At 43.0% G+C, this 72,089-nt stretch overlaps 1 protein-coding gene across 1 annotated transcript; it reads left to right on the top strand.

Moving 5' to 3' along the window:
- The first annotated feature begins 7,688 nt into the window (after positions 1-7,688).
- Positions 7,689-50,474, top strand: LOC116942356 (ephrin type-A receptor 4-like). The gene is made up of 17 exons (XM_032954148.2): positions 7,689-8,243; positions 12,710-12,774; positions 13,560-14,223; positions 21,181-21,336; positions 23,193-23,600; positions 31,961-32,085; positions 35,699-35,861; positions 36,670-36,763; positions 37,552-37,616; positions 39,650-39,775; positions 41,349-41,534; positions 42,346-42,407; positions 43,285-43,494; positions 44,532-44,681; positions 45,801-45,994; positions 46,927-47,082; positions 48,613-50,474. The coding sequence occupies exons 1-17, from the start codon at positions 8,156-8,158 to the stop codon at positions 48,713-48,715; spliced, it is 3,015 nt and encodes a 1,004-aa protein (XP_032810039.2). The 5' UTR covers positions 7,689-8,155; the 3' UTR covers positions 48,716-50,474.
- The last annotated feature ends 21,615 nt before the right edge of the window (positions 50,475-72,089 follow it).

The following is a 72,089-nucleotide window of genomic DNA, read 5'->3' on the forward strand; positions in this document are numbered from 1 at the left end:
TATAGCGGTGATAAACATGGCAAAATTAAGGCCGCAGGGGGCCAATTAGTCTATATAGTATGGAGCTTTGACCATGACATCATGAATGAAGTGAGAGTGTTTGAGTATTGTAGAACACTTTCTTTCCCAGTTCAAGGTTCTCAGATTTGAGATCCAATCTTTTCACTCTTTCCATGGTTATCCGACCCATATGCACTGCTTTCCATTAACATGCTGGCTATGAAGCTATCAGCACAGCACATCGTCCAATCACCCTGGAATCCTAAACAATCCTCACCATGTTTCAAAAGTGTACACCGCTGTGCATCGTGTCATTGTTGATGCCATCGTAGTCAGGACGTAGCAAACTCAAGGTCTCCGAGGAAAGTAACTCGAGCCCTGTACATTCAGCCTCATGCAGCTGTTCAGCATTAACATTCCTTAATACTGTATATAATTAAAATCAAGTGCCTCTGGAACCTAATCTAGATTATATATTTAATACCTTAAATTGCATTTAACTTTAGTCCTGTCTTGATTAAGCCAAATATGCTTGCATACGTAATCGTGGCCTTGGTATTACGGTGTTGAAAAAATGAATCCCTCAATAAACACATGCCATGGCTAAATCGTGTCGTGTCAAGTGCCTCTTCCACACTGCATCTAATCTGGCCTTCTAGTTGCGCATTGCTTTAATTGATCAGCCCATTCTGTATGTGCTCTCTCTCTCTTACTTGTCAACAGATGCGTTTTGCAACTGCCACAGTTAAAAAAAATGACTCACATTCATAGCTGTGTACTGGTGGCCACGAGCTTGCTACACGTTTGAAACCAGGTTAGCACCACCTACTGAAATAGAACCTCGTTCACAGCTGTTGATAACTATCAAAGATGATATGTTATTAAAGAGTTTAATACAATGTAATACAATTTTGGGAAAGGGAGATAATCAATTTATCAATCAAGTGAATATTCAGAACAAAACATTGTTCTCAAAACACTTAAATCGACATGATGACGTTTGTTAGCCATACTCCTGAAAATAGAATACTAAAACGGGAGAACCAAGTCTGTAAAGTCATGGGTTTAAAAACTACTCAGGAGATAATTAATCTAAAGTCGACATATCGTGCAATGTAAAATAGTTATCGGTGAGCACAGAATGATGGGGCATTCTCAGTGGTTTCAATATTAGGATACTGCATCCTTGTTATATATATAGAACCAACATTTCACCCACTAGGTCAGTTCATTATCCAGTGCTTGTTAGGAGCATTAACCAATGCTGACTTCAATTTTTACAATAAAAGTTATTATATTCAACCAAAGAAACGTGTCACTAAGTCTTGAGGAGAGTTTACATTAATTATGCGTAGGGGACCCCCTTTCCTGATAACTAATGTGGATTCCAATCTTTTAGCGATCCCTCAAAATACCACATGGACGTTGCAGCAGAAGAAGTGAACTTATTTGCTTTTCTGGAAGGATCCCATCATGATGGCTGGTGTATTTTTTTTAATCTAATAAACACACTTTTTTGCCAAAACCTTGTCTCAAGTCTGAGTACAAGTGCCAGTGCACTCAAACATAGCCATTAAGAGCTTAAGGCACCCTTCTAAGTTTGATAGTGATCATAATTATCTTCACCAATAATGTAGGGTTAATTCAGGGTTATCAGCAGTTGCTTCCTTTTTAATAGTGACATCAATTGTTTGTTATAGATAAGCAGCAGCCCTGCTTCTTTCAAGAGGACATTCATTATTTCGAATGGATTTTTCCATTGCCCCTTTGATTATAATCCACTTCTTGCCAAAGGGCCTCCTCACACTTTGCCCGTTGTAAGAGTTGTTTGAACCCACTTCCCCGCGCATCAAGCGGTATGGGTTGATGAATGGGGTGGATTTCCTAGGGCCAGTTCAGATAGCATCGCCAGTGATGTTAGTCGTGGCAGGGAATCGAACTCGGGTCACTGGGTTCATAACACAGGGCGCTAACCCCTGTGCCGCTGCTCCGCCAATAGATCATATCGGCAATAGATCATATCGGCAAATTAAATACGAAACCCCTTTGTCAAGGTGCCTCACTTTAAAAGTCGCTACGAATCTTAACATCGTTTAATTGAAGCTCTGTCGTCCCGACAGGTCTGTACCTTTCACCTGAAGATGGCCGCTTGCGTTGTGGCCGAAACGTCGTGAGAATTTTATTGTGTTATTTTATTATTTTATTCTCATTCTACGTGACTTTACAGAAAAAACCAAAGAAGATGAAAGATTTTGATTTAAAGCTTTCGTGACTGCAGTAATTCATATTCTTAGTTTTTTCGGTATATTATATTATATTTTTTATTGTTTTTTATTGTTTATATATATTTTATTATTTTGTTGTTTCTCTTCAACGTGACTTTACCGAAAAAAACTAAGAATAAGATGAAAGATGTCTTTTTGAAATATATCACATTTTAGATTTCTTTTTTTTACTCGTCACAATCAATATCCCAGTGTTCAGCAATTTGTTTCCTTCCCTCCCTCTGTTCAGTGGCAGGAGAGCAGCTGTTAAACACTGTGAGCATTTAAATAACGTGATAGGATGCTATTATAGCACTCGCCTGGGGGGATACTTTACACCAACAGGACTCGGCCAGAAGGCACTGGAAATCCATGCCATCAAATGTCAAACACCTGCCATAACCGCGTCTGCTGTTATGTGGCATTCGACAGATACCATGCGTTAAACAAACTTAAACAAATATCAAACAGCACAGAGTTCTAGGTATCTGGGTTCTCAACTGTAGGGAGTCGATGGTGCTTAGCCCAGCCACCCAAGATATCGCCAATAACCAATCGTATTTCATTTGGGTTTGCGTTCGATCTAGACTGAATTCCAGCTCTGAGAATTAAGAACATTTTAGTTTGGCTGCCATGCTACAAATGTTGTTCTGCAGCATGGGCACGTTTATAATTTACAATGCATGCTTACAGAATCTCTGCCACGTCCAATTTTAACGCATTTGCGGTAGCTTAAAAGGGTTCTGACAACGCAATTTGAGATGGGATGAGTTACATCTGCGTAGGACTGGGCCCAGGCAGTGGCATGTGCAATGGGGCCGTCCATAAATGACATGACGCACCTAGAGGGGGGGGGGGGTCAGACATTTGTGAGGTTTTATGAAGAGGGGGGTGGTGGTTCAGAAATGTGACGTCACATCAAAATGCGCAACTTTAAATAAATATAGACAACACGTTCTACATAATTAAATAGACTTTTTAATAAATGCTTTCTCCTACAACATCAGAGTGCAGCGACACATTAAATACGCACTACGGTGACAATAGTTTAAAGCGATTTGAAGCATGTTTTATTTTCAAAATGGAAATATGCTTTTTTTTTGGGGGGGGGGCGGGTGCAGAGCTTTGTGACGTCATATTTGAGGGGGGTCTGACTTTTTGTGACGCCGTGTGACGAGGGGGTGGGGGGGGGTGTCAAAAAATCGTCCAAAATCGCGTGACGTCATTTATGGACGGCCCCAATGGGGATGGATTGAAAATCGTCGAGGCCTACAAAATACATAAGCTTCAGCTCTGTTACAGCATAGCGTGCAAGCAATGGTATATGTGTAAAGGTTGTCGTAAATTTGGAGTTTGTCGTGTTCTCGTGGATTTTTCACCAGGTCCTCCGGTTTTGCCCTCTATAATTCTAAACGTGCGTTTCGATTGTTTGGCGACTCTAAATTCCCACATATGAGATATGCCCCACGAATGAGATATAATGTTATGGCCAGGTCACCTCTGAAAAAAAGCGAATAGCTCAGTGGCATTCACCTGGAAAATCAAATAGTTGTGTTGCGACTGCAGCGCATGGTTACGGAGAGACCAAAAAAAATCACAACCCATGCACTGTTGATCATGCATCACGTCACACCGACCACAACTTCACATGACCATTGCATGTTTAACTTGCGGCGTCCACCACTGTGTTAATCGCTCACACAATGTTACAAGCACTTAAAAAAACAGGGGATATGAAAGTATATATAAGGCGGGTAGCTACTAGCATTACCGCTACAAGCTAGAATACGAATAAGGTAAAAGCAAATTGATTCGATTCATACAAACTTGTGCAATGTAACAGTACGTGTTAAAGCAACAGTACCTACAATACAGCACTTACAGAGTTACAGTTCGTACTCACATCACTCGACAGTTGACAGCAATTGACTCCGAGGCTATGTGGATGGCTCGTGATAATTAACCACTAGATGGCGATGTGCATTGTGAGAATTGTTTACTTTCACATTGGAGGATATAGTCGAAAGCCGTTGATGAAGTTGCTCGTCACAACAGATGTCGTTTATTGCATGTTGATTAAATATTCTTGTATTTTGCCATTCCTGAAAATACTGAACATTAGGAATGTTTATATATATGATTGTAAGCATAGGTTTTCCCCTTTCTGGCAATAAAACAGGTGTTAGATGTTTAAACACCAAACTGAAACCTTTTGCAAAGGATTATGTCTGCATTAACAACATAAACTTTTGGCGAACATGCAAATAAAAAAAATATCACGAAGAATGATCAATGTTATAATTACGATCCTGCGTAGTCTATTAATTCGTTATATTGCTACATAAAGCTTTTTGTTAATAAATACCATGTGAAAATTCAAGTCAGATTTGGTTTAAATTTGTACGTATAAGTCACAGTGTTTGATGTCACCACATTCCAAACGTGGCCAATAAGCCAAATCGTGATGTTCAACAAGCAGCACTTTGTCTAGCGAGAGATTCAAGATTTTCCGTCGTCCGTTCGGACTGTGGCAGCAAACTCTGAAAATTAACAGGATACTGACACAAAAGCTTTGTTTTAGATCCGTTCATGTGTTTTTTTTTTGCAGTCCATGCATTTAAAATTAAAATAACATCAAACTACAGCTTTAGTGGACTATATATAGTGAGCTATGCTTTATTTTGTCGTCTATATGCCAAGCATTATTTTGGATGTTGTCTAACCCAAAACACAGGGAAAACTCAATTCACAATGGATAATCCCATAGCGTGTTGCAGACATTTACTGACGTCGAATGCACACACAATGCACAACATGTAATAGGGGATGCGGTTTTTGGATAATATACCGAGTAATCCACTGCAGAGGGCTCCGATTGTTGTCGAAACAAGGAAGGGAAGGGCAGTTAAGACTTGCGGATCTGCAATGCAGCACTCTGGACTTCCACACATTATTATTACACGCACATGCGTACGTACAGGGGGATACAACTATAATAATACAGTGTACACCCCTACAATTCACATTGCAGAACGTGCAACACAGTATACTCGACTGCCCACTCATAACTGTAGCATTAATATAAGGAACGTTTATAGCAGCGTTCTCATTCTCCCAGTGTAAAGCAGTGGTCATTTCTGCAATGAATATGGAGTCATCATTGGCGTATAATACAAAACTAAACTGTACTATTATTTGTTACTATAAAATAATTAAATTTTAGCAGGTAAGGCGCATTGAGTTATATCGCTTTTTTCGCATAAGCAACTTGGCTGTAAATGATAGCTCAACATAGTGGCTTATCATGTGGTAATGCGGAGCAGCCAAATACTCTCAACGTATGTTGATTTAAATGTGGAGGGGAAAACCGGAGGACACGGGAGACGAAATTCATGCGACCATCGGGAAAACACGCAAACTCCAAATACATAGCAGGCGTCGTGGTTGGGGTCGAAACCACGACCTCCTGTATACCGGGCGAGGTAGTTAACATCACGTAACCCAATCCGCGAGAAGGGACGATGGCTGGTGATCGAGACCGACAATCGAGTGGCAGTCAAAAGAGGGAACACAGTCACGAGGGACCTCCTAATGCGGAGATGGAGCGATGAAATCGGCTTGTGTAGAGGAGCTGAATGGGTTGTTGCATCACATGACCCTGAGAGATGGCGATAATTTTCATAATTTTCATCCAGTAGAGGATAGATAACGAATGATAATGAATTATTTTTTTATTTAACCAGGAAAGCATCACAAGACTCTTTTTTTATCGTAGAGTTCTCGACTTAGGAGGTTTGGCCATTTCCATGACTGACTACATGCAAAGGGATCCAACTCAAAGCTCCACACAAATAGATTTTTAAAAAATCATTACTGCACTGAAATCTAACATTCTAATAGCAGGTACGAATCTCTCCATCAGCTAATAGGTATATACAGTTGTTTACGCAAAGCAGAATGCACTTCTTAGTAGTATAATGACCTTGTTAAAATATGCCATTTTCACATTAACAATTTAATTGTGTGTAGAAAATAAATGTGCTATGCAAGCATAAGTAATAATAGATTTCAACAAATTATATACAGGGCCTACACACATATTCTGAGACGGAAATTTTATTTTGCAGAAAGTTTTTTTTCTGCATTAACAAATGTAATGTTGCCCACTATTGTAATTCATAATGTAGGTCACATGCACGATGCTTATAATTTATGTTTTACTTTTTAGTAAAATAAGCCACAGCAAAACGATAAATTAAACGCACAGGTTGAGTTGAGTTATGCACTCACATATAAACCCTTTTAGTACCCGCGATCCCACCAGGTTAGAGAAAATATAAGCAGAACTCCACTCTGTATAAAAAAAATGGTTTAGCTCATCAGCCTATTGGCTTTTCAGAGATATTATACAGCAGTATTTTCTGCATAAAGACTACCTGGTGTAGTGTGTACAAAAATCATCGCCGGGGGAGACAAAGGCGGTATGGCACGATGTTGGCCACCCACCCAACCTGTCTTGTGCCGTGCTGGCCCTCATAGGTGCTCGCTAACAGAATTTGTCCCGAAAGTCTGGGGCCCACTGGTCGGCAGCCTCTGGCTCCGGGGATGCATGCGGCTCTTGAAATGTTGAGGGTTTTTTTTTTCCGAATTCAAAAAATATGGCTCTTTTGTCCATGGGAGTCCAGTCTACCATGGCAGTCCAGTTTACTATGGGAATTCAGTTTACCATGGAAGTCCAGTTGACCATAGGAGTTCAGTTGACCATGGAAGTCCAGTTGACCATGGAAGTCCAGTTGACCATGGGAGTTTAGTTTACCATGGAAGTCCAGTTGACCATGGCAGTCCAGTTTACTATGGGAGTTCAGTTGACCATGGGAGTCTAGTTTACCATGGCAGTCCAGTTGACCATGGAAGTCCAGTTGACCATGGAAGTCCAGTTGACCATGGGAGTTCAGTTTACTATGGAAGTTCAGTTGACCATGGGAGTCTAGTTTACTATGGGAGTTCAGTTGACCATGGGAGTCCAGTTTACTATGGGAGTTCAGTTGACCATGGAAGTCCAGTTTACCATGGCAGTCCAGTTGAGCATGGGAGTCGTCCAGTTGACCATGGGCAGGGGTTGGCAACCTGCGGCTCAGGAATTGCACGTGGCTCCGTAAGGACTGCTCCATGGAGTTATTTATTTATTTATTAAAGGACCACCGTCTCATATTCATATGCATTGCGGCTGTTGAAAAATTGAAGAAGAAAAAGTCCTTGTTTTTTTTTGGTTGCCGACCTCTGGTCTAGGCTAATATGGGGGGGGGGGGGTCTTTTATCTTTGCCTGTGGGTCCAGACTCAGATGGGGTGGAGCGGGGAAGGGGGCTAACTGGGAGTGTCTTTGCCCATATTTGGGACGTCCGCCCCCAATGGGAGTGAAACGCCCCCGTCATTCCATTCATTCATTCAGTCACAGGCGAGTGGTGACGCCGTGGGTTAAACCCTCGCTCGCTCAAGAAGGCAGCAGCGCCAGTGCGCTGCTCGGCTTCCTCGCCAAGCAAGCTCGCTCACACGAGAAGACACCACCGTCACCACCGCCACCACCGCCACCACCGCCACACTTCCACTTGCCCGACCACCAAGAACCACCGCCAATAAGAAGTCAGCACAGACGAACCACCCCATCATCACCATTGTCACCGTCACTCGAAGACCCCCCTGTGGTCTCTCGTGTTGAGAAGGGTCCCCATCTTAACTTCAGCCTCAGATCGATCGATTGACTGGGGGAGTTCCTCGGCGAGAGTAAATAAAACAAGTCTCGATTTAAGTGTCCAAGCAGTCGCGTGGCAGGGGCAGGAGGGATTCTCGGCGCGGTCGGAAGTTAAATCCCAAGCCTGCTCCAGCAAAGATCATGAGTTCCTCCTTCATCACGCATTCCTTCTCCATCGCTGCTGTAATTCTCGCCAGCTCGTGCTGCTACGCATACCCTGCCAATGAAGGTACGTGTTTGATGGCGCATCACTCCATCACCATCATCATGATCACTGCTACTGCCCTCACAGGCGTCATCATCGTCTGTCATGGGAACACAATCGCCACGCTTTAACAATGCAGTACTCGCAAGTGTCGACGCTGCCACACGACATGCGCAATCATTGTTAGAGCAACGTCTGCGGTTTGTGAAGCCACTTGCTGGATGAAAGTCTTCCCACGCAAGGTTGATCACGGGGGAGCTTTTGTGATCATACTTCTCCACGCTGGTCACTGTCTGTTAGGGAAGTTGGGGTGTTGGGGAGGGGGGCTAGGACCTGATAACTGCTGACGTTCGTCGTTACCGGGAATCCAACTCTGGCAGGACGGGTTCATAGCGCATTGCGCTAACGCTCCATCCAGGCTTGTTTTTTTTTGTTGTTGAGGATATCAATACAATGCTATACGCTGTAAATATAAAAATACACCAGTACGCTCATTGCTTAATTGAATGCGCTTTCGTCAAGTAAACACATAAATATGTACAAAGTGCAACAATAGAGCTCCAGCGGTTAAGAGTCCCATTATAATTGACAGCGGGCTGTTAGTCACATTTGCCCCAATGGATAATGCGATCTCAGCAGCTGAATGTTACGTGCTACGTTGATTTGCTACCTTAACATCGTTAGGAGATGTACCCTATTGCACAGGTTATAATCTGCATAGCTGTATTCCCTGATGTCCAACCTGCCTCATTGTGTCAAGCCTTGCGTGTGTTGAACTTCTTTCGCACCGTACGTAGCCAACCGTGCGAATCGGGGGTGTGGGGGGAGTACGACAAACTAAACACACAGTATTGTCAGTGGTATCTGGCTAAACTGATACAGTTTTATAACTCCACTTCCATGATTGTTATCTTTTTAAGCCAGGCAGGTGATGCATATGCATGAGGCGTCGTTTTATATACGAGTGTAGGTGCATTCAATCTTGACTTAAAGCTTTCGTGACTGCAGGAACTCATATTATTTGGGTCTTTCGGTAAAGTCACGTAGATGGTTAAAAGGAAATAAAAAAAAACTACGACACAAGCGATCGTCATGAGGAGGAGCTTTTTGTTATTTTCTTTGAAACATCTACGTGACTTTACCGAAAGACCCAAATAATATGCATGTGCATTGTAGATAAATGCCGTCCTTTGATGCCATTGTGTTCATCCTACCTGCAATTGTAACCCCACGAAAATAATCATAACCTGTTAATGTCACATATTACACGTAATTTTATTTATGTACACACACACCACCGTAAAACAACAACAACAAAAAGCCAATCTATTTTACTAATGTTACTTGCAGTATATTTTGAGGGCTTACTAAACGCGGTACACTCACGCGTCGGATATGGAGCGGTGAAACGGGTCGCCACTGGTGTTGCGTCCCATCATCCAGCAGTGGATTGGACATGGCTGATGGCGAATCGTAAACGCACGTGGACAAGGTCTCCTCCGGAGGCCGTTAGCAAGGACGGACATTCGATGCTTGCGGGCGCGTGAGAATGTGAGCCGTGTGATAGATTGCATTATAATTTGCATTATAATTTAGTATAATTGATTATTATAATTTAAGCTGCAATTGAATTCGGGCGCAGTGCCATCCGTGGCTCTTTGACGCAATCCAGGTGAAGAGGTTATTTTTCTTCACGTGATTATCATACATAATTGTTTTTTTAAAGGCTCACGTTATCGTGATATGCAGTAGTTTAAATTGGCACGAACGTACACTTAATTTAAACCTACATCGATACTTAAACTCTTTTGTTCCACTTGCTTTTTATTGAGCAGCCAGGGTATACAGTATTGTTAACTTGAAATTAAAGCTGCGTAATGTTTCTTTGAAATGCCAAGTATAGATGCATTGTACAAGGTAGTCCAGATGTCTTGTGACCCCCGTTTTATTCCCTGAAGCTTCATGTTTTTGTATACCCAATGGTTGTGAAAACAGAAATCAATAAGCAAAGGAAAAAACATGTTAGGGGTCAACGAATTTGGAGTAACAAAACATCTGGACCATCCTGTACTTTAAATGTTACCTTTAGACTCGCGGTGGAAAAAAATATATGTTTTTTCTCTTCTGTAAATAACGTCAATCCACTGCTGGATGAAGACCCAATTCCGCAACAACTGTCAGTCATAGGGGTTGTTTGCCGACCATACTTCACCATGCGGGTTGGTGAAGGTGTGTGGAGGGAGTGGGGGAGGGGAGGGTGAGGACCAGAATCATATATCACTCGCCACTGGTGTTAGCCGTGACCGATAATCTAGCTTATAACAATCTCGGGTCGCTGTGGATCCGAGCCCAGTACTCTAACCACTGCACCATTGCTCACCCGCCACTCCACAGTGTCTTATGCTTGTAACACGTGACTTGTGTTAAATTATTGCATGGTATGCCACAAATAGTAACGTGCGCATATTGAGGTTTTGTGTTGTGATCTGGGGATGAAAGCCACATCGGGGTCTGGTGTCGAGTGCCCGTTGAGACTTGTCAAGTGAGTGAGTCAGTGAGATTGGGCGCAAGTTATTTTTTTGTTAATATATACACGCGTTGGCTTAAAGTGAAGGGAGGAAACCCTCCATCAAAGATCCAATGCAGAATTTATACCCTTTTGCAAATTTGGCTCATGCCTGTTTCGCTTTCCCGGATCACATTTACTCAAATGAAATCCATTCATTGATGCTGTAATCATACCTCGAGAGGCAACGGTGAGATGTTGAAACCGCCTTTATCTGGCCCTTTATCTCACTCCCTCTTTATGTTTTACTTTCCCTGCCATTTGCTCATTAGATCTTCTAAAGTATGCCAGAAATATAAATGGAACTCGGATCATCAACTGGAAAATGTAATTACCACCTACAATATAGCTGACTTTCGTGAAATTAATTAGTATTGTTCATTACAGTAACTACTGCAGATGAGTGCATTTAAAAATGTGTGCAATACTATTTTGTGATTTTGAATTATGTATATATATAAGCCGCTGTAAAATGCATTTCAGCAAAATAATTGTGGAATTTTTCACTTATATTTCTGAGAATAGTTGCTCTAAAAACTAAATTACACATTGAGAGAGACCCTGAGTGAAATAGAAAGCCACCGAGTTTCCCCATATTAATGTTTTTTTAAATTAATATAATAAATGCTGTATAAAGTATTAAACTAAGGCTCTGATGTAAAGTCATTCTATATATCGCGTGGATAGTTTACCCCTTGCAACTGGAATTGCACTCGCCTGTTAAATTGTATTATTCCGTGCGCTTTTGTGACCTTTAATTCCAGCTAACTTTGCTCTTAATTGGTTAAGGCCAGCGACCAACTTTGAATTCCTTAGCTTCATTACAAAATCAAAGGCTCTAATAACAATTGTATGCTGTGTAGTGTTACATAACGGTTACATTTATAACAAAAAAAGGGTTGAATCTATTTTCATAGAGGACAATGGTAACAGTTAATGTTGCATGCATTGGTTATTGATCTGTCAAACGGTTTGTGTAATTTTATTTTGCTGCTTTGGCATCATTATAAACGGCGGAGACAATTCCATGGTGGTCTAAGGTAAATCAAGTCAGGGAGGTCAGTGCTTGCTCGAGGCAGGGTAAAATGCAGCTTTTTCAGAATTAATTTCAATAAACGGAGACGCAAATAGGCAGATGGAGGATTGTACAAGGTGTTCCAGATATTTTGTGACTCCTCCCCCCCCCCATTTAATCCTCTAAAACGTAATATTATTGTATACCATTGCGTGTGAAAACATAAATGAATAAGCAAAGGTAAAACAATGCTAGGGATCAATTAATTGGGGGTGTGGGGCACAAGACATCTGGACCATGCTGTAGTTGGAAGCGCAGGCAGTTACGAGGTTATTCCAACTTGTATGATTTCTTAATCTTTCAAAATCCGATTTTTGTTTATTCCATTTAATTAATGGTATTTTGTGTGAAATAGTCACCCGGACCAAGGGAGGTCCATACCGATTTTCAAAGGACCGTGCCCTAGAGGATTAGTGTGTTGTTTTAGGTTAATCACCACCAATAGCTGTAGGACTGGGCGCCTGTAAGAATTAATGAGCACGTGTGCCTCAATCAACACACCTGACTGATCAATGAACCTGTAATTACCGTGGCGAAGGTGTACACTGAATAATCTTCTGGGGTACCTCCCACTGCAAGGCAGATGCATCATGGCATGTGTAGATTTAACGATGAAATAATGAAACCACGAAACAGTGTCCAATAAGCAGATTTTGCTACTTGTAAAATCTGCGTGGCACATCCCCCAGAGGGCAAGCCAACATGTTGTTCCATGACTTGAAAAAAGCTCATAAAGTGAATTCAAATCTGTCATGACACGCTTCTCCTTTTAAAATAAATGAACAAACGGTATGAAATGTGTTTGTGTGCCTGTGTGTGCATGTTTCGTATTGTTCTGGATTTTCACAGTGAACTTGCTGGATACAACAAACATTTTCGGACAGCTCGGATGGGAAGCAACGCCCACCACTGGGGTGAGTGCAGGGGCGGATGGGGAACCCAGAGGGAGGAAGGAAGAGGGACGCAAACTCATTTGGGCAGGATGTTTTCAATGCCTCATTGGAGGTAGCAGAATGAGTGGGAGGTTGGGAGCAGTGGACGGTTAGTGGCGATGCAAAATTACAGATCAGTTTTGTGACCAAGAATTCAAATAATGTATTCGTTTTCGTGGTAAAGTTTCGCTTATGTATTCACGATGGGCGGTTATCAGCAAATCTGTCGAGCTTATAATATGACTACTGTACAAACTTGCAGAGGGCATACGCTTGGCAGGAAAAGCACTGTATTGTTTCCTGACCAGAGAGAATTTGTTGGGCTGTTGGGGGAATTTTCAGGAACTTGCAGTTAGCTTTTTTTGAGGACGTCTTTTGTTTAGGATTACGAACAATAAAACAGGAAGAAAGGTTTACTTCAATACCGTTCACTGAGGATATAGGGGTGGGGTGTGGGTTTGTTTCACATTCATTCAATGTTGATTTGTCAAACTATTGTATGCTGCTGGTATAATGACCCAAATTAGAAAATGTCTTTCCAATGCGACATTCCAGAATTCCAGCGAGAGCAACCACTTCCTCCTGGTGCATGCATCAGAGTAAGGAACCTGCAACGTGTGGAAATTCTTCTTGGCCAAATGATCCAAAATGCACAAAATGAGTAATATTAAGAACAGTGCAATTCATATGAACGAATGGGATTGCATATTGCATCAACAGTTGTATTGACATTGCGAACTTTGTTTTAAATGTGTTTTATTCAACAGTGGGAGGAGATGGCCATCCAGATCAACCAAACCGCGCTGATTCAAGCCTACCAGGTGTGCAACGTGGTGAAGCCCAACCAGAACAACTGGCTGCGGACGCGCTGGATCGCTCGCGACCCGGCCCAGCGCGTCTACGTGGAGATCAAGTTCACGCTGCGCGACTGCGGCAGCATGGCCGGCGTCGCCTCCACCTGCAAGGAGACCTTCAACCTCTACTACTACGAGGCCGACTCCGGCTCGAGCGCCAACATGGACGAGAGCCTCTTCGCCAAGGTGGGCACCATCGCGGCCGACAGCAACTTCGACAACGTGGACGTCAAGGACCGCGTGCTCAAGCTCAACACGGAGGTGCGGGAGCTGCCGCCCCTCTCCTGGCCCGGCTTCTACCTGGCCTTCCAGGACGTGGGCGCGTGCGTGGCCCTCGTGTCGGCGCGCGTCTACTACAAGAAGTGCCCGGCGGTGGTGCGGGACCTCGCCCGCTTCCCCGACACCGTGGCGAACGCCCTGTCGTCGCCGCTCGTCGAGGTGCGCGGCTCGTGCGTGCCCAACGCCGTGGCCGCAACCGACCCCAGGATGCACTGCAGCACGGACGGCGAGTGGCTCGTGCCCATCGGGCTGTGCGTGTGCCACGCCGGCTACGAGGCCGCGGGCAGCCAGTGCCGAGGTGAGCCGCTTTGGAAGAGAAAAAGCAATTTTGAAATTCCAATCCTTGTCGGTGCAAACCCCTTTGATGGCTTTGTGCTTCCGTGAACTGGGTGTGTTTTCTCGAGTGTCCACAGGGCGTAAACCAATTTTGATGGGTGGAATAGCCGTGTGCCAGAGAAACATAGAGTGTTCAATGTAAGTGAGATTCTTTCCCATGTGGTGGCGTGTTTTAGTCCTGCGATGCTGCTGTGTAACCTGTAATGATGGTGTTACAGTAAGCATGATTCATGCATGCGTTGAAATTCCCCACGATCAAGTTAAAAATGCTTAACGTGAGTGACAGTTGGGAGTCAAAGACTTGGCTCTGAGCTGATATATCATGTGAGTCAAGAAAACCTCAGGAATGACGGTCGGGGGATTATTAATTTTAAGAATTACCTTTGCTTGGGGCAGCGTGCCGCTGGGAGGAGTTATTAGATTGGTTAACCTCACACAAACCAGCTTTGACAGAATGTGGTTGGACACTCAATGATAGGGGACAGTCACTTGTAAAATGGCAAAATACATACTTTCTCTTGGAATGTAGTATTTCCTAAGGGGCAGCTTAAAACGTTTTAATTTTTGTTAATTAACTTCCACTTTTCTTTGCATTACGAATTTGAGTATATGAACTTCTGCGACATACAAAAGCTGCCAAAGTTAACACATACTCTGCGCATACGATATACGCAGCACTCATTGCTGACGTTGGACGCTGGTAAAGTGCAATAAGACATTGTGCAGATGGCAAATCAAGACATGACATATCTAAGGCCTCTCTGGATAACACATTGTTATCCTGTACGGCACTGCAGTTTTCCCTCCATTGAAAAGAATCATGTTCGTAAAAAAGTGTAGTTAAAAAAAATCCTATTAATCATATATATGAGAATAAAGTAGTAATGTAATCTGGAATTGTGTAGCATAGAAGTGACCTTTGATAGTTATTTTATTTGAATCTGTGACATTAAATGGAGCCCTTTGATAAAAAAAAGAATTAGAATGGAAATTTTTTTTCAAGGCCATAATGTTCCCCTTCAAAAAACATGTTTACAGTTTTGTGTTATCGTCAGTAGGGAATATTTACCAATTTCAACTTACAGTGCTGTGTTGAGATGATTGTCCTGACAGTCACAATCTGTATTCATAGAGTTTTTGGACTTAAAACACTAAAGTTTATTCTTGGTATGTATTATCAGGAAATGCAACGGACATGCTTCATGTTTTGCAAGCCAAGGCATCACTTGTCTTTGTAAGCTGTATATCTTTGCTGGCCCGATAATGAAAACTATTGATTTATTTGTTTGAAAAATGGAAATCAACAGCCTTTGCCATATATTCATGAAAAGAGAATATGTATTCAAATTATAGGGATTATTTCGCAATTGCAAACTAAGAAGACATATGTGGGCCTTTCAGTATAATGTTCAAAGCACGTCACATTCATTACAGACGGTTGAGGTTTTCAGGAGCGGCCATCCTTTCAACATGATGTAACCTCTGGTGGTCCTGAGCAAACATTGGCCTGAGCAAACATGCCTCGCCTCAAGAACGAAAAGAGTGGGTGTGAAAATCATGTACTCAAGTCGAGCAAAGCTCACATACAAACCAAGGAAATTGTTTCGGAGACTTCCTTCCACACCTTGTTTTCTCAACCTCGGGCAGAAGGCGTGCATTTTTCAATCAAGTGCACAGACAAACGTATCAATGTCCACACATTTACAAATAAGGCCGTGAAAATGAACGCATCCGTCAGCCAGTATCTTAGCTGTCTTGATAACCTCGGTACGAGACGTAAGACGGGCAGGTTCAAGCAATTCAGCATACACTCCTTCATCTCGTGCCTTTCCTTGGAGGAAAAATATAATTTGTCCTGGGATGTATGGACCTGGCTTCCGCAGGTGTAGCGTCTGCGTGTAAGATTCCAAAAATAATATTTTTAAAAATCCACTATTGCATCTGAATTGATTTGGGAATACTTTGTTGCAATCATAAATGGTGGAAAATGCTATACTACTGCAATACTATAAATACTGTGTAGCTAAACTAACACCGTCACTTTTAAGATGTAACGTAAGTTTATATTTCTTATACGAATCTGCACAACATTTATTCTGGTCCAGTGTTTAATACAGGCCCTTTCTCTACTGTAATCTGTGGCTTTGAGAGTACTGTATTGTACTTGATGCGGTCAAATAATTCCCCTAAGGTGGGTATGCATTATCCAGAGTAGTGAATGTCAAGTGCTTGAACAGAGCCATAAGGAGGCATAGATTGTACGTACCAAAATAACGTACAAGACAATTATTTAGTATTCAATCTGTTATTATTTTCACAGCAGAGCCTCACTAAAAGTGAGCTTTACCAGCGTCGTTTTACCATGCCACTGTACTCTTCGATCAAAAGCAAGATGTTGAGATTGCGGATGACAATTCGTATTCATAGATGTCAAAAGGGCAGTAGTAATGTCTCGTGGACAATAAGTGCGCACTCCATTGTGAATACAACATTGGCTTGGGGCAATGTTGAATTCACAATTCGGCTCCATGCGATGCTCCAGAAGATTGCTGTGTTCACACAATATCTGAGGCCAAACGGACCCCAGAGCTGCTCCCCTTTAAAACATCCCAACGAAAGCTCTTGTAGAGGCACTGTGCCCTTTAGGCAGTGGCAACCCTTGGAGGTTTTGGGGGGCACTGCAACCCACCAATTTTACATGAGATCCCCTTCCGCAGTTGGTTTGCGTGGGCACTGATTGCTTGGGTAAGAATAACATTAATTGGTTCTCGTACAACAGGTGCATACCTGTTTCATTTCATACCAAAAATATAGGTGTTCCAATCACAGTAAAGACTATCTTAAATGTAATCTAGTGGCATACATATACCTTGACACATGTCAACGTGTTGTTCGTATGACTAAATAGTCTTGATTACTGTAATACATACATAATTAAATAATGCACAATGATGTGAACCTGGCAACCGGATTTCAGTTCCCCACCATGGCTAACATCATTGTCGAGTGATATCTGAACCAGTCCTGGGCACCCAAAGTCACCAACTAGTCCTGCTCAAGTTGTGGTGGATTTTTGTCATACAGTCCTCATGACTGATGTGGCATAGCAAAGCCTTCATCCAGAGCATTGGACTGACACATGACTATAGAATTGTGTTTAATATTTACGGAACCAATGAAGGGTGTCAGTGATCATGAGACCGGTTCAATGAGACCGGTTTAAGGTTTGAAATGCAAGCACGTCTACAGGTGTTCAAGGTTCACGTGCCGTAGCAAAGCAGTAGAATGAAGGAAGTGGCCACAGAACAGCCTGTGCACTCGGCTTTTGAGAATGACTTGGCATCTCCGAGCATCCTTGAAAGGATGAGGCATCAAAAGAAAGACTTCGAGTCGAGAAAAGCTCATTATGTGTCAAGGTGGTTAGTAACGCACCCTCGGCGCTTGAGAAAACAAAATAAGGAATGTCTCCACCCTCTCCCAGAGTTAATCGCCGTGCACTAAAGCTCCGGGAATTAGCAGATGTCGTGGTTTTTTGAGCGAAATCCTTTTTTTGTCTTCGTTCTCCTTCATCGTATACCTCGAGTGCACTTGCCAAGCTGCGTTTGTTGAATGTCTTTGACGCGGGACATTCCACAGTGCCACGCCAGTGCCCCTTCAGTTCCTGCTACAGTGATCTCTGAGCTGTCTCGTCTGGGGCTGCAGGGGCTTGAAATGTGCCAGCGATTACAAAACCTTTCCGGATCCCGGTCACATTTTCCTGCTATGCTACATATAAATTCTCCCAGTATTTCCACCGAACCTGATTTACCAACAATGGGGTTTTCCCAATGAAAAATAGGGATCAGCGTGCAGGTTATGGTTTCGTATGCTACCAGGACGGCAAATTTAATGTGCTCTTCAGTCTTTTTTTTTCCCGAACAAGATTTTGCCAACAAGTAATATATATATAAAAAATCAATTGGCAAAACTACGTGTTGTTATTGCGTTCTAAGTTATTAATGCCTCCTTGGTGACGTTAATATATTGAAGCGTGCAAGTTCTGTTATATTGGATAGACTCTGAAAAAATGTGTTTACAGCATTTAGTCAATGCTCATGGCATATGTGTTGGTTGCAATGAATCACTGTCATGAATGGAACTAAATTTTACTCTACGCGTGGAAGCTGCCTTGGTGTGATGGTTAGCGCACTGGACATAGATCCCGTGGTGCAACAGTAGAAACAATGGTTAGATTTATTAAATCCCCCAGGCAGGATTCTTGGTTAACACCAGAGTCAATCAATCTGCAGGTCATGTGCGGTGGGTAACGTGTGGCTACTTTCACCAATTTCAAGGCGTCTGGTCAGCGTGGAAGAGTAAACCAAGTTCTCTCTGGGACACCCTCTCGTCGAGGCCCTTCCGTTAGCAGTCCCGTCAGCAAGTAATTGCAGGGTTGCACTTTTACCTAGACCGTGAACTGCACGTTAAAATGGAAACAATCAAGGTGTCTACCTGCCCCAATGACCAGTGGTACTCATTCTTTTTCTGGCTCTTACCCTGGAGTGGAAATTCTATGTTTCCACGTGACAGGCAGCAAAACAGAAATGTGTGCTCGTGATTTTTTGACTTTTTTTCTTTCCATTCCTTTAAATCACATATTTCCAATTGGTGGAATGTTGAGTGCATCATACACGTGGTAATTCCAACGAAATATAAATTAGTAGTAATAGGGTTTTTCCCCTGTTTTTCTGGCAACAAAACTGAAACCTTTTTACAAGGCCTTTTGGTGTCATCTGGTCGAGCACCAATTGGGTCGAGGCTCAAAAGAAAGCCGTCCCTTGGTGTGGACCAATCAGTTTCAAGGACAATGGATATATTATCGTAGTATGTTTTTTGTTTGCATTTTGACTGCAGGTATTGTGGTCAATGCAGACATGAATCCTTGTAAAAAGGTTTCAGTTTTGTTGCCAGAAAAAAAGGGGAAAAACCCTCTTAATTATATTTTGGTACTGGCAAAGGAGGTCTAATGATATAAATTAGTAAGTCCCACTAGACATGCTGAGATCCTCCTCTCCGCGCGTTGCTGCCACCGCAGACACGTATTTATCCAGTACCGGGCGCATGATGATGATGAGGACGACGATGGTTGCGACGATGATGATGTGTAGCCCTGGTGAGGTCATCCACGATGCACGGCTGCTTGAGTAGCTGACGGATTAGGAGGTTCTCCTCGGTCTGCGTCTCACCGTGGTCCCGTGCGTCAGGGCCGTTAGAGCAGCCCTACTACATGCTGAGATGCAATTAACGGAGTAAAATGACTGCCATCGTATTTTGACCGTGGGCATACTCTGCTACGAGTCCATGCCAAACTGATATTTTAATCTCATTCGCTGTTGCTTAACTCCTCCTCCAGAGTGATTTCGGGTTGTGGCCTACGTATCGGTCGGCATGATGCCCGACATTTCGCACAGCTTCTTGAGCTTCAAGCAATGCAGCAGCACAACCCAAAAGCACACCGCAGAGCCATACAGCGCAGCTGTGGAAATGTATGCTGCTGTATGTTTCATTATTTAGTGTGAAGTATATGTTTTTTCTTAATTATATTCTTGAACATTTTTCTGTCCTTTAATTAAAGGAGCACAGAAGTGATTCGCTTGGAGCATTGCGAGCGGCTAGTGTATGAACATTGTGCATGAAACGACTTGTGTATTTGCGTTGTGTGTTAGTGACTCGTGTATTAGCATTGTGAGTGGTGAGTGTATTAGTGTTGTGTGTGAGTGGTGAGTGTATTAGTGTTGTGTGTGAGTGGTGAGTGTATTAGTGTTGTGTGTGAGTGTATTAGTATTGTGTGTGAGTGGTGAGTGTATTAGCGTTGTGTGAGTGGTGAGTGTATTAGTGTTGTGTGTGGGTGGTGAGTGTATTAGTATTGTGTGTGAGTGGTGAGTGTATTAGCGTTGTGTGAGTGGTGAGTGTATTAGTGTTGTGTGTGAGTGGTGAGTGTATTAGCGTTGTGTGTGAGTGGTGAGTGTATTAGCGTTGTGTGTGAGTGGTGAGTGTATTAGCGTTGTGTGTTAGTGACTCGTGTATTAGCATTGTGAGTGGTGAGTGTATTAGCGTTGTGTGTGAGTGGTGAGTGTATTAGTGTTGTGTGTGAGTGGTGAGTGTATTAGTGTTGTGTGTTAGTGACTCGTGTATTAGCATTGTGAGTGGTGAGTGTATTAGTGTTGTGTGTGAGTGGTGAGTGTATTAGCGTTGTGTGTGAGTGGTGAGTGTATTAGCGTTGTGTGTGAGTGGTGAGTGTATTAGCGTTGTGTGTGAGTGGTGAGTGCATTAGTATTGTGTGTGAGTGGTGAGTGTATTAGCGTTGTGTGTGAGTGGTGAGTGTATTAGTGTTGTGTGTGAGTGGTGAGTGTATTAGTGTTGTGTGTTAGTGACTCGTGTATTAGCATTGTGAGTGGTGAGTGTATTAGTGTTGTGTGTGAGTGGTGAGTGTATTAGCGTTGTGTGTGAGTGGTGAGTGTATTAGCGTTGTGTGTGAGTGGTGAGTGTATTAGCGTTGTGTGTGAGTGGTGAGTGCATTAGTATTGTGTGTGAGTGGTGAGTGTATTAGCATTGTGAGTGGTGAGTGTATTAGTGTTGTGTGTGAGTGGTGAGTGTATTAGCGTTGTGTGTGAGTGGTGAGTGTATTAGTATTGTGTGTGAGTGGTGAGTGTATTAGCGTTGTGTGAGTGGTGAGTGTATTAGTGTTGTGTGTGAGTGGTGAGTGTATTAGTGTTGTGTGTGAGTGGTGAGTGTATTAGTGTTGTGTGTGAGTGGTGAGTGTATTAGTATTGTGTGTGAGTGGTGAGTGTATTAGCGTTGTGTGTGAGTGGTGAATGTATTAGTGTTGTGTGTGAGTGGCTCGTGTATTAGCGTTGTGTGGTGTGCTGTGTGCCTGCAGCCTGTGGACTCGGCTACTACAAGAACACGACGGGAGGGCAGCCGTGCGACCTGTGTCCTCCGGAGAGCTTCACCACTCGACTCGCATCCACGCACTGCGGATGCAAAGCGGGATACTACAGGGCAGAAGCTGACCCTGTCAGCTCCCCATGCACACGTAAGTGACACCGTCGGCCCAACTATACAGGCAGCTAATCTCTCTGCTCTCTCTATGTCGTGAAGAATCGCCGTTGTCCATAACTTCAGACTACTAAGTACTCTTATGGTAATTTCATCACGGCAGTTGGACATTTTTCATCAACGATGAAATTACCAAAAGCCATCGCTCATGGTTCTGCATTGTAACAATCCAACAGCATGAGCTAGTGGATTGTTACACTCGCACGTGAGCTGATTTCACCGCTCCATGTCCACTTTCCCACGAGCAGCTGCCACTCTCCATCATTATTCTTCACCGCCCATCATTGTCCCATTTAACCACGTGACTGCCCAAGCCCACTCACTTTTTTTTACTGGTATAAAGCAGCGTCAATGGTGAATGTGGTTTCTTATGTTATCTTGACGCTTGCCCAGCTGTGTCAAGACATAGACTTTAAAAAATATATATATACTATTGGATATGCGTGTAAATGTATTTTTATATGAGTGAGACCCTGATGAGATGAATTGTGTCTCACGGGAGATGTACTTGCATCACGGCAGTTAGACATTTTTCACAGTTTTACTGCGGCACTAGCATGCAGTGTGATAATATCGGGAATGATGTCAGCGGCTGCAGGAATCGAACCATCTCATTCTATGGAAACTGGCTCAACAAATGCCGCCTCAACTGCTCAACCCCCGAATATACAGTGCTTTGGCATTATTTTGTGTTTAAATGTTAAACAAATATTTGATAACACCTTCGCGAAAATAACCCAATGTATACGGATGGTAAAAACAGCAACAAATCCACAAAGTAAACGCACATAACTGTGAATGGGTTTCGCAAGTTTGAATGTTAAAGTCCCATTGCTAAGGGAGTCGTGGTAATTGCACAACGCTCAATGAAAAGCGACTGTGTCGACTTTGCTCTGAGGTTCATAATACCGTAAAAACATAAAAAAACGATGGGAACAGCTGATAGTGATGCGTTTAAAGGGACGTTTAAACCAGTGCAAAGATTAACTGTTGCACTTTACAGGGCACTGCTGAGAGTGGCTGTTGGCACACATCCTCATTGAAAAGGACACTCTAAACTTTGATTAAAGTTAAAATATCTGTGTTCTCGTTTGCGTTGCTCGTGACATGGCGATACAACGACGTGTCCATTGAGGCTTTTCTAGGTACACAAGACATGGCTGTTATCCTACTCCAGTGTGTCAGTCGTTCATCAAGCCACTGCTGAATGATTGTCCTTATGAAAAGTAGAGGAATGTAAATGCCCCTATGTACACATGTACAAGTAATACACATAATATCCTTTATTTATCCATAAAAGCATCAGTGTGTTTTAAGACTCTTTTTGCATGCGACTGCAAATTTGGACTTTTGGCAAATTCCATAAAAAAAGTGCTTTGGCAGATTAAATGGAGAAAACTTACAGATACGAGGGCATAGTGTATGTACAAATGAATGCATGTTGAACTTATTTCGGACCGTACGAAGCCAACCGTGTCAATCGGAGGTGCCAACCATGCTAATAACAAGTCAAAGCTCTGCATGGATAGATTCAAGGACCCACTACTTCGATGCGATTTCCTGGCCACTGTGCAGCCCAGGCTCAGTAGACCCCGGCGTTCCCATAGAGTCACTCGCCGCACACCTACGATTAGCGCGGTTGACTACATACAGTGTGAAAGAAGTTCAACATACATACATACATACGTAGTGAAGTATGGTCAAACAATCCCCCAAAAACAAAACAGCATGCCTTCGTCCGACAATTACTTGATTCAGCGCTGCCCGTTGTTGTTGTTGTTGTTATTATTATTAACGTGATTGTAACGATTTGCGCTCGTCCGTGCACGCAAGGCCCCCCGTCGGCGGCGCGCAACGTGATCTCGAGCGTGAACGAGACGTCGGTGATCCTGGAGTGGAGCCCCCCCCAGGACAGCGGGGGCCGCGGCGACGTGAGCTACCGCCTCGTGTGCCAGACGTGCGGCGGGGGCAGGGACGCCGCCGCCGCCGCCGCCGCCGCCGCCGCACCGTCGTCGTCGACAGCGGCGACGTTGACGGCGGCGACGTCGCCGTGCGCTCCGTGCGGGGACAGCGTGCGCTTCCTGCCGCGGCGCGAGGGCCTCGCGGTGCCCGGCGTCACCATCGCGCACCTGCTGGCGCACACCAACTACACCTTCCGCATCGAGGCGCTCAACGGGGTCTCCCGGCTCAGCCCCGCGCCGCCCAAGGCCGTGTCCGTGTCGCTCACCACCAACCAGGCCGGTGAGGATCCCCCGCGTCCGTGCCGTGATGGGTGCACGACACCGTGCACATGTCACCGGTATTCTCCTTGCTCGGTGTCACAATGTCACAGGTTATGTATTTATACGTATGTTTCCCGTGACGTATTGAGACACGCTGTAAAACCAAGTCGTATCGTGGTCGTATTTTCAGGACTTTATGAATGTAACGATGCACCCCCACTGCAATTCGGGTGAATTATCTTGATTCGGGGTCAGGAATCGATTACACTTTGGTTCCACTTCACTGTCCCGTTTGTATTGTTTTCGTCACTCCATTACCGTGTAATTTTATGCAAAATTTGCACAAAATTGAAAATAATTTACTTTTGCTAGCAAGATTCTGTTCATGTATCGGAAACATAGGGATATATTTTAGTTGACCAATCGATGTGTCTGTTATATGCCTACAAGGCATATATGGAAGTATATACAGAAGCTATATAATATGGCAGGTTTGACTTCTTGTATCAAAACTTGGACCAATTATTTATTTTGCTGTTATGCTTTTTAAAGACCATGCATCGAGTATTTCTGATGGCAATAGCCTCTTTGCTAAATTTTTCTTCACAAATATTAAATAAGCAAGTGCAGTGCATTTATGTTCATTTGTTTGTATGTTCAACTTCTTTCACACCGTAAGTAGCCAAAAGTAATAAGCGGACATGCATTTAGGTTACACGTGTATATGAGTTAAGCAGATATTATTCGTATTTGCACCACAAATGTCTCAATTATAAAAAAAATACCATCTTTTGGCAATTTCAAATTGCACTTTTCAATGTTGTAAACCGCAGTATCTCCCAGTTCTGGCCAACCACACTGAGTGCCTGCTAGCAATTAAATGCACTCTGGGCTTCTTTTTTTCAGCAAATGTGTTTGAGGGGCAAGTTAATCGTGATGAACTACTCGTTCAAAACACATAATTGCACCGTGATCCATCGCCCAGGCTTTACAATGTGAAAATGAGATTTTTCTTCTCGCTTGCTAAGCTGAAAAGTAAAGAAATGTTCGGCCATCCAGTGAGCTCTCTGGGTCTTGTTTGCAGCATTAGCTATTCGAAGGTGATAATCTTCCGTAGATGGAGTCACACGCCGTGAGAAAGTCTACGTGCGTACTTGGTATGTGCACGGAATTGCTCTAGCCATTGAAATGATGCTTGCATTGAAAAAAGGAAGCGGGACCCTTTATGAATGCACTTGTGCGTGTCTTTCTGGATCTGAGCGCACCATGCGAGCGGTGTGTAGATACAAGGTATATAATGTCGAGTAGGATTTTTCTGTTTCGCCTTGCCCAGCAAGTAGCTCGTCATGACTGTGCCTCGTTGGACTTGTGCGATGTCTGGATACTTTGTTTGTGTGCGCCTCAGGCTGTAAATATGCATTCTATTTCAGCCTGGCCATATCTCATACCCACACACAAACCACCTTCGTGTAGGCTACCTCACTGCAGGTATCAATTAAGCGGGGGTGGGGGGGGGAATGTTTATTCAAGCGAGTTTTGTAAAATGAAATTGCCATGCTGTCAAAAAAATATATATAAAAATGTCCATTTGGCTTGTATGGTCTATTATTATGTCAATTTTTTTTTGTACTTTCCCATGAGCCTGTATTTCGTTTACCATTTTTTCTGTATCTATACCATATCTGGAAATTGAATATGGACGTCGCACTGAGCATGGACCTTTTCTGAGGAATATGGAAACGCTTTTAAACTCTTGAGCAGGGCGGCGCGAGTTGATAATGTGGTCGCCACTATGACGGGTAGCCGACTTTAACGCTGGAATCAATTACGGAACTTGTTGTAGACGCGGGGCATTTTTAGTTATTGCTGCAAATTTATTAATAATGGGACAGATTGGCTACGGTTTAACGGAGGGTTCATGGGCATTAAGGTTTCATGTTGTGCCTTAGTCTGCTCATGGGGTGTGGGTGATGGGTGAGCAGCTTGGTCGAGGAGCGCAGCTGACAAGAGTAATGTGCGAGATCCTGCGTTGCCTGCCCTGGTAGAAAGTTAAATAGGTTTTATTTGATCGGAGCATAATTTGCTCCACGCATGTGTCGTGACGAAAATACGTAGGGTTTTTTTTTGTATCCAGGATGTCGCGCGTGTGCCCGTACAGCGTTTTCCCGTTGCGCAGGAAAACACTGTGATAGTTAAATAAATAAATGCGTTTCTGGAAAATATCTTTAAAATGTTTAGGTAAAGCAGACTTACGAAAGGCACGGGAGGTTGTGGATACATGAGCGTACCGTAAGACCTGACTTTAAAAGCTAATGCAAATGCCGGGATGCATTTATAAACATTCGTGTTGGTACAGAAAACAAGAGTTCTCTTGTAAGCAGTGAGAGCACACACATGGAAACCATTTTGGCATTGTGTTGCACACACTGTTTACACACACATCCATCACGTTTTGGTGAGAAGCCTCATTCACAGGAGTGTTTACAAAATCCTCCAATGATTGGCACGTCTAACAACAGGAACCTCAGCCTTTGTGACGGTGTAAACATGTAAACATCCTTCCCATGCCCTACTTTTAGCATTTACAAGCACCTGCCTGGTGGGCTTCAGAAACCCACGTGTGCCCACCTTGCAGTAAACAGTGCGTCCATGGAGCAATCAACCGTTAATACATTATTATAATTTAGACAGCAGCTTGATTTGCGTGGTTGCGATGTTGTGAGTATGTGAACGACAAAGTAAATGCCAAAACACCTAACGGCGTGCATTTTCTTAAACAGCTCACAGCAAAATCATTTGAAACAGTAACACATGAGATGCTGGAAAACACCTGGTATTTGATCAAATCGTGATGCGGCATGTCTCGCCAAAGCCGTGTTTCTTACAGGGCTTTGGCGAGACACAAAAGTGTGCCATGTGTGTGCACGATAGTGACAGCTCAGTTGTTCATAATAAAGGTTTTTGGGTTGCCCTTCCATAATCATTCTTGCATGTCCTTGGTGTCCAATTTGAGCAACTCAGTCTGCTGCCGGTGACAATGATAGGATTCGATTGCTTATAGGTCACAGACTTGATTTTTTTATCAGCCTGTGGTGGTGGCCAGCTCTCTTACCACCAATGCTCACATAGTGATGACAATTCTGCGTACGGACACTACCCTCTCACTTGCCCAAAGTCATCGCACTTCACTTGTGTGTCAGCGCTGATGATGATGAACACACGTGTCTTTTATAGGCTACCTGGACCCTGTTGCAAGTGTGCACTCTGCACGTTTGCAGACAACTGTTCACTCTCCCACGTCTGTAGCCCACAACTGTTTTAGGAGTTGAACTGGATTTGCTATAGCAGCATAGGTGGATTTCCCATTTTGGAAGATTTCACTTTGGTGCATGGCAAACAGCTACAAATACATGCATGACCCTTGCTTTCAATCTCTGGCAAGTTTGCGAACCATTTCCTATTTGACACACTCTCCAGGCATGCGTCGGCATACTCTCTGAAGGGTGTGGTTCTCCTTTTTAATATTTGTGAAAGGAATTAAAGTCCTCCTCACTCTTGCCCCCGGGGTTATGGCTGAATTTCGCAATGTGAGATTCATTGCCAAAAGCCCTGTGCATTGCTCTTTTTTCATTTGACTGTCTCAAACTTATTCCCACTTTTAATGGAGAGGCAACTTTGTTGATAGATCAGCTTAGATGCCTGGACTTAAGAGGCTGATATGTGTATAATCCAGATGTCTGGAGGCAAGGCGTCATTTAATGACAGAGTTTTCAAACTTCCAAACTGTGAGTTAGCCAGGAGATGGCATTTTGGTAAATGGGTTCTGAATCCATCTGGGCAGGCTTTGGGTGTTATCCACTCATCTGCATGCTTTCCATCCCATGTGCAAAGCAAATGGAATTTGCCAAACCTACCAATTAAAAATCCTCCTGAAAAAGTGTTTTTCCTGGATAAAGCTAAAAAAAGGTATAAGCTATAGGTCGATCAAGATAGTATGGCTTGGATTGGGTTCAAGTAATTAAAGAATATTATTTCATGTCGAATTTTACGAAAGTCTTGGACAGTTCTTCATTGACCAACACAAGGTGTGCATTTTACTTAGGCGCCTGATTAAGCAGCGCTAGTGAATGCTACATCTGCTTCTGAAAATGCGACAGAGCGTGTTTATGTTGGCGTAGTGAAGTGTGTGGTGAAATGTGGATCGTAGGAGCCCCCCAGCATAAGGGTTTGATAATTAAGCTGTGATAACTCCGTGAGGACAATTATTATTTTATTAGGCTGAGTTCCAGGTCGTGTCTAAAATTGACATCCCTGTGAATGAGCCACTGTTTGTATTTAGAAAACGTAGACGTGAACAGCATAGTGTTTTTGTTTGTTTAAAGATGTGTAGTGCATTGTGTGTACATATTACACAAACATGTACCATGTACCTATGACTAAATCGCCAGAAATCCACCTGGTCTCATTATAGGTTGGCAGATAATCATGGGTTGAGCCTTGAACGTGCTTAGATTGGTGACCAGCAGGCATAGAGCATGCGTTATAGGCTGCTGCGGGACTACGCTGGGGACAGCAGAGGAGAGTGCAGCACTATCCCATGATGTACTCTATTATGCTCACGGGTCTATGCTTCCTGCCTTCACCAACGCGCACTGACAAGCGTGGCGAAGTATGATCAAATAACTCCCACCACTCACATGGCGTGGGCAGGCCCTCATCCAACAGTCGATTTGCAACAAGGCTGTATATGTACTGTATTACAATATAAAGATGCCGTACACAACAGAGTACAGTTTTATTTCCGAATGTACACTTCCTTGTCAAGATGCTTCTTAATATAATTTTCGTGCCAGGGTGCATTCTGGTTCGTGTTTCATTGCACGTAATAAATGTCATCTGCAGCTTCACTTAACAGGCATTAGGCCATGTTGGAACGTACAAAAAAAAACAGATGACTACAATACAATTGTAAATATCCAGAAAACCCGATACCAGTTTCAGACATGTGGCAGTTCGTTTACAAATGCTCTCATATAAATAATCATCTCACATTCTATTTTATGCTTGAAAGGAGTTATGGAGAATGGCCTGGATTTTTTTTATCCATCCTTGGCTGCCAGACGTCTGAAGAAATGATTAAAGAGCTGGCGAACAGGAAACGTGACACCACGTCCCCCCCCCCATCCTCCACACCCCCACACCTACCTGATGCCAGCTTGAACGTTTCCCCATCATGCACGACTAAACGTGTGCTTGACGCCCTCTTTAATTCAAAATTAGGGAAGAATGATGGAATCTCAGTTCAGCGACGTCAGCGTTTCTTGGGGGGGGGGGGGGGGGTAGTCATAGCTCTTGTGCAAAAGCATATCTGCAATGAGTGTGTTTTTTTGACACGTTAAAATATGCTGTCTAAAAACGCTCAGTGACTCGTCGTGGGTCCCTGTAATCTTGCATATTTTTTTTTCGTTTGTATTTCATGCTGCCTGCAAGTGGCGTGGCACTTAATCGCCGTGAATGCTGGAGATGCAATGTAAGCGAAGGGTTTTACGGTGTGCCGACAGCGAACGCAAGGTAGTTGCGCATGGTTTTATTCAGCGGCATGAAATGTCACGTTCACGCGCCGCGTACATTGTAAATGTAAAACCTGTTGCAAAAATCCACGAGAACAAACTGACTATGGGCAAGAGCAAAACTCCTTTTGTCGTAAGCTTCCATTTCCTCTCGGCGTATATTCGCCTCTCTCATCGTACGGGTCAGCCCGCGAATGCTCGCTATGGTTTATTGAAAACATCGGGCCTTGGATGTAACATTTCTGATGATCCGAATCTCCTTGGTTTTGTTGCGGCTTGATCTGAAAGTAACGACATCACCAGAGGGGACGTCGCTTTTCCGTTCCATCGCGGTTCACGCTTTTCCACCGAAAAGAAGGTGGCGCCACGTGACATCGGGCGACCGTCACTTGTGTTCGCATGAGGACACGTCACATTATTATATAATTGAAAAAGCGATCCCACATTTCGCCGTGAAAGATTGTCTCTAAAAAAAAATGCAATCAAAAAAACGTTTGAATTTTAGGTATATCTGCAACACATACTACGCTTCGTAGCAGATAAGCCCAAGCCTGCTTCGCTCATAGACGTTCACACACCCGTGACTTATCACCACCAACTTGGCTCGGGGGGGAATGCAAGACAGGTTGCGAGAGGGCAGAGTCAGGTGCTCTTTGTTGGGCACAGGGCGAGGCAGTGGTTTTGGTGCGGTACACTGATGGGGCGTCGTGATAGAGATTCGTCTTGTCGGGGCCTGTTGCCTGTGCGGTCCTCAGCCTGGAGCTGTCCTCCACTCACGGCCGGCCTGTCATAGCTTGTGGAGATTCGAGGTGTCAGCACTCAAAAGAGCCACCCTTCCCCCCCCCCCCAACTGAGATGACAGCCTTAGTGCAGTTGGTTATGTACGGTGTGAAAGAAGTTCAACATACAGCCAAAGCAGATCCCGTGCAGATCCGCACTTCCTATATTTCGCGAGACGGCTCCTGTCAGCGGCTTGATTGTTTGAAGGTACAAATCCTTTATATGCCGTACTGCATACATATACTCTGTCGTCTTATATATGTGCCAGTCATTTTTCTTCCGTATGGGAGCATCTTAACTTAGCAGGTGTACAATAAAACATATATTGTTATTGCTACTACCGTATATGGATTTTCCATTTACTTAATAATTGTAGTGAATAATGTGTTTTATTTGGCACCATTACATAGGGATTTAACATCCAACCTTAGAAAAGCTAAATCATGGGGATTTGTTCTTCACCTTGAATACTTGTAACACGTGAGTGTAATTATACTGCAGCACTATTATTGGGTTAAGGTGGGATTCAAACAGGCCTTGAAAAATGTTTTGTCTACAAATACAAATGAAGATAACAATCACCACTCTATTCAAATTAATATTCTGTGCGTATGCTATTTGCGAGTGTTTTTTTGTTTGTAAGATTGGCATTGTACCAGGTGAGAATACGCCGTAAGATATTACTTAATTTAGGCTGAGCCAACCGAACGGAGGCCCAGGCTAGGTGCAGATTCAAATTGCCACTTGTAACCTAGGTCACTAGAATTGTGGTGCAAAGCACTCTGCGTGCATACAAAAGGCAAAGGCAAATATACTCCTGGATAGACTCAAACTACAGACTGTAAGGGAAAATACTGTGAAGTGAGCACCTATTAAGGTCAGTGTGACCCAAGAGGGGGTGGCACCATGCCTGTCCACCTTTGTCTCCCAAGTGCTTATATTTACAAATATATGTATAGGACCAGGTGCTAGTAAAAGGCTGATTTGACCTAGAGGGGAGACCCAAGATGAGTCGTCTGGCTGGGAATGAAATCTAGGTTGCTGCGATTGTAGCAAAGAGAATGCACGCACACATGCAGCATATTAGTGGATGTGAAGTAAATGTTAAAAAAGCAATGTGTTTGAGATGCTGTATACGTTAGCTTTAGTGTTGCAATACATAGCTATCTCTATATTCAGTGTGATTTTTCTTCTTAAGTTTATCGTAGTCTTTTTGTGTAATTACACGTTGTGCATGTACAGATTGTTCGAATGAAATCGTTTTTCGAGAACGGGAAATTCGTTGTTGATAAGGAGTTTGTTTTGACGGAAATGATGTTGATTTTGATGGCCATAAATGTTGGCCTGTGACAACAGAGGAGAGCGGCATGCAATATTAACTGCCATGGCACCCTGGACGTGTCAAACGACACACAAATGATAAAAACACCTGAACAGAGAATTCATGATAATTTAAGTCACGTGAATCTGACATGCATGAAAAATGTGATAGGCACACAGAGATATGGCTTCTAAATCTGCTTTGTCTTTATTAAAACATCAAACGAAATCACGCCAAATCTCGCCGCTGGTTTGCTTTGGGGTTGCATCCGCATTTATGAAAGTTGGATCATTTTTTTCAGAATCTTACAACTCCCCAAAGACGGCCATATATTATGAGGCCACTGGTTTGGTATGTGTATAGTTTGAGACACAACATGTGGGTGAATGTTCTAGTGATCGCAGTGATCAGGTATTACGGGGGCGGATGTAAAACTGTCAGTTTGTTGAGCCATTTTCCAAAAGCATTTCTCATATTTCTGTTCCTAAAATGTATTTCTGTGACCTTTTGAAATGGAGGTGTGGGAGTGCTTTGCTGAAACAGTCTATCACCACAACGGTGATGATAGATTTTAAACAATGTTGAATACATTCCGCTGTTTTGCCAGTTTTAAAGAGAGAGAGTAAAGTAAAAAAATGTGTAATACTGTTAACAACTGACTCATTAACATAAATATTTATGTTGATTTTTGTTGTCCCTATGTTCCAGCTCCATCTAAAATCAGGTCACTGTGGTACGAGATGCAAACTAAGGACCACGTGAAGCTGTCATGGTTCCAACCAGATCAACCAAATGGAATTATCCTGGACTACGAAATCAAGTACTACGAAAAGGTATTGCATATTCATTAAGACTTTCGAGGGTGAAACAAGCGGTTAGCAGAGGTGGTCAAACTTTCTGACCCTACGAGTACCATAACTAAATCTTCATATGGCCGAGAATCACTAGACGCTGAACAGGTCACATGGGGTAGTCAACCGGCCGTTTTTTCTCGTGCTGGCTGGCTGTGGACTGGTGAATTTTGAAATCTGTGGGAGCGCCTTGGGAGTACTTATGTCTGGCTCCACTGGCAGCATTTGAATGCTCCGGCCCACTCCCCCAATGTTTCGATTTTCATTATTTAAGTAAAGTTGAAAAGTAAAACATTAGCTGCTTGGAAACTGCCTGGGAGGAGCATGCAGCTTGCAAGCCACAGTTTGGCCACCACTGGTCTATAGCTTTTATTTCAGTGCAGCAGATAATCATGGCAATCAGCTGACAAACATGTCTAATGTTTGACTTCAAACTGTTGCAATAGCCAAAGCGAGAGGCATGCTTCCCTCGGCGATGTGCTTGCAAGAAATGTACCTTGGCCTTGCCCACAATGTGTATTTGCACTTCTCACAAAGCATACGGGAAGGGTGATTCTTACTCGGCGGTTATAACACCCAGATGTCAATCACACTCGCAAGCTAGCATTGCACGCCTCCATTCTGTTTGGCCATTCATCTGGGAACCGAAGTCACGATAAAAGGGGCCTCACATTGAGAGGCCTAAATAAAGTGTCAAGGATAGTGCCTGCACTGTGTACTTATTCCACAGCCGGGCACGTAATGGCACAGGTCACGCTGCACCACAAGCCCACGGGCCTTTGCGTTTTCTTCGTGACATGTGGCAATTGTTGCCCCGGCTTTATGTGTAAAAAGTGATTCGAAAAGTCAAACCTGTCTCCACCAACATTGTGCAATGACCACAGTAGCTTTAATATAATTTGTTTACCGCGCGCTGTCATTCCACTGCTCGATAAAGGCCACCCAACGCCATATTAACGTTGCGCGATGCAGGAATTAAGACATATCCAGCAATACAATGGTGCGCCGGGTTTTGGATGTGACACAGAGAGAGATTAATAATTGATCAAAGAAGGTTCGGCTGTGTGGGTGGCAATGCTGCGGGGAACGCTATGCAGACTATAATAACATAGCAACTACGAGTCCTAATAGACAGGTTTTACTGAATGCCGCATAGCCAAGTAATTCATTACCTTCGATTGAGCACTGCACAGGGGCACATCAAAGCGAATTGCACTCAGAGGTTGGCGCATGTCGTAAGAGCAAAATAAATTACGGAGGGCGTTTAAGGTTTTATGAATGTATTTATTTGAACTGAATTATTTGTAGGTTTTTGCTTGACATTAATGTAATGTTTATTTAAAGCTTTCGTGACTGCAGGGATTCATATTCTTGGTTCTTTCAGTAAAGTCACGTAGAAGGGAAAGAATAAAATAATAAAAATATAAAACAATAAAATTCTCACGACGTTTCGACTGCAACACAAGCAATCATCATCAGGTGTGAAAACCACAGCAAGAAAATGTAATAAATAAATACTTTTTTTTATGATTTTAAACGTATGCATTGGTATACAAGCGTAGAAGAGGGGCATGTGCCATTGTTGCACATGAAGTCCACCATCCTATATCCTATATTGAAATACATTGACAAGTGCTCATTTGCTGGCTTTAAATAGGCAATTGTAATTGTGCAGGAAGTTATCCAAAATGTTTCCCTGGGGGTGGTGGGGGGGCAACTCGGCAGTTCCCTCTTTGCTAAGAAACAATGTGTTTCTTTTTATCTATTTATTTTTGTCACACGATGCTGCAATCTCAACCGCCTTGGTTCAAACAAATTCCAGCCCGGCCTCTCTATGCTTCTCACCGTTTCCTCTCGGCCGCTGAAAGAGCCCCTCCCAGTGTCAGAGCCCTACACAAAATGTGTGTTTGACCCGACATGTACCTTCCCGTCATTCGACGTAATGGTTACACTTTCAGCAGCGGTAACACGGGCGCGACTGTAAATGGTCACGCTGTCACAGCGGCAATATGGGACAGGCCTATGAAACCTCTTATCCTCCATGTCCCTCCACCGTGCAGTATAAACGTTACTCAATTTCCGCCTTTGAATACAGCTGTTAATACTTTGTGTTATGTTTAGCCCTTTCACCTGCTCCCTCCACTTCCCAGTTCCTCCCTAGGCTCATTTATCTTTTAACATCATTGGTATCCAAGGCATTGTTTTCTTTGTCACTCTATCCCTCAAATACAATCATGCTGTTTCAATATGCTGTGTGTTATCCACAGTGTACCTTTCATGCAGGCGATTATAAGCTTAGCCCGTGTAGTATCAGTCTTCCTGTGCTGAACGAGCATGAGTAATTATTTTTTTCCAGAAGGAATATTTAACATTTATATTCGAGAAACTTATTTCGTTTGAAATTTATTTGGAAAGCCCATTAACATTCATTTGAAAGGTCACGCTGTGGTTTACTGAAATTATTTCATATCTTCATATCTGTCCCCTTTAAACCATGAGCAATGGCAAGGCCTTGCACTCAAGGAAGCTCTACAAAGACTCTCCTGAGCATAATTTGGCCTAAACTTCCATATTGGCCAGATGTCTTAAATGGATTATTTTAATGTGTTGCCATTTTCACTCTTCATAGCTTTTGATAACCGCACTTTAAAACATATTTTATTGTAATATAAGCGTGTCTGCTTTATTTTATTTATATATTTGTTCATAATTTATGGGTCAGTCTTTGAGATACTGGCACACAGTCTGTTTGCTGTGTAACAGTGGCATGGGGCATGTTTGCTGTGTGAAAAACTTCCTTGCTAAGGTGACCTCAAATTTGAATTTCATGTAAGTGTGATTCTTGTTTTTGCGGAATTGCAGGTGAAGGGTCGAACAGTACTGGTATAAATGTATGCATGACTCTGTAAATGTATGTAAATTAGCACACACACACCTAGTTAAAGCGACGCGTTTCTGTTGTGGGGAGCGGTGGTGCAGTAGTTAACACATACCCCCCCCCCCATCCTGAGTTTTATTTCTGGCCCCAGCTAACTTCAGTGGTGAATATATGAACTGGTCCAGGGACCTCCATGACTTAAATGAGTACCTTGTGCAGTATGAAATCATCAGCACTGGGAGACAAATGTGGCTGGGAGTGGTTAAGGCCACACCACATCAGTGTGCCACTGTGCTAGGCTTGCACTGGTGCTCGCTTGCAGCACCTGGCCTAACAGTCTGCATAGCTATAGAGGAATATTTGTCATTTTGTGTGCAACAGCACTTTCCCCATTTGAATGTCAGTTCTGGCATATGTCGGAAATAACCATACACAGCAAGTATAACCCCCCCCCCCCCCTTAGATAAACTCATCAGAGCAGAATATGGGGTGATTTTAATTGACACCAGTGCTTAGAGAGGGCAACGGTGACAGGTGACAGGCATACTTTGCACTGCGCTCCCTCGTGTGCGGTGTCAGCACTTGGCCTAACCGCCAAATGTGTTGAAGAGGGCTGGGGTGGGGGAGGGGTTCCTTGTGTTGCTGTGCGTGCAACAAATGCCCTGGCCGCTTCAGCCGCGGTTGGACTTCACGCGTGCGCCGTGCGTCCTCTCCCAGGGCCAGCGGGACACCAGCTACAACATCCTGCACACCAAGGTGCCGTCGGCCAGCATCGAGGGCCTCCGGGCCAAAATTGTGTACGGCTTTGAGGTGCGGGCTCGCACGGCCGCCGGCTTCGGCAAACCCAGCGACCCCGTGGAGATCAACACCGACCAGTACCGTGAGTTCCACAGCCAGGACAGCGCGACGGACCCTGGGTACAAGGCCAACACTGGGCGATCACAAATGGAAACCAAACACCACCTTTGTTTCGGTAAAGTCACGTTGGTAGAAACAGGGGCGGAGCCAGAATTTTCAGCCCGGGGTAACAGTCAACAAATTGTAATTTCAAGAATGATTAGAGAGTCAGGCTGTTGAACTAGACGCCATCGGTTGGCGACACGCTCTGACAATGCAGTTGCACGGAGTCCGCCAGACCGAGTGTCGTACACTTATACGCAGAATGTTTCAGATTTTCGATTTTTTTCGGGGGTGACAATTGTCTACCCTGTCACCCCCCTGGCTCCGCCCCTGGGTACAAAAAATAAATAAAAATAAATTAATATTATTTTTGTTTTATTTTAATAATCTTTTTGTTTTATTTTATTTTTATTTTATGTTTCTACCTATGTGACTTTACCGAAAGAACCAAAGAGTATGGATTCCTGCATTCACAAAAGCTTCAAATCAAGATTACCACCTTTGTTATTTAAATGCCATCCTGCTCTATAGTTTTGCTGGCGTAAGGTACAGCCAATGATGCAAGGTGGATTGTTTTAAACGAAGGGCAATTGGATGCCTTATTGTAACCACGTGTTAAGTGGTCGGGAAGATAACATCGCTGGCTTTGTAGTGAAGAGAAGTGGCAAGCAATGCTTACATTGCATTTGCAACAAAAATGTTGTATAGATATAGTAGTTATATTACATTGTGGTGATGCTCTTGCTGGCGATGCACATGTAAATAGGTTTGCTCTGGTGGCTTTACAGAACACTCCAATACGACTCGTGTGGCCGTCATAGTCGTGTGTGCCGTGATTCTTCTTGCCTTCATCGTCTTCACGGTGGTCTGCATCCGGCGAAGGTGAGCACTCTGCGCTTGCACAAGCGGCAGTCTCTCAGCACTGTGGTGTGCTTGAGCTCGGTCGGTGTCGGGTGCTCAATCTGTCTTCTCTTCAATGGGCCAATGTTCTATATTTGTTGCTTGGTCTGAAGGTAAATTTTTTACTATGCTTCTATAATGTTGTTGTTTTTTTCTTCTTCCCTCAATTGCTGGAATGAGATTAAGTTGTTTTGCTTAGACTCTCACAGTGGCAGTAATGAACTGTTTTCTTTGAAACAAAAATTTTCCTTAAATGAAACTCCCTGTTATTCATAAAATAAAATAAATTAAACGAACCTTTGATAATATTTAGCTATTTCATGAAATTGTAGAGCTTCAAAATGAACTATTAACCATGCCCAGGTTATTACAATAACATAGAACAATACAAAAGTTGGCCATAATTTGGTCAACTGGTGTTTAGTTATTAGAGTTCTATTTCAATTATTTGGATAAATATTTCTGCAAGGAGGATTGTCTTGACACTAGGTTCCGTTGACACAGACAGGGCATTATTTACAGTATTCTTGGCAGCGCATGTTATTTTTCTTTCTCTGGCTTTACAATAGTCTTGGGCCACATTGTGTGAATTCGCAGACCCCCTAATTGATATCTAAATAAACCTTCAGTGGAAAGAAGTAATCTCTGAATATTTCCAACCACGATGATATCCAAGGTCAACACTATGGAATGTGAGCCCCTGAACGTTTTAACACGTGAGCATTATTTAGCATTGAGCCATTTTCAAGTATCTCATTACTGTGTTCTAGGAAAATGCGCAACATGACACCGCAGAAGGATGAAGAGGAGAATTGCCCCTTTAAGAATGAAGAAGGTAATGATTTACAGAGAATTATAATGGCACTGTGTGGCACATGTTTGCTTTTAGCACCGTCAGCTCTGCATTACAGCGGGGTTCTATAATTGGGGATAAATATGATCGAAATTAATTTCCAAATTACTGTGCTTCCAAACAGCCCATTGTCAAACGGCCTGCATCCAGTTTCTGACTGGTAATGTTGCGCCGCAGGTGCATTGCCATGGGCTGCTAAGCAGCTTGACAAGGACTTCCCAACTTGGCAATCGGCATATTTTTGGGAAATCTGAGACAAATTATTCGAAGGGCACTGCTTAGTGAGGCTGGTGACGCTGATAAGGATGCAATTACCGTATTCTCTCGATTATAAGATGATCCGAAAATTAAGACCCACCTCAAACATGTGCCCCATGGCAATAACTTTTTAAAAATTTGGTCACACACAAACGTATGCAACTAGTGGATAATAGGACGAACCCACAACTTTTGCTTTAAAATACAAAGGATAAAAAAATCGTCTTATAATCCAGGTAATATGGTAATAAGTTGTATATCATTGTTCACAACTTTTGGTTTTGCTTGCTCAATAAATGTTCTTGCCATTGGCGATACAAGATCTATCATAATCGTTCAACTTTAGAAACATCTCTATGTTGCGGGGACACTGCTGCATGGCAATTGATGCGAGTTTCACTTTGGGCCCAGAGTGAAACGGCGTTGTATCGATGGAGGAATACAGAGCTGCAACGACACAATGCATTAGGGCTTGCTCTACGCTGTTCGCCGTCTTCCTGTTGGCCATCCGCCTGTTGACTCAAAGGGCTGTGCAGTTACGTTGGATGTCGGGCACTGTACATGATTGTGACTTGGTTGCTACCCAGCACGTGGTTTGGCATGCTTCGGTGCTGCACGTATTATGTTTAAAGTGTATTTACATTCAAAAGTGACATCTGGGTTTCCACTATCAACAATAGCTTCCTTCCACCTTTATCAATGCACCATCATCACAGTGGAACTAATGGGGGGGGGGGTTTAGTTTAAGATTCTGCTCTAAAAAACAGATATAGATGTTAACTGGAAAAGCATGGCATTTAGCTGAGGATGAAAATGTTTACATGAAATGTAAGGCTGTTCAAATAAATTAATAAATTCGGCCAAGCAAAATAACAAAACAAAAGACCCTAAATTGTCCGTTGGGGTGTTTTCGATGTTAGCTTTCGGATGAACTGACGGCAAAAATATATACAGGGTAATAGATTTGGCATGCAGACATCAATCTTAATACGCAAAGCGATCAATCGCAAAAGGTGTATTTCCGCAGCTTGTCTCCATGACAGCAGTATATCCACATTCCTGCAAGTTGAGTGGATGTGAAGCACAAAAGAAACCTCATGCAGGACATTGAAATTTAAACCCCCATGGTGTCTCTGCCAACCTTTGAGAGGCATTGTCAATGCTGATGCAGCCACAGCAGGTAGATAAAAGCACGCAAACTTTGCAGCTTTGCTTATTTCAAAGCGTGCCCTGCTTGTTGAGCACGTGCGATATCCGCAGCGGTGTGACAATGAGCCGGTTACGCGCACCGACTGCATAGAGGCGTACGGAGGCGTCGTCCTGAGTTTGTATCTGCCCTGGCATTTATACTGCCGTGTCTGGCACGAACGCGATTTTTATGCAGGCGGATAAAACGAGACTGCTAATGACGGAGCAGAAGAAAGGGAGATGTAAAAAAAAAAGCTTAAATATCATATGGTTAGATACAGAAATATAAGGTTCCATTTGCGAGCAGGAGTACGTTTAAATATACATGTTTAATGGTTAAGTGCAGTCTCTACTCTGATTTACATTCCTCTTTGTCTATACACCCTATTTAAAACAAGCCCAACTCTGGGTGATTAGGACATTCCTAAAAGCATTAACGCATGTGTTTAACACCCACCCTACCCATTTTATTCCAGATTCCCATCCGCTTTGCGATTTTCACCCCTGTTTAACACTGGTGGGTTGAATGCCTTTAATTCTGTGCCCTGTTTGCATTCCAACCCTTGCAGTGAAATTCCCCAACCGGAGGAACTACGTTGACCCCTTCACGTACGAAGACCCCAATAAAGCCGTCCAGGAATTTGCCCGCGAGATCGAGCCGTCCTGGATAACCATAGAGAAGGTTATCGGATCAGGTGAGGCCCTCGATGTGGCCACACATGCAGGCTCACGGCCTCACGGTTTCCCACCTCCAACGCACTAGCGTTGCCACCCCCTGCAGTACAAATACCGGGACATACGAGAATAAAATAGGATGTTCCTGGGAAAACTTGGGCAGGTGGCAACCCTTTTACAAACGTGCTTGTGTGCGACTTCATTCATTAACGCATTGAGAGGCTTGTTTTGAATAAACAAGCAGGGGAAGTTAACTGAGGTCCAGTATTGACCCAAAGTACTGATGGCTTTAAATATGAACAGTGGTCCATTTATTTATGAAAAGGTGGTTTGGCTAGCACTGCTTTTCCGGCTCCTACAATGTCCTTTTGTTTTAAAGTCACCTGGTAACATTTCCTAAAATTATAGTATTGTTTTTTTTTTAAAGCAATGGAATGCGGGTGAAGCTTCCTACTTGTTGGTCGTTATACAAATGTAATGGGCAACGGTGTTGCCAATAAACGGCACAGAGATGAAGCGATTGCAGTGAAGCCATTCCCCCCTCCCCCATGACTCCTCCCCCATGACCCATCCCTGAGCTTCCTGCCCTCAATTATCACCGCATCCACCGTGGAGTTCATTATATTGGTAATGAGCCAAGCCGTTGCACGAGCATATGACTGCAATGATGAAGGGTATTGAAAATTCACCAATTAGAAACGCACATACACGGGTAAAATCAATCTTCAGTGCTACTCATGCAAACCCAAACGTCTATTATGGGAGCATTGTTTTTTTTATTTTTTCTAAAATTCATTAAAAAAGTAAATACATTTTTTGGTTCTGTTTTTCCCTTTATATTTTTCATTTTATTTTGCCAGCTACACGAGCGACTGTCGCTTTGACAACTACATAATGAGTTTTACAGATCTCTCTATGGCGGCAGGAATGTGCATCTCTCATTATTTAGCATCCAAAAAAATGAGCATAGGCTTTTGCTCTAAATGGTTCGTGCAGTCTACCTTATGCAACGATTAGACTGATGACTGATGAGAGACTATTTCACTGTCCGCATAATGTGAAACTAATGAGTTCATCCCTTGGCGATGAACTTTACCAACTGGAATACAAAACCCAAAATTAGCCCTTATGTTTTCACATTGGGGTTTATTTGTGAAGTTATCAGTGGCTGGGCTAAGCCCATCACATATTGCTTTTTGCTGAGGACAAAGTTCATCTCAATTAACCACCCACCATTTAAGCTGTTGGACTGAATACTGCTGGCTCAATAACAAAGTCAATGATGCCCCTTTCCCATATTTGTCTCTTCACATAAAGAGATAAAAGTATTTTGTTTAAGCACAAACCATTGGCCTCACATGCTTGTTGGGGGTGCATCTGATCGGCAGCATGGGGTTCAAAGCAAGCAAACTCTGGAACGTGTTTGAACATTTAACGTCTCGTCAGCAGTCAGATTTTCTTTAACCATCGCTGGTAAACTGCCTGATGTTTCTCGGCAACGACCCTTGCAGTGCTCTGATATCGACTGCAGTCACTCTGAGGGTTTGCCAGGTCATCTGGGGATGACCATGAATGTTTGTGGCGGGCATGCAGGCGAGTCCGGGGAAGTTTGCCGGGGCCGCCTGCGCGTGCCGGGCCAGGCCGAGGCGCCGGTGGCCATCAAGACCCTGAAGGCCGGATACAGCGAGAAGCAGCGCAGGGACTTCCTGAGCGAGGCCAGCATCATGGGCCAGTTTGAGCACCCGAGCATCATCCGCCTGGAGGGGGTCGTCACCAAGAGTGAGTCGCTGAGCGGCACCGAGCGGGCGGGCGGGCGCACGGGAACAAACACGCCGAGTGCTGGCAACAGCACTGCCTTTTTCAGGCTGTTGGGCCAAGTGCATGGGATGGTGGTGTGGTCACAATCGTGCTGTTGGTGTTTACGCACCGCAGCAGGTAATTGGTTAAAGGGTGAGTCAACCTCGTGGAGGCCCAGGACCGCTTCAGTTATTTGCCGCTGATGTTAACCATGGCTGAAAATGGAACCCTGTCGCTCTACACACATTCTCACTCACATTGCTGGGCAACACATGAACACAGGCGCACACAATTATAGACGGTTGGAATAAGTACAGTCACGCAAACATTAGTCCTAAGCTTGCACATGTGCTCGCACACATACAGGTGCATCGACAGGCACTCTTGCAAGAACAAGGACAGGGAGTGGCACAAATGTACACACAGGAACAAAAACGGATGCAATCACGCCACACACGCGAGCAAAAGGAGCACTCACGGCCGTACACTCGAAGCCTGAGTGAGCGCACGTACACGAGCTGTTTTTTTTATTAAATATTTAAAGCACATGAAGCAGAAATGCAGAATTATGTCATGACAGTAACATTGCTCACTCGTTCTTTTTATCTGCTCCGTCACTCCACCAGTTCACTTAAAGCAGCCTACAAGCTTTTTTGTTGTTGTTGTTAACAGTGTTGTCATGGTTTAACTTTGAGATACGATCGATCATCAGGACTCCTTATCACTCCAGTTGCATTCCGGGAGTAATTATTTGCGGCAATGTTTGTGATGGGCTTTCCTTCCTTGCCTCTAGGCAAGCCGGTGATGATAATCACGGAGTTCATGGAAAATGGGTCCCTGGATGCTTTCCTGAGGGTGAGTGCTTGATTTTTTCTTTGACCAAAAAAGGGCGGTCTTTTACCTAAACCAGTTTTGCACATCCTTGCATCCGTTAAGTACTGAAACAGCACGTAACCTAATATACCGTGTGCATATATTTAACGTAGTTTGAAATAAAAAAAAGTTGCATATATATTACATTATATATAAAATTAGTGTTGTATTGAACTCCTCGCAGTCGTTGAGTTTAATTACGATGGCCAAACATGTTGTAGCGATTCATTTTTTTTTATGGTTTAGCATGATTTGGGAGAGGTTGTGGTTGGCAGAGTTTATTGTTTTAACTTTTTTCTTTCGTAGATTCTAGAAGCTGTCTAATCATTCGAAGAGTTACTGCCAAGTTATAATTAAAAGGGCCTGTGTTACGTTTTGGAACAGGTGCCCAGCATGCAATGAGATATGTTAATTGTTTATTACGTACCAGCATTTTATAAATTATATTTCAATGGAAATTAAAATATACTTATGTATAATTAAATCTTTGGACGAAATTAAATTCCTTCCTTTCACAAGATTCCCACTTCCCCAGTTAACAGTTAGGTATGTGTGTGCGTGTATATGAGAATTGATAATCGTTCATGCAGGGTGATCCATGTATAGACACTCTATGTAAACTCAAAACAATATTTGAGTTTAAAGGTGATACATGAGTGCCTCCAATCGCAGTGTACACATGAAACGCTTTTACAACCTCCTCTGAAAGATGTGGAACTATTGCTTTCATGATATTCAATCAGCTGTTTAGAAAAACAAATAAGAGGGTGATGAGAAATGCAGTGTGATATCGATAAAAAGGATTACCATGGATTTTTTTCTGCGCTATATTCACATTGCCTTGGTTCTCACCTTGCAGGGGAACGACGGGCAGTTCAACGTGGGCCAGCTGGTGGGCATGCTGAGGGGCATTGCGGCCGGCATGAAGTACCTGTCCGACATGAACTACATCCACCGTGACCTGGCCGCTCGCAACGTCCTGGTGGACAGCAAGCTGGTGTGCAAGGTGTCCGACTTCGGGCTGTCACGGGGACTGGAGGACGATCCGCAGGCCGTCTACACCACCCACGTGAGCAGCTCCCCCCCGCACGCTCCTCGCACAGCCTGAGGACCAGAGTGGGGATTCACACTCACTCACTGAGACTCATCACCACTCAGCCTAGAGACTCACAGTGGGGATTCACACTCACTCACTGAGACTCATCACCACTCAGCCTAGAGACTCACAGTGGGGATTCACACTCACTCACTGAGACTCATCACCAGCCAGCCTAGAGACTCACAGTGGGGATTCACACTCACTCACTGAGACTCATCACCACTCAGCCTAGAGACTCACAGTGGGGATTCACACTCACTCACTGAGACTCATCACCAGCCAGCCTAGAGACTCACAGTGGGGATTCACACTCACTCACTGAGACTCATCACCACCCAGCCTAGAGACTCACAGTGGGGATTCACACTCACTCACTGAGACTCATCACCACTCAGCCTAGAGACTCACAGTGGGGATTCACACTCACTCACTGAAACTCATCACCACTCAGCCTAGAGACTCACAATGGGGATTCACACTCACTCACTGAGACTCATCACCACCCAGCCTAGAGACTCACAGTGGGGATTCACATTCACTCACTGAGACTCATCACCACTCAGCCTAGAGACTCACAGTGGGGATGCACACTCACTCACTGAGACTCATCACCACCCAGCCTAGAGACTCACAGTGGGGATTCACACTCACTGAGACTCATCACCACCCAGCCTCGAGACTCACAGTGGGGATTTACACTCACTCATTGAGACTCATCACCACCCAGCCTAGAGACTCATAGTGGGGATTCACACTCACTCATTGAGACTCATCACCACTCAGCCTCGAGACTCACAGTGGGGATTCACACTCACTCATTGAGACTCATCACCACTCAGCCTAAAGACTCACAGTGGGGATTCACACTTACTCATTGAGTCTCACTCGCAGTCTCAGAGTGATACTGCTGATACGCGATTCACTAAGACCTAGGATCTCAACAGATGGCTAGCATCATTATGGAAGTTGATAAGAGTTGTTGTTGTTGTTGTTTCTGCTACGCGCAGGGAGGCAAGATCCCCATCCGCTGGACGGCCCCAGAAGCCATTGCCTTCCGCAAGTTCACATCGGCCAGCGACGTGTGGAGCTTCGGAGTCCTCATGTGGGAGGTCATGTCCTACGGAGAGAGGCCCTACTGGGACATGAACAACCAGGACGTGAGTATTAATGCTTAATTGTAAGCGTGTATGTCATCATCATCATCAGTCTAAACGTATCTCCTGCTGGATGATGATCTCCTTTGGAATTCATCTGCATAGTGTGGTTTGTAAACGTATTAAACCAGACTTATAACAAATACAATGAACCCTAGCATGTATGCTGCATGATATGTATCATTTGTTCTTGTTGTTTTTATGATAGTACTGATAGTTACTAATTATAATGTATACATTATGTATTTATTTTCTTTACTCCTGTTGCATATTTAAGTCCCTTTTGCATTCAATGTGTCACAGAGTATTATTGCAACGTTACACATGTATTACAATGTTAAATTAATTTTAAAATACCAACAACAAAAAAACATCCAATATTAATTAGTGTCATGAATTATTGACTGACATTATATATAATTTACGGCTTCTGTGTATTCACATAAAACTAAAACAATCCCGAACAAGAGCCACAGGAAATCACAAACAAATGCCTTTTTCATAATAAAGGTGTTTAGGTTAGATCGCGTTATTTATAAATGTGTCGTAACCCTCCACCACCCGACACGGCCAATCAGCAAAAAAGTGTCACGTTGACAAAAGACAAATAGTTCACTACTTTAGCCCACCGGTGTGTCCAGGGTGAATTTAACAAAAGTCCACACTCGCCTGATATCATCACACTTCACAAATTAACTTAATTTGACAACGAGCAAGAAAATAGTCAGATTTCATATTTTACCTGCCGGCATGCATCCGATATGCAAATTGTTGCTCTCACTCTGACATTTTAGATGTACAATAAAAATTATGCGTGTTTTTACTTTTTAGTTTATGCCTAGCTTTGTCAGGGCTTCATTGACAAAATATATTTTAAGTCCACAAATACTCGGCATGACACTATTTGATATGCCTTCATCCAGCAGTGGAATAATAATGAGTTCAGATTCATTGTCCAAATGGGTTATGCAATGGTGCCAAACCTGGCCTATGTTCTGGCCAAATTTTACAACAACCTTTCAGCGTTAAAGGTTGAACATATCCATAGCCAATCAATGCACGCCACACCATATGTGACTTTCACTGCCACTGGGGTCCTCACAATTTTGTTGCACCGTGCAGGTGATCCAGGCCATCGAGGAGGGCTACCGATTGCCGGCGCCCATGGACTGCCCGCCGGCGCTGCACCAGCTCATGCTCGACTGCTGGCAGAAGGAGCGCACGGAGAGGCCCAACTTTGCGCAGATCCTCGCCTACCTGGACAAGCTCCTGCAGAACCCCGCCAGCCTGCACGCCACCTCGCAGTCCAGCGTCGAGTGAGCGCCTCTCGCGTGGTCTACTGCCTCCCCCATGATTGCAAAGTGCTCGATGCTGCCATGGTGCAATGATTGACCACCACTGAGATGACAATTGAGAGGTCGCTGGTTCAATTAGATCCCCGGATGCAGCAGTTGTAACAATATCAGGTCAAGTAAAATGTTGCCACCTCTGTCCACCCAGCAGTATAAATGAGAAACCACTGCAGGTCGTCGGTCGGCAGCTCACTCATGGTGGCGTAATTGTGGGTTATCTGACCTAATTCTAAGATGCCTGGCCAGCGAAATGAGCAGGCCGAATACTCTCCAGATGGGCTCTCTCGAGAGTTCCCTGCAGTGGAGGCCATTCCACCTTCAGTGGTGTGAGTGAGCAATTTCAGGGCTGCTTCTGTAAACATTACCTAAAGGGAGCTTGTTGTCTGTCAGATATAATGGTGCAAATAATAAATGTTCTCATCATGGTGGTGACCTGCCTCTGCTCCACAAGTCAATTTGGGTATCCCGGTGGCAGGATGTTAAATACCTCGCATGGTATACAGGATGTCATGTGTTCGCATGGATTTTTCTCCGGGTCCTCCGGTTTCCCCCTCCACATTTATAAACATCCATTTAGAGTATTTAGCTGCTTAAAATGGGCACATGATGAGCCACTTCGTTGAGCTACCATTTGTGGTCAGGTCGCTTCTGAAAAATAGCTATATTGCTCATTGAGCCTGACCTGGTAAAAAAACATTTTTAAATAGTTTTTAGTTTTATTTCAACTGACCTATAAATTAGTGTGAACCCAATGATGCTTATTTGTGGACTACATTGTTAAAATAAACTGCGTCTTTCCCGGCACTTGTGGGATCCCAAGCTATGGTTAACAAATTGGAAATAAAAAAAAATTCGCCCTTAATTTTGAATCGGGCCCTTTCGCTGCACGTCAACAGGCTGTCGAACCCGTTGCTGGAGAGGAAGGCTCCGGAGTACACGATGTTCTGCTCGGTGGGGGAGTGGCTGGATGACATCAAGATGGGACGCTACAAGGAGAACTTCACCAACGCCGGCTTGGTGTCGTGGCCCGCCGTCGCACAGATGACACCGGAGTAAGCCTCGTTGCACCGTGCACAAGTTTATTTGCTAAAGAAGGTGCAATTGGCACCGACCAACATTTTACTTAATATTCTTGGTTCTTTGGGTAAAGTCACGTTGAAGGGAAACAATGAAATAATAATATATTTTATTATTTTATATAAATAGCTGTATAAAATAATAAAATATTTTATTATTTTATTGTTTCCCTTCAACGTGACTTTACCGAAAGAACCAAGAATATGAATCACTGCAGTCACGAAAGCTTTAAATAAAAAAATTAACATTTTACTTTGTTCGGGGGCTTCTGTTTTTCATGCAGAATCCTTCATGAAATATGTCCCAACATAATTTTAGCCTGCTGATATTGTCTGCATTAATTGCACTCATTAATTAGTTATGTTTATTGTAGCGGGTGAGAACCCGTCGAGACAATAATCTTTCTTCACAAGGGAGGACAGGGATAACACTGTATGCAACTATTAAATATTAAGTATCATTTACGAATTATTTAAAGCAGCCATACATTTACTCATGAATGTGCTTCGTTCCATTTCTGTCTGTTGATGGAAATCTCTCAGTAGATTGTATCCACTGGTGTGTGGCATTCTGTCAACTGCAGTTGCTTTGGAGGGAATAATAAATACATGCAGTACATAGCAACAATGTGTTGCACAGATCATATACTAAACATTCTATATGTATGTTTATATGTATAGCAGACGCTGCATGTATAGTAATGCTTAGATTGATTACAGTAATGCTATTTATACAGAGCAGTAGACATGTTAAATTTTGACTTAAAACTTTCGTGACTGCAGGAATTAATATTCTTTGGTTCTTTCGGTAAAGTCATGTAGATAGAAAAAGAATAATAAAAATAAAATACAAATAATAAAAAAATATAAAACATATAAATATAAATAAACTATTTTTATTATTTTTATTCACTTTCTTTTTATTATTATTTTTATCTACGTGACTTTACCGAAAGAACCAAAGAATAGTAGATATGTTCTTGAATATATTGAAACTGCCACTCGATTGCATAAGGAACTTGGTTCAACTTGTCAATGTGAGTCATTTGGATCAAACAATGAGAATTAGTCACATTGACATCATGTTAATATCAGCTCTCATTTAGATGTCGTCCAATGCTGAGACATAAATGTTGTTTGGCACTTGGCATTTTGGAAGCAGGAAGCCATTTTCTAAATGGGCATGATTAGCAAGTATGACTTAATATAATTACTTATGGGCTAAACTTGATTTGAAGCTTTCGTGACTGCAGGAATAGTTTGAGAAAACGTGTCTGTGTTTTGTCTCTCTCTCAAATTTAGTTCTACCTGATGATGGTTGCTTGTGTTGCAATCGAAACGTCGTACTCTATTATTTAATTTATTTTCTTTCTACGTGACTTTACCGAAAGAACCAAAGAGTACTTATGGGCTGCTGCAGTCAGTGATGAATTTAGCGGTGACCCATATCAGTGCATTTGGCTGTTCCTGTTTACATTTTAACATGAACTTCTGTGACTCCTACAGTGACCTACAAAGGCTTGGAGTGACCCTAGCCGGACATCAGAAGAGAATTATGACCAGCATCCAGACCCTCCGAGTTCAACTTGCCAATGCGGTGCGGACATAAACGATCGTCGGAGAGAAGTTTTGCAACGTCAGAGTGGAAAGAAAAGCAAAACAATTGTTATTTAGGGAGACGTCAGTACGTTGCACATTTGTGGAAGTCTAAACTTCACGTGCACAAGAATGAACAAGAGCTGCAATACTTCCCTGCATACGAAAATGTTGGAGTAAGATTGTAGATCTTAAAAATGAAATGCTTAACAGAACACGGTTTTACTATGAAATGGTTCTGAACTTCGTTCACTTTGTTCATATTTTTTAAACCGTCAACTATTATGATACTAACCGTAGTCCTGCAACAGTAATGAGTGAACACGCCTGTACATACTTTAGCCCTGAATGAATAATACAGCTGCATGTTTAGTTCATTTGGATGCAATTTGCACAGCAAATTGAGGCACATTGATGAAAGTACTTTTAATAGATGGTTATTAGGTGACCTGTTTTGTTTATTTTAAATGTAATATTTTCTATCATAATGTAAATGTGTCATGCTTTTGCTATCAATATGGTGAAACATTTTATATAGGGTCTATCGCTGTACACATGATCGTAAGTGGATCAAATACATCCACAGAACTCGCTCTGCAGTACATTGCATGTGGCAAGCTGGTTGGACAATGTACGTCCATTCTAACCATGTTGGATCAAGGTCAGCGTGTCTATTTTAAACGATGTATGAAGTACGTCTGAAAGTGAGTTCTTAATGTTTATCATTTCATACAGGCATAATCGTTCTGCATTCCAATAATTGGGATATTGTGTACAAATGGGGTAATAATTGTAAGTTTGAATTACTTAACATTTAATAGGTTTTGTGATGAGCTACATGTACAAAACGATCAAATGAGAGTGTATGGTGTATATATCTTACATTTGGTGTCAAGGTGAGACAATCAAAGCGTGTATGTGCGTATTGTTGTACAGCATTTCGAAGTGGCCTTTCAATGTACTGATTTCATGATATCCATTTTAATTTTACCAAAGATACTGTAATCACTCATCATTTTATTGTTTTTTTTATTACTTTTATAGTACCTTTTATGCAATTCGTCCTGTGTGCTTCCTTGACTTAAATTGGAATGGAAATATGAATAGACATTAAACGGTAAACACAAACAAATCCATCATGAGTAATAGACTCATTTTAATTGTGTTTACTCTTGACAAAAGAAGTGCACTTATAATAATAGTGACGTATAATTGTTCATCATCCTAACAATATTATTATCAATGATGTAACATTTGTGTGGAATTTTTGCATCGGTGAAAAGTTGCCATGCTAACCAATGGATCTGATATTTGACATTGCGCTGTTGCCCATTGCTTTAAAACAAAGCACCTTTTTATTGACCTCAAGTCAAGGTACCAATATTGTATATGCAGTTGTAAGTAATACAGAGTGAAACAAATTTACTCCGATGATGTCTAGGTAAGCAAAATGTATCTTAAACAACGATTTACGTTTTAACTTTCATTTTAATTATTGATTATCACCACATTTAAATATCTTTACCTAATTTGTGCCTTATCTTGTAGCTCTTTTTCTTTTAGCAATTGGGATTGTTTTCTTCTTCATGAAAATACAATAGGTTCTGTTTTGCTTATTTATTTAAATTATTTGTATTTATTTACAGGATTGGCTTTTCCCCCCCTGCATTAATTGTGCTCTCCGATTATTATTATTTTTGCTAAACATTTCCTGACGCCTCTGTTTTTGTGTTCATTGTTGTAAATACAGTATTAAATAATATTAATAATAATTGTGTCAGTTTGCTCACTTCACATCACACAATGACCGCGTTGAAAAATGTTGCAAACGTAAGTGAAAAAATGTTTCAATAAAAACTATACAAAAAAATTCAAACACCTTACTAAAACAAACTCTCGCCGTCATTCAGTCATTGCAAGACCCAATTGTGGCGTTATTATTGATAATTACTGCGGCTAAAGTTTTCATCTAAGGCTTCATTTGCTTTCACATAGTCAAAATATATTAGATTGGTATTTTTAAAAATATATATATTTTTGAAGAAATAATGACCTTACAAGTGTTTGTTTTCAGTCACAATCTTATATAAACTAACATTTCCAACATTACTCATGTCAAAAGTATGCCACTGCAGTAGTTTCAAAGAGAGAGAAAACAAACTCACGAATCCCAGTGTCTGCGTGTCATTTCCCCTTGAAATTCAGCGATGGGTCGGCATCATGGAAATGAACTGCGTTGAATATTTTGCCGTTTTCAGTCCGTGCAAATTTTAATCCCCCGTCATGGTAAACCTAGGGGAATTCCTCGGCAATCTTTGGCAAGGAAACGGGGCAAGAAGGCCGTGCCCCTTTAGAACCAGAGCCTTGTTTTAGAGATTACCGCTGACCCGTTATGTTAAGAGCATTTGCCTTGCAGGCATCGGTTCAAAAGGTCAGGGGTTTGTTTGAGTCTCGGCTGACGCGGCCGCACGTGCTAAGACTATTGTGAAGAATGTCCCCCTCTGCATTGCGGTATGGCAGGGGTGGGAGAGACGCAACAAGTCTTCAATTGAGCCGGCCACCTGCCCAGTGGCATGTAGCGCGCGGTGTTTGACATGCGTGCGTTGTATGGAGGAAGGGGGGGGGGGTTCACAAATGGAGAGTTGAATCGGGAGGCGTTTTTGTGTCGGAAAGAATTGTGGGAAGAGAGGCTCAAATGAAAGGGGTTTGTGCGACAGGTTGGAGAGGGCTGTGGAAGGAGAAGCATGGGGCAATTAAAATGTGGGGGGTGGGCGTAAAGAGGATACAACGGCGTGTGGTGTATATTGGTGTCTTGCAGGGGCTCCCAAACTCCAGTCATCGCGCCCCACCACGCGACGCCTTTCCCTGTTTGCCAAATTTACTCTCCAGTCAAAGGCGACTGAAATCGTTCCACGCCGCACGCGCCCGATTGTTAAACGCGTGCCACGTGAAACACGGAGCAATTGACGCTGTCTGTGTCACGTGGAACACAAAGACAACGATCCCCCTTGTAGCCTTAACAGACTGTTGGGGGCAAGTGCTGTTAGCGAGCACCTATGAAGGTCGGCACGGCACACGGGTGCGTGGGTGGGTGGCCAGCAACAACGCTGGGCCGCATCTGTCTGCCTCGTGGCAATGTTTCCACACCGCACCAATTACTCGTTTGAGGCTGAGTCGACCTGGGGGAGGGAGGGAGGATTGGGGGGGGGCAGGACTGTGGAAGATAATCGCCACCGGTGTTGGCCGTGACCGGGAATCGAACCCAGGTTCCCCGGGTTCGTAGCGCAGCGGAGCGCTAACCGCTACACCACCGCTCCCCGCAAAAAATGGAACGCGCGCAGACACGCACACTTTTTGAGATCTCAACCTTAATTTTAATCGGTTCCAATGAACGCACAGGGAGCCTCTTGTAGCCCGGCTCCGCGATCGTGGAATTCCCTTCCTCGGCACGGAATCTGAGCTCCGTGCACACTTTTTAAATCGCGTCTTAAAACTCACCCGGTGTTTATTCATCAGGCTTTCTCACCATAACTTAAGCTTCACGTGAAGCGTTTTTGAGGCCTTGTTCGCATTGTGCTATAGAAAACCGAGGTTATTATACAGGGTGCTTCAAACTTTTTTCACACTTATATGGGACGATCGTTTTTAATGGACATAGAACGGATAATACACTGTAACATGATAACAAATGTATGTTAATAGCTTCAAAGAGTCTCCACTCGTTCGCCATCGTTGTCAACGCACGCCTGGAATCCTCTCCAGGAGGTCTCCAGAGCCCGGAGGCAGCATGTTTCTGGTGGTGTTGTTGCAAATTCTCAGAAGTGGTAAAAAAAAAATAACCCCGTTGAAACACCCTGTATTCTTATTAATTTCTGAGCGTGTCACGTGGGGCGCGTTTAACAATCATGGTCGGGCTTGTGCACCATGGAACGAGTGAATTTGTATTGAATGGAAGGAGGACATTGGTAAACGCAGAGTTACGTAGCATGGTAGATCGTAAGGATCGGCGTTCGGGAAACCCTGGACTGCAGTAGTTCAATGTGTGCTTCATGGCGTGGCCTGTACATCACAGAGTACTTCTTGTGTTGGAGTAGGAATTGAGATTCTCAGACGTTCTTTTGTAGATTACATTTGTCACAATACTGGCTTGTGTGGAAACATTTGTGTTCAATGCCTTGACGACAATTGTAGGAACCACCCATATCAGTAGCTCTTCCATACAACGCCTGACAACTATACTCATTAAATGAGTGCCATACAGTACAAGGTCACTGGTACACAAGATACAGTATACATTTATATTTAAAAACAACCTAAAAAACACTGCTATCTTTATTGACAAAAACTAGATCCCCCGCAATCACTCCTTCAACAATGTTAACAATACTTTGTTGAAAGCAATTGCTTTTGAAAATGGAACAGCCAGGGGATTGAGGCAGCCAAATATTCCAAAGTAGTTCGTCTTGCCTACTCTTCTCATTATATCTTCGTGTGGGGGGCATTGAGGGCTCACGTTTCACAAACTCTATGAACTTCAGTCTATTGACAGGGCACTAACAATTTAGCAGTACATCGATCTTTGCTCATTTGCACAGTGTATAACTGGCTTTAAAACGTCTCTAAGAGCAACAAAACAACTAACTTTGAGTTTTAAAAGGTAACTCTGCACACTCACTGTCTTCAGCAGCATATTCTGTACGAATAACAATGATTTAAATGTCTTTTTTATTATTATTGTGGTCTTTTTTACAAGTTTTTTTCCAATTGATCTCTCGGGGCCATGTCGTAAGAACAGGGATTATCTATTCAAAACTCCGCAAAGCGGTGCATCATGTCGTGTTTGAGAAGAAACGAATTGCCCAAAAGGAAGGTGATTTCACAGAACTATTGCTGAGATCCCGACAAGTGACCTGATATCCACACTATGGGTGCTGTTAAAGTAGATGTTTTTTTTTGTTTTCACTCTCAGAGCCAGAAAAGTATTGAGAAATTCAGTGAAAACCCACATTTATTTCTGACGGGACTGAGACCATCAATTCGTTACACTTAAGAACCCGCGTTAATCGCGGGTGGCTGCCCGGATTGTAACCCCAGGATCTCAGCAGTGTTGGCTCGATGTCTCTGATACGACCATTATGAACCCACTGAGAGACAATCAGACCCAAGGCTCGAACCCATGATCCCAACAGTGCTCTCACCCCGAAGTTGCCTGGCAGCCTCCCGAAAAAAGTTTTAGCACGCTTGAGACAAAGGAATAGTTCCTCTTAAACTTTGTTGTTAACACGTGTTATCAGTCTATTATATTCGATTTAGATTTTCATTCCGAAAATCCAACCTTCAAAACAGTAGATAAGTGGTTCATAAGCTACGTTTTGGTCGCATTGATAGTTTGCAAACAGCCGTAAAGGATTTAAATTTCAATCATATCTACAGCAGTTGTATTTAATCAGTCTTTCCCCCAATCCTCCTTCACCAACTTGCACTAACGTGGTAACTAAACTAAACAAACCAAACTATTTTATTTTCAGAGGCGACCTGGCCACACATGATAGAACATCGAAGTGGCTTGCATCATCACCACACGTGGGAATGTATAGTGGCAGCCAAATAATCTTAACACACGTTTCTAAATGTGGAGCGCTAAAACCGGAGGACCCCCGAAAAACAATCGACGGAATCATCACGGGGCAGAGAGTACACACAAACTCCAAATATACAGGCATCGTCAAGTTCTGGATCGAACCCATGACCTCCTGCACACCAGGCGAGGGAGATAGCGTCTTCTTGCCACCATGGCGAGTACAGTCAAGCGACCCATACGACCGATACAGTTGAGAGGCCTTCACTCAGCAGTGGCTGGACAAAGGGCTCTCTACATTATACACTGCACAAGCTCCAACTGGGTTGTGATGTGTCAGAGTCCATGAGACGCAATAATAAAAGGTTTGTAAATGTATATTCTTGCTGGTGGTGTACTCGGCCTATCATCCCATTGGGTTCAACAAAATTAGTACCACTTTGTAAGAAGTTAACAGTGTCCATACTATGACAGGAATGTCTGCTGCCATGGGCATGTGTAATTTACACCATTTCTACCCATTGGCTTTGGGTTGCATACAGAGATGAGTGCTGTCCATTTGGCTTACCTGAACAGGGAGACACTTTGGCTCATCAACAAGTTTCCTAGGAGGTTGGGTGATGTTAACTACCTCGCCTAATATACAGCAGGTCGTGGGTTCAATCCCTACCATGACGTCTGTATATTTGGAGTTTGCATCTTCTCCCCGTGGTCGTGTGGGTTTTTCTGCGGGTCCTCCAGTTTTTGCCCTTCACATTTGAAAACACGCGTTCAAATCATTTGGCAGCTATACATTTCCACGTGATAAACCACTTTGTTGAGCTATCATTTGTGGCCAGGTCGCTTTCTGAAAAAGAGCGATATCGCTCAGTGGGCCTTACCTGGTAAAATAAAATAAAAGTTTAGTTTGCATGTATGGAGAATATAGTACAATCCCCGGGAGATGGATTGCCTGCAAATGTTAATCGGTAGGTAAAGAGGTGGGCTGGGGTGAGGTGCACAGAGGAAACTGACCGAGCCTTGTGAGTGACGTTTCCTATGCTTTAATTTCTCAGCGAAATCCACTAAAACAAGCAGCGCTGGGTTTTTACAACGTCAAATTGTTACAGAAATATCAAGATTTCTTCGTGATTCTCGCAAGTTAGTGTATATGAGCTTCATTGAGCCAGTTATATTTATCATACAGTATCTAAGTATGTTGGTTCTGTTGTGTACACTATTTTCTCTTGCAAATGAGTATGTAATGGTAAAAGCCACAGAAAGCACGCGAGGAAACGGGTGATATGTCTCCTGCAAAGGTTACTGACACTCTACCTTTAAAATGTATATAAATCAAAAGATACTTACAAAAAGTATGTGTCCTACATGTTGTAGTTTAGTCTACAGTAACAGCACAGTAACTGGTTAATCTGGTGTTTCATTATTTATTGAATACAAATGTGATGGCGATTTTTTTTTTGTACTCAAATAAAACATATATAAGAGATACATTTCTCCATTTTAAACTTTTGGGAAATACATGCGAAATAGCAGAAGACCAATAACCTTTTTCTCTTTTCATATATGGATCATTTTCAGCAGAGTTTGAAATACACGAAGAGGAGTCGTGGCGGATTGCTTAGCGCACTGCGCTGTGAATTTCGCAACTTGTATTTAATACCTGGCCACGGCTAACATCAGAGTTAAGGGGCCATCCATAAATGACGTCATGCGATTTTCGACAATTTTTGACCCCCCCCCTCGTCACACGGCGTCACAAAAAGTCAGACCCCCCCTCAAATATGACGTCACAAAGCTCTGCCCCCCCCCCCCAAATATAAAACATGCTTCAAATCGCTTTAAACTATTGTCATTGAAGTGCGTATTTAATGTGGCGCTGCACTCTCTGATGTTGTAGGAGAAAACATTTATTAAAAAGTCTATTTAATTAAGTAGAACCTGTTGTCTATATTTATTTAAAATTGCGCATTTTTATGTGACGTCACATTTCTCAACCCCCCCCCCCCTCATCACAAATGTCTGACGTCATTTATGGACGGCCACTAATTGAAATCTGACCCTGCCCTCCCCTTCTCCCCTTTCCCCAACCTCCTTCACCAATCCACACTGACCCGTGTGGTGACGTATGGCATGGGAAAGCCTTCATCTAGCAGTGGATCGAAAAAGTGCTGCAAGTTATTATTATTGTAACTGTATAGACTATCCGGCAATAATGTTTGCAAGATGAATGCACCACAATTGAACTGCTGCAAATGCTAGATATATAAAAAAATCGACTCTGCTCACATTGTTACAGTAGTGCTATTACAGGTTGCCATAGCAACATTCTTCCATGTGAGCATCGTGACAGAATAAGAATATGGTTTACAAAACTAGAATTTGGAATGCGAAGCCCGAGAACGCATTGACTTTCCACAGCGCAAAGGCGATGTTGTATACAGCATGTATACAACATCGCCTTTGCCCTCTGGTGATTTGATCGATTCCTATCCACGTGCCACATCGCAATTGTAACACTCGCAAAGCAGGAAACGCTCCAGACTATTTGCGTCGGGCAGTTCACCAGTATTGGCTCAAGCAAGCCTCTCTGCTGATGAGACAATAAATGTCGAAACTACTCCAGAGTGTGCTTGTGTTTAACCAGTGATGCTGATAAGATGCATTCCCAGAAGGCCGTGCGGCTGATGGGTTTTGTAAACAAATACATTTTCATATTCTTGGTTCTTTCGGTAAAGTCACGTAGAAGGGAAACAATAAAATAATAAAAATATAAAACAATAAAATTATCACGACGTTTCGACAGCAACACAAGCAATCATCATCAGGTGTGAAAACCACAGCAATAATTTATTAAAATTATTTTATTGTTTCCCTTCTACGTGACTTTACCAAAAGAACCAAGAATATGAATCCCTGCAATCACGAAAGCTTTGAATCAAAAAATACATTTTCGTTTGTGTCTGGCGAGACAAATTTGGGTAGGAGGAATTCTTTTGATATTGCCATTTCCCGCAATGTTGCCTAATGATGATTTTGTGTCAGGCTTATTGGCTACTCAGGCAGTTTAATGTGAATTTAATGTGCTGACGGCAATGATTTTAAATTATTTTGCGGTACTGTCACATGACATATTCTTAGCTTTCGGTAAAGTCAAGTTGAAGGGAAACAATAAAATATAAAAAATTCTTACGACGTTTCGACCATAACACAAAGGGTCGTCATCACGTGTGAAAAGCAAACGGCAAGAAACATTTGCCATTGCTTTTCACACCTGATGACGACCGTTTGTGTTATGGTCGAAACGTCGTAAGAATTTGTATTGTTTTATATATATTTTATTATTTTATTGTTTCCCTTCAACGTGACTTTAGCGAAAGAGCTAAGAATATGAATTACTGCAGTCACGAAAGCTGTAAATCAAAATTGTCACATGACATGTTTGCATAAACGCTAACAGCTTGGAAAAACGTAACTTTGTGTAAAATTGTAGCTAACTGCACACGCAGAAAAAAAGAATCTAATTTGTACAAATTCACGCATTTGTAACACATGCTGCAGAACCATTTCCTTGTCACACCCGAAATTTGTACATTTGATTGCATTTAAGCCGATGCCAATGTTATTGCTGGCTGTGCGAGTGCTGCAGTGTAATTAAACCGATTCGGTTAGGGATCGTGTTGAATAGGAACCGTCAACACAAAACACCTCCGCAGTTTGTACTCACGCAAGGCGTGACTATCTCGCCAGCGTCGATTTGCTTTTACTCACAGCAGGTCAAGCGCTCCCATCCCCTAAACATTGAACTCACGTGTACCGGACACGCGACACCACAATTTACCCACAAAATACTTGCTGACAGCAAGGTAGGTATTACCAGCTGACATTTGGTGCTCTTGCCACTACACTTATTCCTGGGCAGGGGCCCAGCGCCACTTTTGGAAACTGGGGAAATCCTAATCGTGATTGGTTCTCGACAATCATTGCTTAGATTGCTGACTCACATTGACCAGTTATTTCCTAATACTATCATTAATTTCAATTAGCAAAAAAAACTCTACGTATTCATCGACATCTTTCGTCAATAACAATGGTTCTCTGCTATTAAAAATAGCCATGGCCTGAAAAGTCGCGTTTTTTTATTCTTCCTTTTATGGCAGTATTATTGACAAGTGTGTTGAGTTGGGAGAAGGTATCGCGTTTTTATTTTCATCTTGAATTACTGTCATGCGATATGTAGTACGTACTGGCAAACCCTATTTCTCATGTTTAACTAAACTGAACTTCTATAAATACATGAAATGTATACAGCGACTGGCTATTGATCCGGGTACTGAACATGCTGGGGTTTTTTTTTTAAGGTTCATTCATCAACATGATGTCACGTTAATAAAGGGAGAAAAACTAAACAAATACTGCACCACGATTTTGTCTAAGATTTCACGGGTGTCTCTTAGCCACATCTACACGTCGGAGGGTGTCCAGACACCGTGACACCCACAGTGGCTGCGACCTTGCTGCCTGGCCCATCCCACCACTCCATTAACAAAAAGGCAAGTCCGTGGCTTTTTAAATCAGAGCACAACTTTTAATGCATAAACAGAACATTATATGAGGAAGGAAAGCTTCGCAGCTCCATTAAAATCAGTTTTTAAATGTCTCAAATAACACATTTACACATGCCCTGACAGCTCTTTGGAGTTTAGCAGCTTCCCCAACCCCTGATCACATTTTATGACAGCTGGCTAACACACAACGGTAATAACGCCAGAGTGCTCTCTGCAGCATGGGATCTATTTCAAATAAACCAATGCGTCACCGCCTCCGCAGTTGGGAAATCACGAGTAAAATTAAATAAAAGCGGACAAATGTTTTTTAGCGGCACCAGCAAAGTATAGTTAATCTTTAAAGATACACGCGTGAACATCGGCTGTGCACATTCATAACAGAAGTCGCTGTTATCACCACAGCAATCGTAGCAGTCACCACTGCCATCTGCTGCAATTAAAACTTTCTAATTAGGCAAGGGTCTCTTGGGCATACCGTGCAGTTGGTTGGAAACTTCAGGGCTAGGCTCAGGAACACATTAACGGTGAAGAAGTTGCTGCACCGCCATTTGGCCACCTGTCTATAAAAGTCAATTATTGCATGTCTTATGAGCTCCACCAAACTTTAGGGTTTCGGCTAAATGTTGAAGACTACATTACATACTCAGTGTAATGAAATGATTTTATATTCATGAGGGTCTTGCTATGTTCACCACCATGTCATGCCTGTATTGTTAAATATATTACTGTATTTTATTTCAACATTATCTGACGGTAGCAGATTATCATGTTGGCAAATTGGCACAGGTAATGAAAAACAGTGGAAGCATTTTTTACTCTCAAAATTGCAAGCTAATTTATTTTCATTAGAATCCCATCGTTTAAAGAGGGAGTGCTCTCACTAATAACATCTGGCAAACCAGTAGTATTTCTTTAGCAAGCCTGACTATGCTGATGAGACCCAGATGGTCGAATCTAATCCAGATCATATTTTATTAAATACTGATGATGAGTACAAGTCTAGAAGGCCACACAACTGCCTTAATAGCGATGCTTTTAAATATAATTTGCCAATGTTTTCATCCCAAACTTCACCACTGTGTTTTAAAGCCACAAGGTATTGAAACGGATACTGTATACTGTTTGGTCAAATGATTACATTTGTAGTGACATAGAATGAGTCACTGGAGCGTGTACCGCTGGGGACTGGTTGAGAATGGGAGTGGGGGTCGCAGCCCGTGCTACCAGTTGGACCAGTGGGCGAAGCTCGGAGCCTTCTGGTGGGATCCAGAAGGGGGCGTGGCCGAGGGCGGAGCCTGGCCACGCTGGAGAGGGTAAAAGGCGAGCTCTGACTCACAGTCGGGGCTGCTGCCATCTGGAGTGGAACTCTTCTTGCTGCTGCTGTCGTCGTGGTCTTCGCCTCTTCGAAGCTGTGGGTCTGGAAGCATGTTGGCTGTCCTGACCCGGTATGGAGTCATCCCCTATGGCTGTAAAGGCCGGAATAAAAGAGAGAGTGCCTCCGAATAGTGTCTCTGAATTAGTACACTACACATTGTAGAGCAGTGGTGAGGAATGATTGGAAAGGGCCCTGGTGCAAGAAATTAAGTCCCCCACCCCTGTATAATTCCCCCCCCCCTACTTTATAGCCTGGTTGTCTGGTGCCCTTCTAGTCTATCGGTCGTGGCGCAGTTGCACCACCTGCACACGCGACAGCTACACCACTGGGGTAGAGCAGTTAGATGATTCACTAACAGCATTGTTCGACTTTTGAGTTGATTGACAGCTCTAATGACTTTCGTTGTATGAAGTGTCAAAGTGTGTATTGATCAGAGCATAGGTTAAAACACAAGGGCAATGTCTGTGAATGAAGTCCAGTCCTATGGAGGTAAAAAAACGAGCATTGGCAATCTTCCTAAATCAACATTGGAACAATGCAATAAAATGACCGTTGTGCAGGCCTAAACCCTCTTCCTCAAAATCCTCCCTCTCCCACTCCTGTCTAAGACTCAGTTTAATTATGGCAAATGCCAACCTGTCCAGCTTATTAAGATGCCTTTTAAGTTAAGGTGCCTCAGTATAGGTAGCTGACTTTGCCTCTGATGTGACACGTTGGAGTTTTTTAATAAATAAAGAAAGAAATAAGTTGATAGCTACGTATATGCTACAATGCTTTAATGAAGCAGGTGGCATATATTTGACGAAGGAGCAATTTTTTTTTCTTTTACGACAGATACTAACATTGACAATACAGCACAAAGTGGCAATGTTCACATTTCTTTTTGCCAAGGCCTACAACATTTGCTTTAACTGTTTAATACCGTAGCCATTGGGTATAAGTGAGACCATTTTTATTGTTTTACGGAACTCTCAATCACAACACTACTTTTAATGTTGGCTCACGATTTAATAATGTATCCTTTCATTTAACTGCAGATGTAGATATTATTTTAAAGAAAATTCATTTAAAAATTGTAAGAGTTAATGTGTGTAACCAGGAGATATGATGATGATCATCTTCTTCTTCTTCTTCATTGGCAGCCATTATATATCTGCTGCTGAATTAAGGCCTCCCGAAGCCGTCGCCATCCGTCAGTCTCGCGATGCCTCAATCCATCGAGAGATAAATGGAGACATAGATGATTGCCACAGGATTTAAAAGACGAAACTAACAACTTTAAAGTATATTTATGGAATGTGCTACAGTAACATCACTGCTGTGATGTTGTATCGAACTTAAAAGGAATGGAAAGCACACGAGTTCGATGGCTTAAGTTACATCACAGACTGTATTTGATCTCATTAACAAAATTTCAAATTCACGTCACACAGCCCAAGACATACATCCTAGGCAGTAAGTAAATATTCTTGCCTTGTACTTTTCCAGCAAACTGAGTTCGGTTGCCAGCCATGGCTAATATCATTGGCGAGGGGTATCTGAACGGGTCCTGGTGCTCTTAACCAACCCGTGCTGACTAATGTGGTGAATTATGTTCAAGCAATCCCCATTACCAACACGGTGTGAAGAAACCTTTATCCATCAGTAGATTGACAAAGGTCTGTATGTTTACTATTATAATTAAATTTCCTTTCAGCGTGAGCCTCCATGGTGCTGGATCAGTACTTTTCCTATCCTAATCTGTACACCATCTTGAGTCATTCATTTATTTATATTCTCTATTCATTTCAATTGTATAACAAGACACCTTAATGAGAATCTCGGCCTTCTGAATTAGCCATCCACCTGGATTGTTTTATCTTTTTGTGGTCCCTTGAAATCACATCTCATAAAGCGAAATTATCGCAAAACTGATCTTGATCGGCAAATTGAAATGTTTGAATTATACTAGGAAATTTTAAATATATATCTGTGCCTGTCCCTATATTCATTTGGGTTGCCACACCTAAGTGAGACATTTCATAAAAACCCAGCACAGCCAGCTAGCCAGGTGAACACAAAAGCTATTTAAAGCTCTGATAATGCAGTCTATTATCAAATGTCACAACGAAACAATAATGGGCACCGGCAAACGTTTGATGTTGTGAAGGTCACGACAAAAACGTGTCTCCGTATAACATACAAGTAATTGTTATTGCCTCACTGAAGCTAAAAGCAGATGCACTTGTGTGTGTGTGTGTGTTAGACATTTATGAGAATATATTTGGTGAGTTTTGCCTATACTATGTATAATTTAAAAAAGGTGGTTAAAGTGGAGACCAGCAATCACCTGCTCACACCACTGCTGTCAGGAGGGCCTCCACCAGAGGGAACACTCGAGCGCCCCCCTAGAGGTGTTTTGACCTCTTCTCCCAAACTGGCCAGACGTCTCGGAAGAGGTGGGAGTATCCACACTTGTACCCCACCACTCCCCCCGGACCTGCCAATCGACTATCTTTGGGGTACCCAATTCTAATGCTGCGTTTTGACAGAGGCAGGTGTTAAGTACTGTATTATGGTATGTTTGAAACTATTTTCCACTGGTCTCATTGTTTCCTTCCACAACCCGATAGCTCTTTGCAGTCTAAAGAATGTTGCTCGCCTGCCACGCATAGTTTGCCACTGGTTAGTCATGATAAAATGTGTTTTGGCAAATGTATAGTGGTGGGTTATAAATCAATGGTCACCCTTGCCCATCTTCCAGCTGCAACAGTGCTGACATGCTTGACTCCACCCCCACCCATTCTGTTATCTTTAGTTTGTTCTGGGTTTAACCCGCACTGAAAACTGCCCATTTACCAGACATGTTTTATCATTTGGTAATTTGTTGCGCACTAAAACGTGCGTTCATCCACACCCCCAACCCTCCCCATCAACGTTTTGATGCTCGTTTGGAGCAGAGACAGATGTACAAGCGTGCAATGTGCCAAGGCGTGCCCACCAAACTCTGGTGCGAGAGCCTCGCTTCCCCGCAAGGATCTTGAGCACAAATCTAGACAAGCAAGTTATCCTGCCGCGTGGCTCTGTGCCACAGGAAATCTTTTTTAATTGCCTCTTCTATTCAGAACTGACATGTGAAGCAATAACCTACAGTAGATAAATATTAAAACATTATATATTTTTGGGGAGTTTACAGCCCTTTGTTAACCCACCGCTGGATGAAGGTCTTCCCGCGCTGCTGTAGATCATGGACGTTCTTTGACCATACTTCACCACTCGCCACTGATGTTCGCTGTGTCTGGCAAACAAACTCAGGTCACCAGACTCAAAGTGTGAACCACTGCTTCAGGGATAAAGATTAGTTGCTTTACGTAATTTTTGCAAAATTTTTACATTCAACATACATAGGGTGCTATGAAGTATTTCTTCCAAAAGCCAATACAAACTCTTATATATGGCAAGTTGGTTTATATCTCAAGTGCAAAGCCAGGTGGCTGAGCATCTCAAATGAAGCAGCATCGGCACCTTGAACCACCCAGCCAGCATTCACTGTTTTTGTTCGTTTCTTTCCAGGCAGCAAATACCAATAACTTATCATAAAACTTTGGATGTATATGGCATATATCTTATGCAGCTTGTGATTTATTTTTTCACACTAGATTGGCTTGTTGTGGATACTTGCACAGAATAGTGCGGTGCTGCGTGTTGACACAAAGGGCGTTTGTGTCTGCAGAGCTGCATGGCTAAGGCAGACCAACAAGCAGGGGGGTCCCTTTAGCTGGACAACCCCCAGCCTGCAGATTATAGGCAAGGGGTCACGGGCTGGCGTCTCCCCCAATGCCTTCATGGCAAGACTTCAAGGCCAGGCATTCTTTTTTTTTTCTTCGAGAACACTCGCTCACTTGTGCAACCAACAGTAGACCTCTCTGGTATGGGCAAAATGTCATGGCAGAGCATTCGGCAGCATTTGCTTTGTTACACAAAACTCTTTTTTTTTATTTCGGCCGCCCTTTAAGTGGGTTCAAGATTTGTTAAAGATATCCCAGGAAAACGGCAATTATCCATTGAACATTTTTTTGGCAAGTTGGGGAGTTTGTTAAAACACTGGTGACCTTTTTACCTATTTCATTATTTCTTCTCTTAATATTTTCTCAACGTCTGCCTGTGCGAGGCACCGGTAGCAGAGACGTAGTGTTTAATGACACAGTAGAGTGCTGTGTTCTCATTCCAAACAGCCCGGTTTGATTCTTGCCTCTACGGCCCACATTATCATCAATTTAATTTGACCCCTGTATATCTAGGACTCTCTCAAGCTATAAATAACTCAGACTACACTACACACAGTAGCTGCTACTGCATTTATAAACGCTACAAAAAAAGGTATTACAGTTGTTTACGCTTGTTTTGGGCATTTATCTCGTTCTTTTTTACTTTTTGTTAATATATTATTTACTGCCTTTATTATTCCACTACTGGATGAAGGCCTGTCTACAATGTGCCGGTCACGTTGGCTGCTTGACCATATTTCACCAGTGCAGGTGGGTAAAACAACTAGTAAACATGCAATGTTCGGCCAATGTTGCTCCAAAAATTATGACCACATTCCAACGTTGGCCCGACGTTGCATCTCTACTGGGGGGGTTATGGCGGCCAGGACTGGTTTGGATATCACTCACCACTGATGTTTGCCATACCCAGGAATCAATTTAAGGTCCCCAGGTTCGTAAGGCAGTGGACTTACCACTGTCCCAGCGCACCATACCAGTGCATACATCATGTGTGCACCTTGAGGTGTAAACAAAGGCTGTGGTCTGTACATTTGTGTGTGTTCTGAACGCTGCGGTTTTGGATTATCACTGCAATTCAGATTTCAAGAGAAACTAATGCAACATTTATTGACTTTCAGGTTTTGTTGCAGCCAATGTGTACATTAAATAATTAATACATCGCACTTTAAAATATGAATAGTGGCAGTCAAACTAGAAATATTGCCAACAAATAACCACAAGTAACCACAAGTAAATTTATGAGGAAACTGTACCTTACACAACTATGGCGACACGGGCCTCTTTGAAGGTGAGACATTGAATGTCAGTAGGCTGTCACCTGGATAAATGGTGTAGAATAATATTTTTTATTTACTTTCCCCGTGTGAGTTGTTTAATTAACATGCATCATATTTAATTCAACATCCTGTAGTTTAAAGCCATTTCAGACAATGCTGTACGTTGCACTGAAATACCCATCCTTTCAACAGTTTAAATATATATATGTGTGTTCAGTTTATATGCATATTTACTTTTAAGAAGGTGAGACAAATTAGGTGCAAAGGAAGGAATGCATGGCAGTGCATGGAAGAGCTGGCGGGTTTACATGCCATCCTCATGACTGTGTTTAAACTAGGCTAACCTTGCATGCATCGTGGATTCGCAGGGATGCATGCGTAATGAGCGGCTACCGAGACACGTCGTGTTAGAGGGCTTCTTATTATTTATTCTCACACTGGGCACAACATACAGGCCGATACACACATATATATATACGTCTCCTCTCACTGGACACAACACTGGGTAATATATATAAACGTCTCTACTTTAGCTACGCACAGCCGACCTCTCTACATAGTCCCATCGCCTACATCCAACCACACAGCTGACTGACTGGTGTGACGATGATGGCGCTGGGAGCCGTGCGGAGGATCTTCCATGCGGCCGGACGACGGAGAGAGATGACGGCAAGCAGCGACGCAGCCAGGACCAGGGAGCCTGCAACAACCCTGAACCTTCGGTTCCATCCCACTTATATACCTCTCGGCGTGGCCAGGCCCCGCCTCTGACCACGCCCCCTTCCAGAACCTTCGAGCAGGTTCCCGGAGCTTCCCGACTAACCCCACCTTTCACCTTTAACCCAGATACGCTCCCCTTCTGATTCGTTGTTACATAACCTTGCCCATACCCGTGATTACCCTTCAAGGCTGACAGGTGGCACCCTGTCATTACATATGTATAGCTAATTGTTGCTGGACTTAAAGGAACTTTACATGTGTCATCTTACCGTTAAAGTGTGTGTTCACTAACCATGCTACCGTAAAAAAATGTATCTTGCACTTTATGACTCCTATTAAAACAAGGTTTGATGGCTTGTGTTATAAAGTGCATGATTTATGTAATATCAGTCAAGTGCGCTGTTTACATTACGTGTTTGTATTGTTCAGTTATTTTTTTCTGCTGTAAATAATGTTTACAAAAATGCTCAGCTTAACTTGGACATCTCTGTCATTGTGATGGGGAAGCGTAGCAATGCCCGCGATATTTCGATGTCCGTGTTATTAGTGAATGCTGCCATTCTTAAGTTGCACATTTCCTTGCATGCATCTGTAATGGTGAAGTAATCATTTAATTCAAACGAGCTTTTAATTGTACATTCATGAGAATAGGTTTTTCCCCTTTTTTCTGGCAACAAAACTGAAACCTTTTAACGATGAATCATGTCTGCATTAACCACAATACTTGTGGTCAGAATGCAAACAAAAAACACTGATAATATATGCATTGTCTTTGAAACTGATTGGTCCACACCAGAGACGGCTTTCTTTTGAGCCTTTTCTAAATTGATGCTAGACCAGAGGACGCAAAAAGACGAGGCTCAAAAGAAAGCCGTCTCTGGTGTGGACCAATAAGTTGCAAGGACAATGCGTATATTATCAGTGTTTTTTTGTTTGCATTCTGATCACATGCATTGCTGTTAATGCAGACATGATTCCTTGTTAAAGGTTTCAGTTTGGTGTTTTAACATATTGACACCTGTTTTGTGGCCAGAAAAAAAGGGGAAAACATCTTCCCATATTTTGGTACTGGCAAAGGAGGTCCCATGATGTACATTCATGCTCATGGAAAAGCTTGTGCACATCACATTTCATTTATAGGGCTAATTGACTGCCAAAGGTAATACAGGGTGGTCCAGATGTATTGTGACCCCATTTAATTATCTGAAACTTCATGTTTTGTTTATTTAAAAGATAATTTAATATCCAAAAGAAAACAAATAGGGCTAAATTAATTGGGGAGCACAAGACATCTGGAGCACCCTGTAGCACACCCCGACAAGTTCAGCCTGAGAGATGTGCGCACTCCATCTGATTGTTGCTTTACTTGGCTAAATCTCACGTTGGGTTAAGCGATTGTTTTAGACCGAAATTGATTTGTTTTGGTTCGTTTCAACACCATCACGTGCGTATGCGCCAGCTTGATGGCTTTAGCTGCAAGGCCTCTATGCGTGGCGAGTAAAAGGCGCAGGTGATTAAGGGGGCGGGGGGGGTCCACTTTCCGATTGCATGATTGGTGTAGTTAAAATAAAGGAAATGGTGAAAATAGCCGGCGGGCATGAAGCAGATAAAACACGGGCAGTGCCCGCGGCTACACTCTGCGCGACATGGGAGACAAACTCCGAAACTGCACTCGGTGAGTCAAGCGGCACGGACGCCGCGGTAAATGCTCCGTTTAATACGGTGCTCGCAGCTCGTGTGTCCACTTCCTCCGAATTAATTGTACACGGCGTGAGTCCGTTTGCTTGTGCTTGTTCGTTTGCGCTTACTCGGTGGCTTATCTTTACCGCCGTGGAAGATATAGATAGAGACAACGCAGAGCATCCATCACGCTTATCCATATTACCCTTGAGTGACAAAACGTGTTAACCAATGCAGGAAATTACTCTTCACGCGTGCAGATACTACACTTTAGCGAGCGTCCTTAAATGTGTTCTTTTTGAAACGGCACACTTTTTTAGCGGGGAAGAATATATTGCGCATTGAGACTGATATGTTGCTTTATATTTGGCAAGTTTGTTTGACCAAGTCAGATTCTAGACCAGGATAATACGGCTCAATGTAATTGTATTCTTTACCTAATTTAACACATCACTGGATAATATCAAAGGACTTCTTTTAAAATGGACATTGTCAATTGATATGCAGTCAGGCTTTTAACCGCGAAGTTATATTATTAATTGGTTACATGTTCATGTGTGTGTGTATAATTCATAGCCAGATAGAAGGCAATTTAGCCGGAAAATAAACAAGTAAATGGGCTTTTTGATTTAAAGCTTTTGTGACTGCAGGGATTCATATTATTGGTTCTTTCGGTAAAGTCACGTAGAAGGGAAACAATAAAATAATAAAATAATAAAACAATAAAATTCTCACGACGTTTCGACTGCGACACAAGCAATCATCATCAGGTGTGAAAACCACAGCAAGAAATTTTGAAAAAAGTGGCGGTTTTTTTACAAATTTTCTTGCTGTGGTTTGATGATGATTGCTTGTGTTGCAGTCGAAACGTCGTGAGAATTTTGTTTTATTTTTATTATTATTTTATTGATTCCCTTCTACGTGACATTACCGAACGAACCAAAGAAGATGAATCCTTGCAGTCACGAAAGCTTTAAATCGTGGGGAGGGATGTATAACGAGTAAAGAGATTGAGAAGAAGCAATGGTTAATCCATGGAAAGCTGATTTCAAGGGGTTTGTTTCCACCAAATATATTTAATTCTAGTGACTCCTGGATGTTTCTCGAAGCAATAATGGCGAATTCTAGGGCTAAAATTGCCTCTTACTAGGCACCTCACCTCATTAAATCAAACAAGCTGAGCTCTCCTCTATCATCATTGTTTTAAGTCTCAGAGTTCTCACCAGAGAAGTGTGATGCAAACATATAAGAAGAATATTTTGTTGCAGCTTATCAGATGGCCGTTGTTCGTTCGTCTGAGCATAAATTATTTCATGGACATTGACGACACATCTCAGAGTGTTTTTTTTGTTGTCGCTTGGAGCGTGCCGATGTTGAGCATTGTACCAAATGAAGGCCGAGACATACTTACCAGTTGGGGCTAACGGGCATGCGTGGTTGAGCGGCGATGTACGTATGTTGAACTTCATTCGCACCGTACGTCGTCAACGGTGCTAATCGGACGTGCGGGGCAAGGTCAAGAAACTAAACGACAAAAAAGCAGTTGTAAAGAAATTCGTTTTCAAACAAGATGGTGTAAAAGTGCATAGCTCCAGTGGCTTCCTAACATCGAAAGGAAGAGCGTTCCAGACGGCCGCAGAAACGCGTCTGAAAGCACGCGATGCAGCGTCTGTCTTCGTTCGATGGCCAGCTACAACCCGCCGCTGCTGCTGCTGCGAGGAAGAACGGCGTTCGCGTGATGATTTACGCTCCTTGACTAGATCAGCAAAGGTTTGGTTGGTTCATTTGTCGCAAGGACGTTGCGTGCAGTGAGTGCGACTTCACAATGTATTCGTTCGGCAACTGGAAGTCAATGCAACTTTATTGTTATTATTATAGGATCAATGCAGCTCGGCACACGTGTTGTGGTTTTGGTTTTTTTTCCTGCTGTGTTGGAGGTGCTTGCGGTTTCGTCGTCGTCGTTTCTCAGAGCAAGTATTTCGCCGCACAGCAGGACGGCGCAGCAGAAGATTTTCCGCGGTGCTTGCAAGGTGCAAACCCCACGCAGGGATTTTCGCACTGAATTGCCATGAAGAATGTTGATGGAGCCATCTTTTGCAGTTCCTGCCTCTGAAGGTTTAATTAAAACGCATGGAACCCTTCAAAAAAGCTGAGCACTCTAAAACAATCGCTGCAGATTGCATGTGCGAGATGGGATGTTATTTAATTAAGTGACGCGGCGGTTTCACGGTATTTATGTTAATTGATGTTATGTCACTTTCAGGAGGCCTCCAGTATTTCCAGAACGATGTCTAATTATACGACTGTTGTAAATTTTGCGAAACCTACTGCAGATATAACTCGTGTTGTATTTTGTACAGGTTTATATCTCTCTGCATTGTCTCAAGGTATACTGTAGCGTCGCTGGCTGCCTCTTTACGCGCGTTAATCGCGTCTGTGTGTTTGTCTCCACGTTTGCACCTCGGTGTGCGTCAGCGTGCATCTTGTGTGCAGTACCGTGTCATACAGTAGGTCTATTGTACCATATATGCTTTGTACACAATTCACGAGCTAAAATGTTATGATGCTACTGCATGCACACCAACAATTACAGCATCAAGCCATCGCCTGCAGGGGATACGCCTGGCATGCTTTAAAGCTTCTTGACAGCCAATGCTGTAACATGTCAGGAGAGCGCACCACGGGGTTTGGGAGAGACAGGCAGGGTTGGGCTACATTGTTTAAATTAAAAAAAACAGCCTTGGCTGGGTGAGGCTGCACTCATCTCTAATCGGGTTGCTCAGAGATTGGGGGCTGGGTTCTGCAAAAAAAAAATGCATGTGACCACAAGCACACCGTGTGTTAATGCCGCATGCCATTCACTAAGCTCTGTTCCAGTGCGCGCTCTCTCTCGCCTCGAGTTGCGAATGGCCTTGGCGGTGCATTGTATGGTGAACAAGCCCTGCCGTGCAGCGGAGCAGCCGAAGAAACCCCCCGCCCCCCATCATCGAACAGCACGGCGGGACCCTCTGCACGGTGCTTCATGAGAGGTCCACGGACACGGTGATTGCCAATTACAAGCCGAGGGTTTGTTTCCCCGCAGGCATCCGCTGTACTATTTGATTGAGACCACGTGCGTAGTTGGGTTTTTCCCCCCGCATTTGCGCTGTACAGCTCTCTCAGACGTGTTTGTTTGGGTCGAACGGCCGTGTCGCACGTAAGGGCACACTGTCCCGCAAGCGGAGAAGCTCCAGGCACAGGGGACAACCCGAAAGCCCATCGGACAACAACGTTTTATTGAGGGTTATCAGAGCGAATCATCTGTCATAGGGTTGATGTTAAAATCTTTGTGACATCATTTCCAAGATGAGGCCATTCTGCACTGGTGCCGTAGTCCATATCCAAAACAGTAAAATTACCCGCATGTTGAAGATATATTAAACAAATAAACATCATACTTACCATAAAAGGGCTTTCACCTGGCCACAGAAGGGTAATGAATAAGGTTTGTAATTGGATGTCACTATTTTTGAAAAAATATTGCTTAAAATTAGCTAGTCTAACCCACATGTTTGCAAGGCTTTATGTTGTAGACATTTAGTGTTACTTCCCATTGCATGCCTGTCCACAGAGAGCTATCTAATGTGTCAAAATATTGGGTGTCTGGGGTTCATTGTTGTTCCTGTCCTGCAGGCCTAACAATTAGCTTAATCCCATAAATAATGTCGCACAGCACAGTGTTTTATGCATCACGAAACGAAGCAATTGTATATCGTGTAGTGTTACTGTACTTGCAAATGCTTACAGCATTTTACGTGTTCCAATGTACAATATAATTGTGTACTATTTACATTTTAGGGACGAAACTTCTGGAGGAAGAGCATCTGTGACAGGAAGATCCATAGATATAGGTGTTTTCCCTACTCTTCCACACTTTGTATTTTATATAAATATTAACCGTTTCATACAGTGAGGGAAAAAAGTATTTGATCCCCTGCTGATTTTGTACGTTTGCCCACTGACAAAGAAATAATCAGTCTATAATTTTAATGGTAGGTTTATTTGAACAGTGAGAGACAGAATAACAACAACAAAATCCGGAAAAACGCATGTCAAAAATGTAAAAAAAATAATTGCATTTTAATGAGGGAAATAAGTATTTGACCCCCTCTCAATCAGAAAGATTTGTGGCTCCCAGGTGTCTTTTATACAGGTAACGAGCTGAGATTAGGAGCACACTCTTAAAGGGAGTGCTCCTAATCTCAGCTTGTTACCTGTATAAAAGACATCTGTCCACAGAAGCAATCAATCATTCAGATTCCAAACTCTCCACCATGGCCAAGACCAAAGAGCTCCACAAGGATGTCAGGGACAAGATTGTAGACCTACACAAGGCTGGAATGGGCTACAAGACCATCGCCAAGCAGCTTGGTGAGAAGGTGACAA

The sequence above is a fragment of the Petromyzon marinus genome, chromosome 14, assembly GCF_048934315.1.
Source record: "Petromyzon marinus isolate PM22_M1 ecotype Great Lakes invasive population chromosome 14, UKy_Petmar_22M1.pri1.0, whole genome shotgun sequence".
NCBI lineage: Eukaryota > Metazoa > Chordata > Hyperoartia > Petromyzontiformes > Petromyzontidae > Petromyzon > Petromyzon marinus.

Coding starts and splice junctions, on each gene's coding strand:
- LOC116942356 (XM_032954148.2), top strand. CDS start 8,156: ATGAGTTCCTCCTTCATCACGCATTCCTTCTCCATCGCTGCTGTAATT. Junction 35,862..36,669: donor GATCAACACCGACCAGTACC/GTGAGTTCCACA, acceptor GTGGCTTTACAG/AACACTCCAATACGACTCGT. Junction 41,535..42,345: donor GGAGGGGGTCGTCACCAAGA/GTGAGTCGCTGA, acceptor CCTTGCCTCTAG/GCAAGCCGGTGATGATAATC.